Here is a 72,089-nt window from a genome sequence, read left to right as displayed (position 1 = left end):
CGGCGCTCGCTCGACTGAGAAGCCGTGGTCGCTGTAGTAATGTGCTCCGGGCGGGCTTGGGTGGGCATGTGGAGCGGTTGAAGCGGTTGGCGGTGCGACGGTGGTGGCCGCCTCCTGCTACATGCTTGCATGGTGGTGGCGGTAGGCGGACACATGGTGGCGGCGTATCTGACTCTAGATTCGTCCGATGGCGGGTTTGGGGGCGGTGTGACTACCATGGAAATTCCGGTCTTGGCAGATGATGGCGGCGCCCCTTTGGCATCGTCATTGCAGAATATGGGTTGGCAACGGCCCTGGAGCGTGTGCGTGCGGTGCATGCTGCATGTCTGCTGGACCGGTTGTGACTCTCGGCTCGTTGTTAAGCAACTTGGAGAGGCTTCTGGATTTAGATGATTTACTTAGATATATGAGGTCAGGGCACACGGCCCAATCATGGCCACCCTCTTTATCAAACTTGTAGGTGTAGGGACAACTATCGTCGGGAAGGTTTCTTCGGGTTGACCGATGTATTATTTTTTCTCGAAAAGGAGGATTATCCTCGGCCTCTGCATTAATTGTTAAATAAAAAGAATAAATGTTGTGTACATCATTTTGATAAAAAGCAATAAACTGATTTTTCTAAAAAGAAAATCCGCTCGGTTATCTACGTAAGGCCAACTCCACCGCGCGACTCCAAACGGACGTCCGTTTTGTCCGAATTTTGTCCGTTTGGGTAGGGATTTGAGGTCGTGTCCTGGGATGCGGTGGCCGTGCGCCTAGCGCGCGGCCGCATCCATTTGCCCCATCTTGTCTGCGTGTACTTAAAAAACTAAAAGCAACATTTCAAATGCCAAGCCCTAGTTCAGGCCAGCGGCCCCGGTTCATCACGCCGGCAACAGAGCCAGCGGCCTACATGTCCATCACCGGCATCAGCCAACAGCCGGCAACACAGCCAGCCTCCAAAATGAATAGTTCTCCTCGCCGGCAACACATGCCAGCGGCCGGCAACACTGCCGGCCTCCAAAAAGAATGTTTTCTCGCCGGCACACCGGCAGCGGCCCTGACGGGCGGGCGGCACCCTTGCCAGCCTAAAAAAGAACGGCCACGCCGATCGGACGACCTAGTTCAGGCCTTCGGCGTCGAGCATATCCTTCTGCCTGGCCTCGAACCAGGCCCTCGTCTTGTCGCTCATCTTCGACAAGTCCACGCTCATGATCGCAAGGGCCACCTCCTTCGCTTTGGTGGCGGCATTGGTGGCCTCGATGTCGAGTTGCCCCTGCCTGGCCTTGACGTTGTCAGCCTTGATGTCGAGCTGCCTTTGTCGGGCCGCCTCCTCCATGTCGAGCTGCCTTTGCCGGGCCGCCTCCTCCATGTCGATCTTCCTCCTCTTGGCCGCCTCCTGTTGGGGAACGTTGCACGTTGCAGAAAACAAAAATTTTCCTACTCGTTTCACCAAGATCATCTAGGAGTTCGTCTAGCAACGAGTGATTAGATGCATCTACATACCTTTGTAGATCGTGCACGGAAGCGTTCAAAAGAACGGTGATGATGTAGTCGTACTCGACGTGATCCAAATCACCGATGACCAGCGCCGAACGGACGGCACCTCCGCGTTCAACACACGTACGGAACAGCCACGTCTCCTCTTCTTGATCCAGCAAGGAAGGGAGGAGAGGTTGAGGGAGATGGCACCAGCAGCAGCACGACGGCGTGGTGTTGATGGAGCTGCAGTACTCCGGCAGAGCTTCGCTAAGCACTATGGAGGTGGAGGAGGTGTTGGGGAGGGAGAAGGAGGCAACCAAAGGCCAAGATGTTCAGGTATGAAGTCCCTCCTCTCCCCCACTATATATAGGGGTGCCAAGGGGGGGTGGCCGGCCCTAGGAGATCCAATCTCCTAGGGGGTGCGGCGGCCAAGGGGGGTTTCCCTCCCCCCCAAGGCACCTAGGAGGTGCCTTACCCTCCTAGGACTCTTGCCCCCTTAAACCCTAGGCGCATGGGCCTATGTGGGGCTGGTGCCCTTGGCCCATTAGGCCAAGGCGCACCCCCTTACAGCCCATGTGGCCCCCCGGGACAGGTGGACCCACCCGGTGGACCCCCGGGACCCTTCCGGTGGTCCCGGTACAATACCGATAACCCCGAAACTTGTCCCGATGCCCGAAACAGGACTTCCCATATATAAATCTTTACCTCCGGACCATTCCGGAACTCCTCGTGACGTCCGGGATCTCATCCGGGACTCCGAACAACATTCGGGTTACTGCATATACATATCCCTACAACCCTAGCGTAACCGAACCTTAAGTGTGTAGACCCTACGGGTTCGGGAGACAAGCAGACATGACCGAGACGACTCTCCGGTCAATAACCAACAGCGGGATCTGGATACCCATGTTGGCTCCCACATGCTCCACGATGATCTCATCGGATGAACCACGATGTCGAGGATTCTATCAACCCCGTACGCTATTCCCTTTGTCTATCGATATGTTACTTGCCCGAGATTCGATCGTCGGTATCCCAATACCTCGTTCAATCTCGTTACCGGCAAGTCACTTTACTCGTACCGTAATGCATGATCCCGTGACCAGACACTTGGTCACTCTGAGCTCATTATGATGATGCATTACCGAGTGGGCCCAGTGATACCTCTCCGTCATACGGAGTGACAAATCCCAGTCTTGATCCATGTCACCCAACAGACACTTTCGGAGATACCCGTAGTCTACCTTTATAGTCACCCAGTTACGTTGTGACGTTTGGCATACCCAAAGCACTCCTACGGTATCCGGGAGTTACACGATCTCATGGTCTAAGGAAAAGATACTTGACATTGGAAAACTCTAGCAAACGAACTATACGATCTTGTGCTATGTTTAGGATTGGGTCTTGTCCATCACATCATTCTCCTAATGATGTGATCTCGTTATCAATGACATCCAGTGTCCATAGTCAGGAAACCATGACTATCTGTTGATCAACGAGCTAGTCAACTAGAGGCTCACTAGGGACACGTTGGTGTCTGTTATTCACACATGTATTACGATTTCCGGATAACACAATTATAGCATGAATAAAGACAATTATCATGAACAAGGAAATATAATAATAATGCTTTTATTATTGCCTCTAGGGCATATTTCCAACAGTCTCCCACTTGCACTAGAGTCAATAATCTAGTTACATTGTGATGAATCGAACACCCATGGAATTCTGGTGTTGATCATGTTTTGCTCTAGGGAGAGGTTTAGTCAACGGATCTGCTACATTCAGGTCCGTATGTACTTTACAAATCTCTATGTCTCCATCTTGAACATTTTCACGAATGGAGTTGAAGCGACGCTTGATGTGCCTTGTCTTCTTGTGAAACCTGGGCTCCTTGGCAAGTGCAATAGCTCCAGTGTTGTCACAGAAGAGCTTGATCGGCCCCGACGCATTGGGTATGACTCCTAGGTCGGTGATGAACTCCTTCACCCATATTGCTTCATGTGCTGCCTCCGAGGCTGCCATGTACTCCGCTTCACATGTAGATCCCGCCACGACGCTTTGCTTGCAACTGCACCAGCTTACTGCCCCACCATTCAAAATATACACGTATCCGGTTTGTGACTTAGAGTCATCCAGATCTGTGTCGAAGCTAGCGTCGACGTAACCCTTTACGACGAGCTCTTCGTCACCTCCATAAACGAGAAACATTTCCTTAGTCCTTTTCAGGTACTTCAGGATATTCTTGACCGCTGTCCAGTGTTCCTTGCCGGGATTACTTTGGTACCTTCCTACCAAACTGACGGCAAGGTTTACATCAGGTCTGGTACACAGCATGGCATACATAATAGAACCTATGGCTGAGGCATAGGGGATGACGCTCATCTCTTCTATATCTTCTGCCGTGGTCGGACATTGAGCTGAGCTCAATTTCACACCTTGTAACACAGGCAAGAACCCTTTCTTGGATTGATCCATATTGAACTTCTTCAATATCTTATCAAGGTATGTGCTTTGTGAAAGACCTATGAGGCGTCTCGATCTATCTCTATAGATTTTGATGCCTAATATATAAGCAGCTTCTCCAAGGTCCTTCATTGAAAAACTTTTATTCAAGTAGGCCTTGATGCTGTCCAAGAGTTCTATATCATTTCCCATCAAAAGTATGTCATCTACATATAATATGAGAAATGCTACAGAGCTCCCACTCACTTTCTTGTAAACGCAGGCTTCTCCATAAGTCTGTGTAAACCCAAACGCTTTGATCATCTCATCAAAGCGAATGTTCCAACTCCGAGATGCTTGCACCAGCCCATAAATCGAGCGTTGGAGCTTGCACACTTTGTCAGCATTCTTAGGATCGACAAAACCTTCCGGCTGCATCATATACAATTCTTCCTTAAGGAAACCATTAAGGAATGCCGTTTTGACGTCCATTTGCCATATTTCGTAATCATAGAATGCGGCAATTGCTAACATGATTCGGACGGACTTCAGCTTCGCTACCGGTGAGAAAGTCTCATCGTAGTCAACCCCTTGAACTTGTCGATAACCCTTAGCGACAAGCCGAGCTTTATAGATGGTCACATTACCATCCGCGTCTGTCTTCTTCTTAAAGATCCATTTATTTTCTATGGCTCGCCGCTCAACGGGCAAGTCAGTCAAAGTCCATACTTTGTTTTCATACATGGATCCTATCTCGGATTTCATGGCTTCTAGCCATTTGTCGGAATCCGGGCCCGCCATCGCTTCTTCATAGTTCGAAGGTTCACCGTTGTCTAACAACATGATTTCCAAGACAGGGTTGCCGTACCACTCTGGTGCGGAACGTGTCCTTGTGGACCTTCGAATTTCAGTAGGAGCTTGATCAGAAGTATCTTGATCATTATCATTAACTTCCTCTCTAGTCGGTGCTGGCACCTCAGGAACATTTTCTTGAGTTGCGCCATTTTCCGGTTCAAGAGGCAATACTTCATCAAGCTCTACTTTCCTCCCACTTACTTCTTTCGAGAGAAACTCTTTCTCCAGAAAGGACCCATTCTTGGCAACAAAGATCTTGCCTTCGGATCTGAGGTAGAAGGTGTACCCAATAGTTTCTTTTGGGTATCCTATGAAGACGCATTTTTCCGATTTGGGTTCGAGCTTTTCAGGTTGAAGTTTCTTGACATAAGCATCGCATCCCCAAACTTTTAGAAACGACAGCTTAGGTTTCTTCCCAAACCACAATTCATACGGTGTCGTCTCAACGGATTTCGACGGAGCCCTATTTAAAGTGAATGCGGCAGTCTCTAAAGCATAGCCCCAAAAAGAAAGCGGTAAATCGGTAAGAGACATCATAGATCGCACCATATCTAACAGAGTGCGATTACGACGTTCGGACACACCATTACGCTGAGGTGTTCCAGGCGGCGTGAGTTGTGAAACTATTCCACATTTTCTTAAGTGTGCCCCAAACTCGTGACTCAAGTATTCTCCTCCACGATCTGATCGTAGAAACTTGATTTTCCTGTCACGTTGATTTTCAACCTCACTCTGAAATTCCTTGAACTTTTCAAAGGTTTCAGACTTGTGTTTCATTAAGTAGATATACCCATACCTACTTAAATCATCAGTGAGGGTGAGAACATAACGATAGCCACCGCGAGCCTCAACACTCATTGGACCGCACACATCGGTATGTATGATTTCCAATAAGTCGGTTGCTCGCTCCATTGTTCCTGAGAACGGAGTCTTGGTCATTTTACCCATAAGGCATGGTTCGCACGTGTCAAATGATTCATAATCAAGAGACTCTAAAAGTCCATCAGCATGGAGCTTCTTCATGCGTTTGACACCTATGTGACCAAGGCGGCAGTGCCACAAGTATGTGGGACTATCATTATCAACCTTACTTCTTTTGGTACTCACATTATGAACATGTGTAGCATCACGTTCGAGATTCATAAAGAATAAACCATTCACCATAGGAGCATGACCATAAAACATATCTCTCATAAAAATGGAACAACCATTATTCTCAGATTTAAAAGAGTAGCCATCTCGAATTAAACGAGATCCCGATACAATGTTCATGCTCAAAGCTGGCACTAAATAACAATTATTAAGGTTTAAAACTAATCCCGAAGGGAGATGCAGAGGTAGCGTGCCGACGGCGATCACATTGACCTTGGAACCATTCCCGACGCGCATCGTCACCTCGTCCTTTGCCAGTTTCCGCTTATTCTGCAGCCCCTGCTTTGAGTTACAAATGTGAGCAACTGCACCGGTATCAAATACCCAGGAGCCACTACGGGCACTAGTAAGGTACACATCAATTACATGTATATCACATATACCTTTTGTTTTGCCGGCCTTCTTATCCGCTAAGTACTTAGGGCAGTTCCGCTTCCAGTGACCGCTTCCCTTGCAATAAAAGCACTCAGTCTCGGGCTTGGGTCCATTCTTTGGCTTCTTCCCGGCAGCTTGCTTGCCGGGCGCGGCAACCTCCTTGCCGTCCTTCTTGAAGCTCTTTTTACCCTTGCCTTTCTTGAACTTAGTGGTTTTATTGATCATCAACACTTGATGTTCCTTCCTGACTTCTACCTCCGCTGATTTCAGCATAGCAAATACTTCAGGAATGGTCTTTTCCATCCCCTGCATATTGAAGTTCATCACAAAGCTCTTGTAGCTTGGTGGAAGCGACTGGAGGATTCTGTCAATGACCGCATCATCCGGGAGATTAACTCCCAGCTGAGTCAAGCGGTTATGCAACCCAGACATAGTGAGTATGTGCTCACTGACAGAACTGTTTTCCTCCATCTTACAGCTGAAGAATTTGTCGGAGACTTCATATCTCTCGACCCGGGCATGAGCTTGGAAAACCATTTTCAGCTCTTCGAACATCTCATATGCTCCATGTCTCTCAAAACGCTTTTGGAGCCCCGGCTCTAGGCTGTAAAGCATGCCGCACTGAACGAGGGAGTAGTCATCGAAACGTGCCTGCCAAGCGTTCATAACGTCTTGTTCCGCAGGGAGAACGGGTGCGTCACCAAGCGGTGCTTGTAGGACATAATCTTTCTTGGCAGCTATGAGGATGATCCTCAGGTTCCGGACCCAGTCCGTATAGTTGCTGCCATCGTCTTTCAGCTTAGTTTTCTCTAGGAACGCGTTGAAGTTGAGGACTACGTTGGCCATTTGATCTACAAGACATATTGCAAAGATTTTAGACTAAGTTCATGATAATTAAGTTCAACTAATCAAATTATTAGTGAACTCCCACTTAGATTAGACATCCCTCTAGTCATCTAAGTATTACATGATCCGAGTTAAACTAGACCGTGTCCGATCATCACGTGAGACGGACTAGTCAACATCGGTGAACATCTTCATGTTGATCGTATCTTCTATACGACTCATGCTCGACCTTTCGGTCTTCTGTGTTCCGAGGCCATGTCTGTACATGCTAGGCTCGTCAAGTCAACCTAAGTGTTTGCATGTGTAAATCTGTCTTACACCCGTTGTATGTGAACGTCTGAATAAAACACCCGATCATCACGTGGTGTTTTGAAACAGCGAACTGTCGCAACGGTGCACAGTTAGGGGGAACACTTCTTGAATTTATTGTGAGGGATCATCTTATTTACTACCGTCGTTCTAAGTAAACAAGATGCAAAACATGATAAACATCACATGCAATCAAATAATAAACGTGACATGATATGGCCAATATCACACAGCTCCTTTGATCTCCATCTTGGGGCTCCATGATCATCTTGTCACCGGCTTGACACCATGATCTCCATCATCATGATCTCCATCATCGTGTCTCCATGAAGTTGCTCGCCAACTATTACTTCTACTACTATGGCTAACGCGTTTAGCAATAAAGTAAAGTAATTACATGGCGTTTCTTGATGACACGCAGGTCATATAAAAGAATAAAGACAACTCCTATGGCTCCTGCCGGTTGTCATACTCATCGACATGCAAGTCGTGATTCCTATTACAATAGCATGAACATCTCATACATCACATATAGATCATTCATCATTCATCACAACTTTGGCCATATCATATCACAAACCACTTGCTGCAAAAACAAGTTAGACGTCCTCTAATTGTTGTTGCAAGTTTTACGTGGCTGAATTAGGGTTCTAGCAAGAACGTTTTCTTACCTACGTTAAAGCCACAACGTGATTTGTCAACTTCTATTTACCCTTCATAAGGACCCTGTTCATCGATTCCGCTCCAACTAAAGTAGGAGAGACAGACACCCGCCAGCCACCTTATGCAACTAGTGCATGTTAGTCGGTGGAACCGGTCTCACGTAAGCGTACGTGTAAGGTTGGTCCGGGCCGCTTCATCCCACAATACCGCTGAAGCAAGAAAGGACTAGTAACGGCAAGAAAGTTGACAAATCTACGCCCACAACAAATTGTGTTCTACTCGCGCAAGAAGAACTACGCATAGACCTAGCTCATGATGCCACTGTTGGGGAACGTTGCAGAAAACAAAAAATTTCCTACTCGTTTCACCAAGATCATCTAGGAGTTCATCTAGCAACGAGTGATTAGATGCATCTACATACCTTTGTAGATCGCGCACGGAAGCGTTCAAAAGAACGGTGATGATGTAGTCGTACTCGACGTGATCCAAATCACCGATGACCAGCGCCGAACGGACGGCACCTCCGCGTTCAACACACGTACGGAACAGCCACGTCTCCTCCTTCTTGATCCAGCAAGGGAGGGAGGAGAGGTTGAGGGAGATGGCACCAGCAGCAGCACGACGGCGTGGTGTTGATGGAGCTGCAGTACTCCGGCAGAGCTTCGCTAAGCACTATGGAGGTGGAGGAGGTGTTGGGGAGGGAGAAGGAGGCAACCAAAGGCCAAGGCGTTCAGGTATGAAGTCCCTCCTCTCCCCCACTATATATAGGGGTGCCAAGGGGGGGGTGGCCGGCCCTAGGAGATCCAATCTCCTAGGGGGTGCGGCGGCCAAGGGGGGGTTTCCCTCCCCCCCAAGGCACCTAGGAGGTGCCTTACCCTCCTAGGACTCTTGCCCCCTTAAACCCTAGGCGCATGGGCCTATGTGGGGCTGGTGCCCTTGGCCCATTAGGCCAAGGCGCACCCCCTTACAGCCCATGTGGCCCCCCGGGACAGGTGGACCCACCCGGTGGACCCCCGGGACCCTTCCGGTGGTCCCGGTACAATACCGATAACCCCGAAACTTGTCCCGATGCCCGAAACAGGACTTCCCATATATAAATCTTTACCTCCGGACCATTCCGGAACTCCTCGTGACGTCCGGGATCTCATCCGGGACTCCGAACAACATTCGGGTTACTGCATATACATATCCCTACAACCCTAGCGTAACCGAACCTTAAGTGTGTAGACCCTACGGGTTCGGGAGACAAGCAGACATGACCGAGACGACTCTCCGGTCAATAACCAACAGCGGGATCTGGATACCCATGTTGGCTCCCACATGCTCCACGATGATCTCATCGGATGAACCACGATGTCGAGGATTCTATCAACCCCGTACGCTATTCCCTTTGTCTATCGATATGTTACTTGCCCGAGATTCGATCGTCGGTATCCCAATACCTCGTTCAATCTCGTTACCGGCAAGTCACTTTACTCGTACCGTAATGCATGATCCCGTGACCAGACACTTGGTCACTCTGAGCTCATTATGATGATGCATTACCGAGTGGGCCCAGTGATACCTCTCCGTCATACGGAGTGACAAATCCCAGTCTTGATCCATGTCACCCAACAGACACTTTCGGAGATACCCGTAGTCTACCTTTATAGTCACCCAGTTACGTTGTGACGTTTGGCATACCCAAAGCACTCCTACGGTATCCGGGAGTTACACGATCTCATGGTCTAAGGAAAAGATACTTGACATTAGAAAACTATAGCAAACGAACTATACGATCTTGTGCTATGTTTAGGATTGGGTCTTGTCCATCACATCATTCTCCTAATGATGTGATCTCGTTATCAATGACATCCAGTGTCCATAGTCAGGAAACCATGACTATCTGTTGATCAACGAGCTAGTCAACTAGAGGCTCACTAGGGACACGTTGGTGTCTGTTATTCACACATGTATTACGATTTCCGGATAACACAATTATAGCATGAATAAAGACAACTATCATGAACAAGGAAATATAATAATAATGCTTTTATTATTGCCTCTAGGGCATATTTCCAACACCTCCTCCATCTCAAGCTTCTGCCTTTGAAGGTCTAGGTATTGCTTCATTTGCTCGTCCTTGCTTTGCCGCTTCTTCTCGTCCCTCACATCCTTTTTGGGACATCATGCCATGCAAAGTCTCATGCAAGGCCATGGATGAGGCGTCACGTATGTCGTCCACCTTGGAGTTGGTCTTGCCCCTCGGCCTCTTCAACGCCTTGCCATCCCCACCTCCGGCGAACTTGGCCGTCTTCTTGCCTCTCTTTCTTTGAAGTTCACGGTATTGATCCTTGAACTTAGGGCAATTGTTGATGATCGCCCAACAATGTGTAAGAGTGAATGGCTTGTCATTGTGCCGGGCCTTGAATGCCTCCAAAGATTGAAATGCCTACACCACATGATCAACAACAAGTGAACATGCAAACATATACACGGTCGAAGTCTCATGGCCGTAGCAAAGGAAAGGGCTAGAAAGAGGAGAGCATAACATGTCCCCAACACCGAGACCACTCACGGGCCGTGCTTCAATGCTCTCAAATGCGGCGCAATACTTGTTGCACTCTTGTTGGATGAACAACCATCTTTTTTGAATCGAGCCGATGCCACGGTTGCTTGTAATTTGGTAGGGCTCAAACATCTTCCTTTCATGGAATGTTTTGTGGACTCTCGTCCAAAAAACAATGCCCTTTTGTTGCGCGCCGGTCCTCGGATCTTGGCTAATCTCCATCCAAGCTTGGCAAATCAACTTGTCCACATCTTGTGTATATGAACCCGTGCGAATGCTCTTCCTCTTCTTTTGTGCCTCCGCTCTTTGAGTGAGCTCGTCGATGAACAATGGCGCACCATTAATATCAACGTCATTGCCTTCTTCTTCTTCTTCTTCATCACCATCGACATAGATGTCATCGTCTTCATGCCATGAGTCACCATGGTCGTAGTCAGCACGGTCGTCGGCCTCTTCATCGGGGACGTACTCGGCGCGGCCATCCTAACTTTGGGTCTCATCGGGGTCGTAGGTACGGCCATGCCCACCCTCGAAGATCATGCCCTCCATGTAGCGGTTGTAGAAGGGGTCGTCAACCTCTGGCATCGGGGTTGGCATTCCCTCAAACAAGACGCGGGGGCCCGGCATGGTGCCCGTGAACGGTGCCCGTGCCTGCTTTCTCATCTCGACGGACGGCCGCCCGCCGCTGCTGGACCCAGGCGTGACGTTGAGGTCGACGACGGCAACAGGGTGTGGTGTGGGCGGCGCGAACATGCCCACGTCCGGACCCCGAGAAACGGGTGTCGGTGTCAAAACCGGCGGATCTCGGGTAGGGGGTCCTGAACTGTGCGTCTAGGCGGATGGTAACAGGAGACAAGGGACACGATGTTTTTACCCAGGTTCGGGCCCTCTCGATGGAGGTAAAACCCTACTCCTGCTTGATTAATATTGATGATATGGGTAGTACAAGAGTTGATCTACCACGAGATCAGAGAGGCTAAACCCTAAAAGCTAGCCTATGGTATGATTGTTGTTCGTCCTACGGACTAAAACTCTCCGGTTTATATAGACACCGGAGAGGGCTAGGGTTACACAGAGTCGGTTACAATGGGAGGAGATCTTCATATCGTATCGCCAAGCTTGCCTTCCACGCCAAGGAAAGTCCCATCCGGACACGGGACAAAGTCTTCAATCTTGTATCTTCATAGTCCGGGAGTCCGGCCAAAGGTCATAGTCCGGCCATCCGGACACCCCCTAATCCAGGACTCCCTCGGTAGCCCCTGAACCTGGCTTCAATGACGACGAGTCCGGCATGCAAATTGTCTTCGGCATTGCAAGTCGGGTTCCTCCTCTGAATACTTCATAGAAGATGTTTGAACACAAGGATAGTGTCCGGCTCTGCAAAATAAGTTCCACATACCACCGTAGAGAGAATAATTTCCGCACAAATCTAATCTGCTGACGTATTCCGCGACGTGACATCACACCGCGGCCAAGCCTTTATTCGAATCATCTTACTGTTCCACCTCAGCATGTTTAGCGAGGCGGTTTCCTTGGCACGTCTTGTCAAAGCAGATATCGTGTCCCCTTATTCCGGGATTCTCATCAATACGGGCGTGGGTAACCCAACCGCGCCATTAACCACGGCGCTTGGGAGATAAGCGAGTTTTATTAGGCCGGTGGGGGCTCGTAGTTTCGGCTGCCCATATAAGGGGATAAGGTTCTACCCTTTCCATTTACGCCTTCTTCCTCCTTTGCCTATCCGTTGCTGCGCACTCAAGCTCCAACGCCCAAGCCCGCACTTCCCACCTCAACCTTCTCCAATCATGTCCGGAGCGGGAGGTAGATGGATGGCCTCCTCCGTCACGGAGGGGCAAATCAAAAAGCTGAGGAAGGCCGGATACTTGTCTGACGACATCGCACACCGGCTTCTAGATGTGGGGCAAGTCATCCCCACCCCCAGGCCCCATGAGAGGGTTGTTTTTCTTCCCCATTTCCTCCATGGACTGGGTTTTCCTCTTCACCCGTTCGTCCGGGGGCTCATGTTCTACTATGGCCTGGACTTCCACGATCTGGCCCCGAACTTCGTCCTCAACATCTCTGCGTTTATCGTCGTGTGCGAGGCCTTCCTCTGCATCCAGCCCCACTTCGGCTTATGGCTGAAGACTTTTAGTGTCAAGCCGAAAGTAGTGGGCGGCCGCCAAGCGAAGTGCGGAGGTGCCATGGTGGGCCGGATGGCCAATGTCCTATGGCTCGAGGGCTCCTTTGTGGAGACAATAAAAGGGTGGCAATCGGGGTGGTTCTACATCACCGAGCTGCGTGACCCTAAATGGGCGGCGGCCCCCGAATTCCGATCTGGCTTTCCCACACGACTCACCTCCTGGAAAGAGACGGGCCTAACATGGGGAGATTCGGAAGAGCTGACCGGACTCCAAACCTGCGTCCAAAAGCTGGTGAACAAGAATCTCAAGCTCGTCAACGTAGTCCAGGTCATGCTTATCCGCCCAATCCTCCCATGCCAACAACGGACTTTCAAATTGTGGGAGTTTGATCCCGCACAACACCAAACCTTGAGCGGGCTCTTCGACACCACGTACGAAGATGCCTGGAAGGTGCTGTTTAAGGGCGCCGAGGCCCCCGCATCCGCTACCGAAGATCGCGGATTCAGCTCGCGGCGTCGGGCCAACGAGGTAAGCTATTCTACCCTTTACGGGACTCTTGTCTTTCATAGTCTGACTCTATGCGGGATCTAAACTCCCTTACCTTTGACAGGACTGGCTGAAGAAGTCCGGGCAGGTTATCTTTCAGGCTCCCTTACCAGAAGACCCAGCGGACACCTGATTGATAGGGCTGCTGGTTCGGGCACCTCACGTGGTGCCGGAGAAGAAGGCCAAGAAGAAGGCCACGGGGACTCGAAAGAGTTCCCGGCGCCTGGTGGTGTCGGATTCATCACCCGACAACCCCGAAGCAACCTCCGCCTCTGAAGACGAGCAGGAGGAAGAAGAGGAAGCCTCTCCCCCTCCAACGGGGGGAGGAAAGAAAAGGAAGGCCGCCCCAACTGGGGAGGCCGGAGGGTCCAAGAAGGGGAAGACCCTTCTGCCGGACTACGCCTCCGATGCTGAAGACGACGGGGAGGAATGGCCATCCAGGGTCAAGCCCCTGGCAAAATCGTAAGTGTCTGGATACCCGAATGACTTATGGCGCTCCTCTATTATTCGGTAGCTTCTGACGCCGAATTTAATTATGCAGTCCGCCCAAAGCTCAACTCGGCGATTCGTCGAGCGGCTCCCTGAATTCGTCGGATGTGAACAGCGCTTCACTTCCGACGGCCTCCTCCCCTCTCCCTGCGGATGACACCGAGGTGGAGTCCCAAAAGGGACCGAACCAGGAGGAGGTGGTCCTGGAGGCGCCTCAAGGCAACCTCCCGGACTCCAGGCCCAAAGGGGGTAAAGCCCCAGAGGGATCTAAGTCCGGCCCTGGGCCGGACACTGCTCCGGAACCATCAACGGTTCCCGAGACCGGTAGGCAGTGCCTTCACAAGAAGGGCACGCCTACTACGCCGGCGGCCTCCGTCCAACCGGAGGTGCCGGACGATTTGCTGGAGGCGCTTAACGGCGCCTCCATCGACAAGGAGCACCGCACTGTTATGAGTGCGGTGATTCAAAAGGTTCAGTCCGCCAAGAGCGGGCTGACAGAAGCCTGTACAAGTTTGTTAACAGGCTTTGAGGTATGTGTTCAAAACATATGAAAATGTTACCGCATAGACACTAGCCCCTGATGCTCAGTTCGGCATTCAGAAAGAACAGCCGAGCCGAGGATCTAAAAAGATATACGCAGGAGTCTAACAAAAATATGTCAATATGGGAATGTAGGCTGCGCTGCTGACCTCTGCCGCACTGACTGCGGAGGTCAATGCATTGAAGGAGAGCCTCGAGCGGTCCGAGAACGAGCTCGGCCGTGCCAAGAAGCAGCTCGAGGACAAGGAGGGTATGTCAGACCGCATGTAAATGTATATAGAAATACTTGGTTGCAAATAATGACAGGACCAACGTAAATGTTGCAGGGGCCACGGCCGAGGTGGCGACCCTGAAGGAAGCGGTGTCCAAGGCCGAAAACAGTGCGGCCTTTGAGCGCACCGAGCGAGAGAACCAGGAGGCGCGGGTGGCGGAGGTGCGGCAAGAGCTCCAGGCTCTCGTGGAAAAAGACGAGAGTTTGGAGCGTGACTCGAAGACTCGAGAGTCCAAGCTCGCGTTGGCTCTTGAGAGTGCCAAGACCGCTAAGGCCGAAGCCCAGAAGGCCCTCCAGGAGATCGAGGCGATGAAGAAGATAGCGGCGGGTAAGGCATTCTTTATGCAAAGCAAGAATATAAAATTAAATTATCTGTTACTTACCTGAATCCGGAGCTCTCCAGGAGCATTCGCTGATCTGCCCCGTAGTGTGTCTGATGCTGCCGCGTTCTACCGAGCCGAGGAGGGGAGCTCAACAGAAAAGGTGTTATGGTCTCAGTATGCTGAGGCCGAACATCTGGTGCCCCTGAGCGACCAGCTGAAGCAGATGGTCGAGCTCCACAAGATGGCCGAACAGGCCATGAAGGGCCTCATAGTTCGGCTGTGTCCTAGAGAAGCCATGCCTGGGAGCTACTTCGGTCTAGTGCGGCGGCTGGTGGACGCGTGTCCGTGGATTGAGGTCATCAAGCGCTCCGTCTGTATTGAAGGTGCCCGTCGGGCCCTTGCCCGTGCTAAAGTGCACTGGGGCAAGCTAGACGCGGAGAAGCTTTTGATGGACGCGCCACCGCCGGGCAAGGAGTATCGCACACCCGAAATGTATTATAAGGGCGTTCTGAAGGGTGCCCGCCTTATAGCGGGTGAATGCTCCAAAGATGTAATTTTTGAGTAGACTCGCATTTGTTATCCTGTACGCTGAAAACTTTGTTCATGTGTGTTAAGCAACACTTGTTAATTTAAAATATTACCTTCTGTGCGGCCGTATCAAATCTGAGAGATGCAAGTCGTCGGCTTCTACCCCCATGCCACGAGTGATGGGGTGTTCGGGATAAACCTGAGCGCTCTTGTTCCCATTCTTGGGTCCATCTAGGGAGGCGCTCAGCACAACGAACCAGGCCATCACACTTATAATGCTTTATCACTCTCACTTAGCCATAAAATTCTATAATTTTAAATTTCAGCGAAGCCCCTAGTATTCGGAAGACCGAGTTTGGGGCGCTATCCAGGCCTAGGCCAGATAAATCCGGCTCCTCGCTCTAAGCGGCATAAGTCTTTAAGGACTCGAAAAACCTCGCGAACAGCGACCGGTCTCTCGCACTATCATGACGGTCAGTTTTAGCTTTCTCTACTGAGGTGTTAACCCAGCTCAACTGGGGCACAATCGCAGTAGTTCTCCCAGCGCTACCTTAGCCAACATTGCGGAACGTAAGGTACCAAAACATGGGAGCCAGGCAAACCCAACTATTGACCCAAGACATGATTCGGAGCCGATGCATATAGTGCTATAAGTTCGGGGTGCCGCACTCAGGAGAGTGTTCGGTCTTCTCACACCATGTTATGGGGTGCTTAAGCCCCTGGTGTATTGGCCGTACCAAAGTATACGGTTGTGTAATGTCATGACTGAACATATGTGTATAAAAATAGATGAATACAATAAAAGATAAGAGCTATGTCTTGTTTTATTAAAAAGGGCTGCTATGGAAGCAGAACGATACAAATAGTGCGATAAGCAAGAGATGGAATTATTTGACATGTCCCCCTCCAGGGGCAAGCTGCGAGACTTTAAGTAAAAACAGGTATTTAACTCATTATAGAGGCCACCTGGACATTCGACGCGGCTTGTTCTCGCCCTGGCTGTTGCATCGTGTGTTCGGCGGGTGTATTGCCAGACAGGCCTTCCGAATAGTTGGGTCCTGAAAGTATAAAAAAGAAACGGCAGAATAGGGAGCCCCTAAGTGCGTTTGAGCCGCATTCTGGGCGTGCCGTAGTTGTGCTCTTCCCCTTATGTCCATGGTATTTTCAAAGCGTAATTATGTACGCGTGGTACCGATATCACTATCTGGCGAGGGCTGGGGTTGGGGCCGCACTGCTATGCTCGCTCGGAATGTGCCAGCCGGCTTTGTTGTAGATTGCTTCGGGCGCGCTTGACGTTGTCCGGACGCTTAACACCCGGATTGGAGAGTTGCCTTGAGAGGCTGCTCTGTACTTCCGTCGCCAGGGCCGCCGTGTGCTCCTCCGTTCGGATAGAGCGTTCGGTGTTTCCACTTACCGTGATTACTTCGCGAGGGCCTGGCATCTTGAGCTTGAGATATGCATAGTGCGGCACCGCATTGAATTTTGCAAATGCGGTTCGTCCAAGCAGGGCGTGATAGCCACTGTGGAATGGGACTATGTCGAAGATTAACTCTTCGGTTCGGAAATTATCCGGGGATCCGAAGACCACTTCGAGTCTAACCGAGCCTGTACAACTGGCTTCTACACCTGGTATGACGCCTTTAAAGGTTGTCTTTGTGGGTTTAATCCTTGAGGGATCTATACCCATTTTTCGCACTGTATCCTGATAAAGCAGGTTCAGGCTGCTACCGCCGTCCATGAGGACTCTAGTGAGGTGAAATCCATCAATGATTGGGTCTAGGACCAATGCGGCAAATCCGCCGTGACGGATGCTAGTGGGGTGGTCCCTTCGATCAAAAGTGATCGGGCAGGAGGACCATGGGTTGAACTTTGGGGCGACAGGCTCCAACGCGTAGACGTCCTTGAGAGCAGGCTTCCGCTCCCTTTTGGGGATGTGGGTTGCGTTATCATGTTCACCGTCCGCACTTGCAAGGGGAATCCCATCTGTCCTCTGTTGTTCGGTGGTCGCGGATCCTCCTCGTCATTGCTACGCAGCCCCTTGTCTCTGGTTTCGGCACTTAACTTGCCTGCCTGCTTGAACACCCAACAATCCCTGTTGGTGTGGTTGGCTGGTTGTTCGGGGGTGCCGTGTATCTGGCATGAGCGATCGAGTATCTAGTCTAAGCTGGATGGGCCCAGAGGGTTTCTTTTGAATGGCTTCTTCCGCTGACCGGGTTTAGAGCCTCTGAATCCGGCATTGACTGCCGTATGCTCAGTATTGCCGCCGTTAATGCGGCGCTTGTGCTTGTTGTGACGTGACCTGCCATTGTTGTCCTTGGTATCCGTATTGCCAGGGCTCTTGGTTATGTTATTGCTATGAGCTAGCCAGCTGTCTTCGCCCGCGCAAAAGCGGGTCATGAGTGTCGTGAGGGCTGCCATAGATTTCGGCTTTTCCTGTCCTAGGTGCCGGGCAAGCCATTCATCTCGGATGTTGTGCCTAAAGGCTGCAAGGGCCTCGGCGTCCGGACAGTCGACTATTTGATTTTTCTTGGTTAGGAACCGTGTCCAAAATTGTCTGGCCGATTCCTCTGGTTGCTGGATTATGTGGCTTAGGTCATCGGCGTCTGGTGGTCGCACATAAGTGCCCTGGAAGTTGTCAAGGAATGCGGATTCCAGGTCCTCCCAGCAACTAATTGACTCTGCTAGCATGCTGTTAAGCCAATGTCGAGCTGGTCCTTTAAGCTTGGGAGGGAGGTATTTGATGGCGTGTAGATCATCACCACGGGCCATGTGGATATGAAGGAGATAATCCTCGATCCATACCGCGGGATCAGTTGTGCCATCGTATGATTCGATGTTTATGGGTTTAAAACCCTCGGGGATTTGATGATCCATTACTTCGTCTGTGAAGCATAGTGGGTGTGCGGCGCCCCTGTACTGGGCTATATCGCGACGTAGCTCGGATGAGCTTTGTCTGTTGTATTCGGCCTGGCCGTATTTATCATATCCGGCGTGACGGTTATCGTCACGTGATGTGGGGCGCCCACGCGATCCGTAGATCGATCTTGTTTGCCTTGCCTTATCCTCCAATATGTCTCATAGGTCTATTGCGTTTCCCCGTGCTCTGGTATTCTTAGAGCGGCGCCGGGGTGCGGCTTGGATTGAGGGCCGAAGGGCCTCTCTGTCGCGGCCACGGGGTGGCCGATCGGGCGCATCGTACACTGGTGATGTAGGTTTAGTTGCTTCCTCCTCTAGTTGGGGTAGCAGCCTGTGTTGGGGAACATAGTAATTTCAAAAAAATTCCTACGTACACGCAAGATCATGGTGATGACATAGCAACGAGAGGGGAGACTGTTGTCCATGTACCCTCGTAGACCATAAGTGGAAGCGTTATGACAACGCGGTTGATGTACTCGTACGTCTTTACGATCCGACCGATCCAAGCACCGAACGTACGGCACCTCCGAGTTCAGCACACGTTCAGCTCGATGACGATCCTCGGGCTCCGATCCAGTAAAGCTTCAGGGATGAGTTCCGTCAGCACGACGGCATGGTGACGATGATGATGTTCTACCGGCGCAGGGCTTCGCCTAAACTCCGCGACGATATGACCGAGGTGGAATATGGTGGAGGGGGGCACCGCACACGGCTAAGGAACGATCCGTAGATCAACTTGTGTGTTCTGGGGTGCCCCCCTGCCCCCGTATATAAAGGAGCAAGGGGGGAGGCCGGCCGGCCCTTGTGGGCGCGCCAAGGAGGAGGAGTCCTCCTCCTAGTAGGAGTAGTACTCCCCCTTTCCTACTCCTACTAGGAGGGGAAAGGAAGGGGGAGAGGGGGAAGGAAAGAGGGGGGGCGCCGCCCCCCCTCCTAGTCCAATTCGGACCAGAGGGAGAGGGGGCACGCGTCCCACCCTGGCCGCCCCTCTCTCTTTCCACCAAGGCCCATGTGGCCCATTATCTCTCCCCGGGGGGTTCCGGTAACCCTCCGGCACTCCGGTTTTTTCCAAAAACATCCGGAACACTTCCGGTGTCCGAATATAGTCATCCAATATATCAATCTTTATGTTTCGACTATTTCGAGACTCCTCGTCATGTCCGTGATCACATCCGGGACTCCGAACAAACTTCGGTACATCAGAACTTATACACTCATAATAAAACTGTCATCGTAACGTTAAGCGTGCGGACCCTACGGGTTCGAGAACTATGTAGACATGACCTAGAACTATTCTCGGTCAATAACCAATAGCGGAACCTGGATGCCCATATTGGTTCCTACATATTCACGAAGATCTTTATCGGTCAAATCACATAACAACATACGTTGTTCCCTTTGTCATCGGTATGTTACTTGCCTGAGATTCGATCGTCGGTATCTAATACCTAGTTCAATCTCGTTACCAGCAAGTCTCTTTACTCGTTACGTAATGCATCATTCCGTAACTAACTCATTTAGCTACATTGCTTGCAAGGCTTATAGTGATGTGCATTACCGAGAGGGCCCAGAGATACCTCTCCGACAATCGGAGTGACAAAACCTAATCTCGAAATACGCCAACCCAACATGTACCTTCGGAGACACCTGTAGTACTCCTTTATAATCACCCAGTTACGTTGTGACGTTTGGTAGTACCCAAAGTGTTCCTCCGGTAAACGGGAGTTGCATAATCTCATAGTTACAGGAACATGTATATGTCATGAAGAAAGCAATAACAATATACTAAATGATCAAGTGCTAGGCTAACGGAATGGGTCATGTCAATCACATCATTCTCCTAATGATGTGATCTCGTTAATCAAATGACAACACATGTCTATGGTTAGGAAACATAACCATCTTTGATTAATGAGCTAGTCAAGTAGAGGCATACTAGTGACTATATGTTTGTCTATGTATTCACACATGTATCATGTTTCCGGTTAATACAATTCTAGCACGAATAATAAACATTTATCATGGTATGAGGAAATAAATAATAACTTTATTATTGCCTCTAGGGCATATTTCCTTCAGTCTCCCACTTGCACTAGAGTCAATAATCTAGATTACATAGTAATGATTCTAACACCCATGGAGTCTTGGTGCTGATCATGTTTTGCTCGTGAGAGAGGCTTAGTCAACGGGTCTGCAAAATTCAGATCCGTATGTATCTTGCAAATCTCTATGTCTCCCACTTGGACTTGGTCCCGGATGGAATTGAAGCGTCTCTTGATGTGCTTGGTCCTCTTGTGAAATCTGGATTCCTTTGCCAAGGCAATTGCACTAGTATTGTCACAGAAGATCTTCATTGGTCCCGATGCACTAGGTATGACACCTAGATCGGTAATGAACTCCTTCATCCAGACTCCTTCATTTACTGCTTCTGAAGCAGCTATGTACTCCGCTTCACATGTAGATCCCGCCACGACGCTTTGTTTAGAACTGCACCAACTTACAGCTCCACCATTTAATAAAAATACGTATCCGGTTTGCTATTTAGAATCGTCCAAATCAGTGTCAAAGCTTGCATCGACGTAACCATTTACGACTAGCTCTTTGTCACCTCCATATACGAGAAACATATCCTTAGTCCTTTTCAGGTATTTCAGGATGTTCTTGACCGCTGTCCAGTGATCCACTCCTGGATTACTTTGGTACCTTCCTGCCAAGCTTATTGCTAAGCATACATCAGGTCTGGTACACAGCATTGCATACATGATAGAGCCTATGGCTGAAGCATAGGGAACATCTTTCATTTTTTCTCTATCTTCTGCAGTGGTTGGGCATTGAGTCTGACTCAACTTCATTCCTTGTAACACGGGCAAGAACCCTTTCTTTGCCTGATCCATTTTGAACTTTTTCAAAATTTTATCAAGGTATGTGCTTTGTGAAAGTCCTATTAAGCGTCTTGATCTATCTCTATAAATCTTGATACCCAATATGTAAGCAGCTTCACCGAGGTCTTTCATTGAAAAACTTTTATTCAAGTATCCTTTTATGCTATCCAGAAATTCTATATCATTTCCAATTAATAATATGTCATCTACATATAATATTAGAAATGCTACAGAGCTCCCACTCACTTTCTTGTAAATACAGGCTTCTCCAAAAGTCTGTATAAAACCATATGCTTTGATCACACTATAAAAGCGTTTATTCCAACTCCGAGATGCTTGCACCAGTCCATAAATGGATCGCTGGAGTTTGCATACTTTGTTAGCACCTTTTGGATCAACAAAACCTTCTGGCTGCATCATATACAACTCTTCTTCCAGAAATCCATTCAAGAATGCAAATTTGACATCCATTTGCCAAATTTCATAATCATGAAATGCAGCAATAGCTAACATGATCCGGACAGACTTAAGCATCGCTTCAGGTGAGAAAGTCTCATCGTAGTCAACCCCTTGAACTTGTCGAAAACCTTTCGCAACAAGTCGAGCTTTATAGACAGTTATATTACCATCAGCGTCAGTCTTCTTCTTAAAGATCCATTTATTCTCAATGGCTTGCCGATCATCGGGCAAGTCAACCAAAGTCCATACTTTGTTTTCATACATGGATCCCATCTCAGATTTCATGGCTTCTAGCCATTTTGCGGAATCTGGGCTCATCATCGCTTCCTCATAGTTCGTAGGTTCGTCATGGTCAAGTAACATGACTTCTAGAATAGGATCACCGTACCACTTTGGTGTGGATATTACTCTGGTAGACCTTCGAAGTTCAGTAGAAACTTGATCTGAAGTTTCATGATCAATATCATTAGCTTCCTCACTAATTGGTGTAGGTGTCACAGAAACCAGTTTCTGTGATGAACTACTTTCCAATAAGGGAGCAGGTATAGTTACATCATCAAGTTCTACTTTCCTCCCACTCACTTCTTTCGAGAGAAAATTCTTCTCTAGAAATGATCCATTCTTAGCAACGAATGTCTTGACTTCGGATCTGTGATAGAAGGTATATTGTCGGTGTCAAAACCGGTGGATCTCGGGTAGGGGGTCCTGAACTGTGTGTCTAGGCGGATGGTAACAGGAGACAAGGGACACGATGTTTTACCCAGGTTCGGGCCCTCTTGATGGAGGTAAAACCCTACGTCCTGCTTGATTAATATTGATGATGTGTGTTACAAGAGTGGATCTACCACGAGATCAAGGAGGCTAAACCCTAGAAGCTAGCCTATGGTATGATTGTTGTTCGTCCTATGGACTACAGCCATCCGGTTTATATAGACACCGGAGAGGGCTAGGGTTACACAAAGTCGGTTACAAAGGTAGGAGATCTACATATCCGTATCGCCAAGCTTGCCTTCCACGCCAAGGAAAATCCCATCCGGACACGGGATGAAGTCTTCAATCTTGTATCTTCATAGTCTTGGAGTCCGGCCGATGATGATAGTTCGGCTATCCGGACACCCGCTAGTCCGGAACTCCCTCAGTAGCCCCTGAACCAGGCTTCAATGACGACGAGTCTGGCGCGCATATTGTCTTCGGCATTGCAAGGCGGGTTCTTCCTCCGAATAATTTATAGAAGATTGTGAACACCAGGATAGTGTCCGGCTCTGCAAAAATAAATTCCACATACCACCGTAGAGAGAATAATATTACACAAGATCAATCTGCTGAAGTATTCTGTGGCGTGACGTCATACCACTTCCAAGCCTTTACTCGAATTGTTTTTATTGTTCCACCTCAGCGCGTTTAGCGAGGCGGTTTCCTTGGCACGTCTTGTCGAAGCAGAGATCGTGTTCCCCTTATTCCGGGATTCCCATCAATATGGACGTGGGTAACCCAACCGCGCCATTGATTGTGATGCTTGGGAGATAAGCGAGTTTTACCGGCCGGTGGGGACGCGTGTTTCTATCCGCCCATATAAGGGGATAAAGATCCAACCCTTTTACCTGCGCCTTCTTCCTCCTTGGCTTATCCATCTCTGCAAACTCGAGCTCCAGTGCCCAAGTCCGCACTTCTCACCTCAACCTTCTCCAACTATGTCTGGAGCAGGAGGCAAGTGGATGGCCTCCTCCGTCACGGAGGGGCAGATCCAGAAGCTGCGCGACGCCGGATACTTGTCCAGCGACATCGCGCACCGGCTGCCCGACGAGGGAGAGCTCAACCCCACCCCCAGGCCCCATGAGAGGGTAGTGTTTCTTCCCCATTTCCTCCGCGGACTGGGGTTCCCACTTCATCCCTTCGTCCGGGGGCTCATGTTCTACTACGTCCTGGATTTCCATGATCTGGCCCCGAATTTCGTTCTCAACATCTCGGCGTTTATCGTCGTGTGCGAGGCCTTCCTCTGCATCCATCCCCACTTCGGCTTGTGGCTCAAGACCTTCAGTGTCAAGCCAAAGGTTGTGAAGGGTAGCCAAGCGGAGTGCGGAGGCGCCATGGTGGGCAGAATGTCCCACGTTACGTGGCTGGAAGGCACTTTCGTGGAAACCATCAAGGGGTGGCAATCGGGGTGGTTCTACATCACCGAGCCGCGTGACGCCGATTGGGCAGCGGCCCCCAAATTTAGATCCGGCATCCCTACACGGCTCACCTCCTGGAAAGAGAGTGGTCTGATCTGGGGGAATTCGGAGGAGCTGATCGGACTCCAAGCCTGTATCCAGAAGCTGGTGGACAAGAAGCTCAAACTTGTCAACGTAGTCCAGGTCATGCTCATCCGCTGGATTCTCCCGTGCCAACGACGGGGTTTCAACATGTGGGAGTTCGATCCGGCGCAGCACCAGACCCTGAGCGGGCTCTTCGACACTACGTACGAAGATGTCTGGAAGGTGCTGTTCAAGGGCGCCGAAGCTCCCGCATCCGCTACCGAAGATCGCGGATTCCGCTCGCAGCGTCCGGCTGATGAGGTAAGTGATTTTGCCACTTGTTTTCCATAGTTTCACTCTATGCGGGATCTAAAACTCCCTTTACCTTTGACAGGACTAGCTAGCGAAGGCCGAATGGACTATCTGTCCGGCCCCATTGCTAGAGGACCCAGCGAACGCCCGCCTAACGGGGCTGCTGGCTCCGGCACCTCACGTGGTGCCGGAGAAGAAGGCCAAGAAGAAGGCCACGGGGACTTGGAAGAGTTCCCGTTTTCAGGTGCTATCGGATGATGAATCCGAGGCCGACTCCTCCCACCAAGGCGAGGAGGAGAAGAAAGCCTCTCCCCCAGCGGGGGGAGGGAAGAAAAGGAAGGCCTCCCCAACAAGGGAGGCCGAAGGGTCCAAGAAGGGAAAAACTCTTCCCCCGGACCGCTCCGCCAACGCCAGTGACGACGACGAGGACTGGCCTCCAAGGGCCAAGCCCCTGGCGAGATCGTAAGTATCTGGACTCCCGAATAACTTCAAGGTTTTTTCTTTTTGCCACATAATGTCTTTCTAATGCCACATACAACCCTGCAGTCCGCCCAAGGATGATCTTCCCGTTTCGTCGAGCGGGTCCTTGGGTGCGTCGGATATGGATTCCCTTCCGACTGCCTCCACCCCCCGTGCCGCGGATGACGCCGAGGTGGGGTCCCAGGAAGGGACCTACCAGGAGGAGGAGGCCCCGGAGGTGTCACAGGACAACCTCCCGGACTTTGCACCAGACTCAGCCCCGGAGGCCACAGTGGCTCCGGAGTCCGGCGGGCGACCCCTTCGTAAGAAGGGCAAGACCGCGATGCCGGCTGCCTCCGTCCAACCGGAGGTGCCGGATAATTTGCTGGAGGCACTCAACGGCGCCTCCATCGAAGAGGAACACCACACTGTTATGAGTGCGGTGATTCAGAAGGTTCAGCTTGCCAAGAGCGGGCTGACCGAAGCCTGCAACAGCCTTCTAACAGGCTTTGAGGTAAGAATTTCAACATATGTAAAATGGTACCGCATAGACAGTAGCCCCTGATGCTCGGTTCGGTGTTCGGAAAGAAAAGCCGGACTGAGGATCTTTAGAAAGATAAACGCAGGAGTCATGAAAATATGTCAATATGGGATTGCAGGCTGTGCTGCTGACCTCCGCCACAATGACTGCGGAGGTCAATACTTTGAAGGAAAACCTCGAGCAGTCCGAGAACGAGCTCGGCCATGCCAAGAAGCAGCTCGAGGAAAAAGAAGGTGAGTAATACCTTATGAAAATTGTACCTTATATAAAAGGATTTGGTTGCAAGAAAAATGACAAGGATAACTTGGGTATTGCAGGGGCCACTAACGAGGTGGCGACCCTGAAGGAGGCGGTGGCCGTGGCCGAACGCAATGCGGCCGCGGAGCGCACCGAGCGAGAGAGGCAGGAGGCGTGGGTGGCGGAGGTACATCAAGAGCTCCAGGATCTCATGAAAAAACATGAGAGCTTGGAGCGTGACTCAAAGACTCGAGAGTCTGAGCTTGCAACGGCTCTTGAGAGTGCCAAAGCCGCTAAGGCCGAAGCCTACAAGGCCCTCCAGGAGATTGAGGCGGTGAAGAAAATAGCAGCGGGTAAGGCATTTTTCATGCAAAGTAAGCATGTGAGTGTTAATTACCTGTTGCTTACCCGAATTCGGAGCTCTCCAGGAGCGTTCGCAGATCTTCCTCGCAGCGTGTCCGATGCTGCCGCATTTTACCGGGCCGAGGAGGGGAGCTCGACGGAGAAGGTCTTCTGGTCTCAGTATGATGAGGCCGGACATTCGGTGCCCCTTAGCGACTAGCTGAAGCAGCTGGTCAAGCTCCAGAAGGCGGCCGAACAGGCCATGAAGGGCCTCATAGTTCGACTGTTGCCTAAGGAGGCCATGCCTGGGAGCTACTTCGGCCTAGTGCGGCGGCTGGTGGATGCGTGCCCGTGGGTTGAAGTCATCAAGCATTCCGCTTGTATTGAAGGTGCCCGCCGGGCCCTTGCCCGCGCAAAGGTGCACTGGGGCAAGATGGATGCCCAGAAGCTCGTGACGGACCCGCCACCAGAGGGCAAGGAGCATCGCACGCCCGAGATGTATTATAAGAGTGTGCTGAAGGGCGCCCGCACTATTATGGGTGAGTGCTCCAAAGACGTAATATTTGAGTACACTCGCAGTTTGTTATCATGTGCGCTGAAAACTTGGTTCATATGCGCTAAGCAATGCTTGTTAATTTAAAATATTACCTTCTGTGCGGCTGTTTATCAAATCTGAGAGATGGCAAGTCGTCAGCTTCAGCCCCCATGCAACGAGTGCTGGGGTGTTCGGGATAAACTCGAGCGCTCTTGTTCCCATTTTTGGGTCCATCTAGGGAGGCGCTCGACATAGCGAACAAGGCAACCGGACTTATAATGCTTGAACACTCTCACTTAGCCATAGAATTCTATAATGTTAAATTTCCGCGAAGCCCCTAGTCTTCGGAAGGCCGAATTTGGGGCGCTATCCACGCCTTGGCCGGACAGTATCCGGCTCCTCGTTCTAAGCGGCATAAGTCTTTAAGGACTCGCAAAAAACCTCTCGAACAGCGACCGGCTCTCGCCTCATCATAACGGTCAGTTTTAGCTTTCTCCACTGAGGCGTTAACCCAGCTCAACTGGGGCGCAATCGCAGTGGTTCTCCCAGTGCTACCTTAGCCGATATAACGGAACATAAGGTACCAAAACATGGGAGCCGGGAAAACCCAACTATTGACCCAAGACATGATTCGGAGCCGATGCATATAGTGCTATAACTTCGAGGTGCCGCACTTGTGAAAGTGTTCGGACTCATCACACCATGATGCGGGGAACATAAGCCCCTGGTGTGTATTAGCCGTACCAAAGTGTACGGATGCAATATGCCGTGAATGAACATATGTATGAAAAGGAAATGCAATTATAAGAAAAATGTAAGTTGGGAAAGAACGGGCTGCTGATTGCATGCCTCGTCCACCTCATATTCACGTATATATAGTGTACAGGATTACAATCAGGTTACAATAAACAGTTTCCATGTACAGTAGATACCATGCCATCTATATGAGGCTTGGCGTGAAAGCCAAGATGAGCAGCACCGGATGTGCCTGATGCGGAAGAATCTGAACGGCCAGATACGGCCATCCGGTCATGCTCTAACACGCCCCCGCAGTCTGAACCCGGGAGAGCAGCGACGTGAAGACTGGTCCGGAAGTCATGAAATAATGCCGTCGGTAGTCCTTTGGTGAAGATGTCCGCAAATTGAGAGGACGAGGGGACATGAAGAACACGGACGGCACTCAGAGCAACCTTCTCGCGAACAAAGTGAATGTCCAGCTCGATATGCTTCGTGCGACGATGTTGAACCGGGTTGGCAGAAAGATAAACTGCACTGACGTTATCGCAATAGACAATGGTAGCACTATTAATAGGTCAATGAAGTTCATGGAGTAATTGGCGGACCCAACAAGATTCAGCCACTGCCGTTGCAACAGCTCTATACTCTGCCTCGGCGCTGGAGCGTGACACCGTTGTTTGCCGTCGCGAGGACCAAGAGATAAGGTTATCACCGAGGAACATGCAAAAACCCGACGTTGAACGTCTGGTGTCCGGGCATCCGGCCCAATCGGCATCAGAGTAGGCAGTGAGAGAATGGGAGGAAGAAGAGTGTAGGAGAATACCATGATGGAGAGTACCTTTGAGGTACCGAAGTATACGTTTAATTAGATGGAAGTGAGGCTCTTTAGGATCATGCATATGAAGGCAAACTTGTTGAACAGCATAGGCTATTTCGGGACGAGTGAGAGTGGCGTACTGAAGAGCTCCGGCGAGACTCCGGTAGAGAGAGGGATCGGTGACAGGAGTGCCAACCGAACCGGATAATTTGGCCTTGGTATCGATAGGAGTTTGGACAGGATGACAGTCGCGCATACCTGCACGAGAGAGAATGTCGAGAATATATTGGCGTTGAGATAGGTGAAGACCAGAGGTAGTGCGAGTTACAGAAATACCGAGGAAGTGGTGAAGGGTGCCGAGATCCTTCATGGCAAATTCGGTGCTAAGGGACAAGATGATAGACCGTAGAAGTGTGTGAGTAGAAGTGGTGAGAATGATGTCGTTGACATAAAGAAGAAGATAGGCTAAGTTATTGTTACGATTAAGGATAAATAGAGAGGCATCAGACTTGGACTCGATAAATCCTATTGTGCGAGCAAAGGTTGCGAAACACTGAAACCATGCACGGGGTGCCTGTTTAAGGCCATAGAGGGATTTGAGAAGACGACATACATGAGTGGGATGTTGAGGATCCATGAAACCGGATGGTTGTTGGCTATAGACTACTTCATCAAGATGACCATGAAGGAAGGCGTTTTTAACGTCTAGTTGATGGATCGGCCAGGAGTGGGATGTAGCTAAAGAAAGAACAATACGAATGGTCACAGGTTTGACGACAGGGCTAAAAGTCTCGTCAAAATCGACACCATGTTGCTGAGAGAACCCTCGAACAACCCACCGAGCTTTATGGTGAGAGAGAGAACCATCGGGATTGTGTTTGTGACGGAATACCCATTTTCCGCTAACGATATTAGCACCTAAAGGGGGAGGAACTAATTGCCAAGTTTGATTGAGTGTGAGAGCATCAAATTCTTCCTGCATGGCGTGTCGCCAAGAGGGATCACGTAGGGCAGTGAGATAATTGTATGGGATGGGAGAGGCTGTGATGGCTGATAAATTAAGGCGATCAATGGGTGGTGGAAGTCGGCCTGTGACTGAGCGTGTACGATGAAGTGGTGGCGTTGGGTGTGTAGCTGACTCAGGCGGAAGGGTCGCAGAATGCGTTTGAGATAGAGAACTTAGAGAAGGTGGTTCGGCTGGATATGGAGGTGGGCCTGGAGATGTTGGACCGTCTGGTGGTGGATAGGCGGAAGGAGTTGAGCTAGGTGTGGCTGGTTGGATGCTCTGGGAAGTGTGGCCGGGAAAACCATGCATAACGGGTGCATGCATAGTGGGTTTGGGATTTGGTACATGTAGAGATGAATTGAGTGTAGTGGTTGGCATTGTAGCATGAGCTGCTGGGTGATGCATGTATTGAGGAGTTGGTGGTGGATCGAATAGGACAGGGGGTGGTGGTGGCGTGGAAGATGATTCAGGTGCATACAGAAATGTAGTCTCGTCAAAGATAACGTGACGCGAGATAATGATGCGCCGGGTTGTGAGATCAAGACAGCGGTACCCATGATGACGTGTAGGATAACCAAGAAAAACACATTTAGTTGAGCGGGCGCTGAGCTTATTAGGGGAAGTGGAGGATGTGTTAGGGTAACAAAGGCAACCAAATACTCGAAGGTCATTGTAAGACGGAGAGAGGCCTAACAACAGGGTTTATGGTGTTGAAAATTTCCGTGCGGCTGTAGGGCGAATGTTTATGAGGTAGGTGGCAGTATGGAGGGCTTCGGCCCAAAGAGATGGTGGCATGGAGGCTTGGAAAAGAAGGGTGCGAATGACGTTATTAGTCGTATGGATTGCTCGCTCGGCAGTACCATTTTGCTGGGAGGTGTAAGGACAAGATAGGCGAAAAAGAATGCCATGGGTGGTGCAGAAAGTATTTAGTTTAGTGTTTTCAAATTCTCGGCCATTGTCACATTGGAGTGCGGAAATAGACAAATTAAATTGGATACGAGTGTAGGCGTGAAAAGCAGTGAAGGTGGTGTAAACATCAGATTTTTTGCGTAAGGGAAAGCTCCAAAAATAATGTGTATAGTCGTCAACGATGATAAGATAATAACAAAAACCAGAAGTGCTAGGAACTGGGGACGTCCATAAATCACAATGAATTATTTCAAACGGGCGAGTAGTAGAAGTTTGAGAAGCATAACATGTTTGCCTAACTAACACGCATGACAGAGGGGAGGCCCTCCTTTATTGAAAGAAATATGCTTGGAGCTATTTAGACGTGACATGGTGTGGTTGCCGGGGTGTCCAAGTCGACGATGCCAAAGCGAGGTAGAGGCGATGACGGCGTGAGCTTCGGCAAGTGCTGGTGGGTGGAGAGGGTAGAGTGGTCCAGAGCTATTGCATCGAAGAATCACGGTCTTGGATGGAAGGGCCTTCACAGAAAAACCGAAGGGATCAAATTCAATAGAACAATAATTATCAATGGTAAATTGACGAACAGATACAAGATTTTTGATAATGTTGGGAACTACAAGAATATTGCGAAGATAGAGAGGTTTAGAGAGAGATGCAAGTGTTTGGGAGCCAATATGAGTGATGGGAAGAGACGCGCCATTGCCAACGGTTACTGTGTGAGCGGAGGATGGTGTGAGAGATTGAAGTTTACCCGGATCGGATGCCATATGGGAGGAAGCGCCGGAATCCATGTACCATTCATTGTTGGGGAAGTGCATGTTGTTCAGGGCGGTGACAAGCGCGGGGTCGAGCTGTTGCTGCTGCTGCTGCAAGGTGGGAGGAGGTGGCGCCTAGTGGAGATGCATGTTGGTGTAGCCAGTTGCTGGAGCATATGCTGCATATGCTTGAGAAGTGCTTGTAGGACGAGGACCAAGAAGGCCTAGATCTGGAGCACGCCATGCACGTGTTTGTTGCCATGGTTGAGGCTGGGATGGCGCCGGGTGTTGTACGTGGCCTGCACGAGTTGGCAGCCCTGTCCACGGATTGAACATCCATGGTTCACTGCGTCCACGGCCACGTCCGCCATGGCCACATCCACGGCCGCCGCCGCCACGGTAGCCTTGGCCGTTGCTGTTGTAGGAGACTGAGCTGCCTCGTCCTGCGTCCGCCTTCTTCTGTGCCTCCTCAAGAATTAGTGCTGATCTGGTCTGCAAGAAGGATGGGAACGACGACTGGAATGGAAGAAAAGTGCGCAAGTGTGCATACTGTTCGCTGAGGCCGCACAACAGGGTGAGGACGAGGGTCTCGTCGGTGATGGTCTGCCCGACATCGGCAAGGGCATCAGAAAGATTCTTCAGCTTGGCGCAATACTCAGAGATCGTCATGTCGCCTTGGGGAGTGTTGCGGAATTCAGCATCGAGAGCAAGGGCACGACTCTTCTTGTTGTCGTGGAACATATTGGCGATGGTGTCCCATATCTGTCGAGCGGAGGATCCTGGAGCCATGATGATGCCGAACAGCTCGAGAGAGATCGAGCCGTAGATCCAGGAGAGCACGGTGTAGTCATCGCACCCCCCAATCGGAGGCGGGCGAAGTGTCGGAGGGGGTGGCGGCAGCGTCGCCGACGACGTGGTTGGAGAGGCCATAGCGACCGAGGGCGACGAGAAACAGCTCACGCCACTTGACGTAGTTGGAGTCTTGAAGATCGAGAGTGATGGGGACATAGGTCTTGATGGAGGCGGCGTAGGAGGAGGGTGCAGGAGAGGGGATGAGGACAGTTTTGCCCTTCTTCGCATCAAGGCGCTTGAGTTCTTCCTCGCGAGTCTGCAGGATGGACTCGCGGTTCTTGAGCTCCTCTTCGAGCTTTTTCAGATCATCGGCGTTCATGGTGATTGGGAGGGTTAGGGCTGAGGGAAGCTGTGGAGGTGAGGAGGATTAGGTGTTGGGATCGAGTTCTTGGCAGGAAAGGACCGATCGGCCTGATACCATGTAAGTTGGGAAAGAACGGGCTGCTGATTGCATGCCTCGTCCACCTCATATTCACGTATATATAGAGTACAGGATTACAATCAGGTTACAATAAACAGTTTCCATGTACAGTAAATACCATGCCATCTATATGAGGCTTGGCATGAACGCCAAGATGAGCAGCACCGGATGTGCCTGATGCGGAAGAATCTGAACGGCCAGATACGGCCATCCGGTCATGCTCTAACACAAAAAGGTGCTGCATTGTTTTATTCAATAAGTGCTGCTATGAATGCAGAATGATACAAATAGTACGATAAGCAAGGTATGGGACTGTTAAACATGTCCCCCTCCAGGGGTAGGCTGCAGATTGGTGTATAAAAATGCTCGTAACGGAGACCACCTGTATATTCGTTGTAGCCTTTATCCTTCCCTGGCTGCTGCATCGTGAGTTCGGCAGATCTGCTGCCGGACAGGGCCTCTGACAAACGGAGTCCTGTGGGTAAAAAATAAAAGGTAAAAAGAAAAGAAAAAAGAACGACACACTTGAGAGCCCCTGGTGTGGTTGAGCCGCAGTCTGGGTTTATCGTGGTCGTGCCCCTCTCCCCATGCCCATGGTATCTTCAGAGCGTAATGGTGTACGCGAAGGACCTGCTTTAATGTTTCGCAGGAGCTGGGGTTGGGGCCGCACTGCTACGCGTGCTTGGAACGTGCCAGGTGGTCTTGTTGTAAGTTACTCCGGGCGCGCTTAGCTGTGTCCGGCCGCTTAAAGGCCGGACTCGAGAATTGCCTTAAGAAGCTGCATTGCACTTCTGCCGCGAGAGCCACTGTATGTTCCTCCGTGCGGAGAGAACGTTTAGTGTTTCCGTTGACCGTGATGACTCCTCGAGGGCCTGGCATCTTGAGCTTGAGGTATGCGTAGTGCGGCACCGCGTTGAACTTTGCAAACGCGGTGCGTCCGAGCAAGGCATGATAGCCGCTGCGGAACGGGACTATGTCGAAGATTAACTCCTCGCTTCGGAAGTTATCCGGGGATCCGAAGACCACTTCCAGTGTAATTGAGCCTGTACAATTGGCTTCTACACCTGGTATGACGCCTTTAAAGGTCGTTTTGGTAGGTTTAATCCTTGAGGGGTCTATGCCCATTTTGCGCACTGTATCCTGGTAAAGCAGGTTCAGGCTGCTGCCGCCGTCCATCAGGACTCTGGTTAGGTGAAATCCATCGACGATTGGGTCTAAGACCAGTGCGGCGAATCCGCCGTGGCGGATGCTGGTGGGGTGGTCCCTTCGGTCAAAAGTGATCGGGCAGGAGGACCATGGATTGAACTTCGGGGCAACTGGCTCCATCGCGTAGACATCCCTGAGTGCCCGCTTCCGCTCCCTTTTGGGTATGTGCGTTGCGTATATCATGTTCACCGTCCGCACCTGTGTGGGGAAACCCTTCTGTCCTCTATCGGCGGTTGGATCTCGTCCTCGTCATCGCTATGCAGCCCCTTGTCATTGTTTTCGTCAATTAACTTGCCTGCCTACTTGAATACCCAACAGTCCCTGTTGGTGTGGTTAGCTGGCTTTTCGGGGGTGCCGTGTATCTGGCACAAGCGGTCGAGTATTCGGTCCAAATTGGACGGACCCGGAGTAGTTCTTTTGAATGGATTTTTCCGCTGACCGGGTTTAGAGCCTCTGAATCCGGCATTGACTGTCGTATCCTCAATATGTTCGCCGTTAATGCGGCGTTTGTTTTTGTTGCGACGCGGCCTGCCATTTCGGTCCTTGAAGTCTGGACTGCCAGAATTTTTGCTGAGGTTGTTGCTGCGTGCTAGCCAGCTGTCCTCACCCGCGCAGAAGCGGGTCATGAGTGATGTGAGGGTTGCCATGGATTTCGGCTTTTCCTGTCCCAGGTGCCGGGCAAGCCACTCGTCGCGGATGTTATACTTGAAGGCCGCGAGGGCCTCCGCATCCGGACAGTCGATGATTTGGTTTTTCTTGGTTAAGAACCGTGTCCAGAATTGCCTGGCCGATTCGTTTGGCTGTTGAATTATGTGGCTTAGGTCATCAGCGTCTGGTGGTCGCACATAAGTGCCCTGGAAGTTATCGAGGAATGCGGCTTCCAGGTCCTCCCAACTCCCAATTGACTCTGCTGGCAAGCTGTTGAGCCAATGCCGGGCTGGTCCTTTAAGCTTGAGGGGGAGGTATTTGATGGCGTGAAGATCATCACCGCGGGCCATGTGGATGTGAAGGAGATAGTCTTTGATCCAAACCGCGGGGTCTGTTGTGCCATCGTAGGATTCAATATTGACGGGTTTAAACCCTTCGGGGATTTGATGATCCATTACTTCATCTGTGAAGCATAGTGGGTGTGCGGCGCCTCTGTACTGGGCGATATCACGACGGAGCTCAAGGGAGCTTGGTCTATTTTGTTCGGCCCGGCCGGACTTACTGTGTCCGGCGCGACGATTGTCGTCACGTATCGTGGGATGCCCACGCGGTCCATAGACCGATCTTGATTGTCTTGCCTTATCCTCCAATATATCTCGCAAGTCCGGAGTGTTCCCCTGTGGCCGTGTGCTTTTCGAGCGATGCCGGGGTACGGGTCTAGTGAAGGGCCTAGAGGCCTCTCTGTCGCGACCACGGGGTGGTCGGTCAGCCGTATTGTCTCCTGGTGATGCGGGTTCGTAAGCCTCCTCCTCTAATTGGGGGAGCAACTTGAGTTTAGGGTAGCTTTTGGAGGGGCGTTCGAGCTCATGCTCTTCGGCCGCGAGGACTTCAGTCCATCTGTCGGCTAGCAGATCCTGATCAGCTCTAAGCTGTTGCTGCTTTTTCTTGAGGCTGTTCGCCGTGGCCATAAGCTTGCGTTTAAAACGCTCTTGTTCGACGGGATCCTCAGGAACGACGAATTCGTCATCGTCGAGGCTCGCTTCATCTCCGGAGGGAGGCGTATAATCCTCTGCCTCTTCTCCTGCTGCTCCTTCATAAGGGCTGGCGTCTCCATCCTCTTGCGCTGCATCTTGCTGGAGCGGGTTGTCTTCGGCACTGTCCGGTGTATTATGGTCTCCGGTGCCGGAGTCTTCATTCTTGCTATGGCGAGATTTAGAGCGGCGCCGCTGACGCCGGCGCTTGGGCTGCTTTTTGGAGGGGTCATCCTCCTCTGTTCCTTCGCCATTCCCATCTTTTGGGATATCCACCATGTATATGTCATATGATGAGGTGGCTGTCCAGTGCCCAATAGGCGCTGGTTCTTGGTCGTCTCCGGCATCGTCGTCCATACCGTCGATGTCCTCGGAGTCGTAGTCTAGCATGTCGGTTAAATCGTCGACAGCGGCTACCAAGTGGGTGGTGGGTGGGCTTTGAATTTCTTCGTCGTCCGCATCCCAACCGTCCTGACCGCAGTCCGGCCAGGGCTCTCCTGATAACGAGAGATATTTTAGCGAACTCAAGATGTCGCCGAAAGGTGAGTGTTGAAAGACGTCCGCTGCGGTGAACTCCATGATCGGCGCCCAATCGGATTCGATCGGGGCAGGCGCGGGAGGTTTGGAGTCCGGCGAGGAGTCCGGCACCTCGGAGTCACGAGCTTTATGAGGGACAAAGTCAGTGTTCGTCTCTATCGCCGTAGAGGTTGCAGCCCCCGAGGCGGTGTCTAGGCATCCATCCTCGATCTGCGGAGCTGGCTCCGAATTGAAGATCAGAGCAGTTTCGAGTGCGGCCTCGAAGGTACTGTCCGGCTGCAGAGCTAAATCATGCTCACCGCGACAGTGCGGCACGCTTGGCTGTGGCTCGAACCTATCGAGGATCAAGTCCCCGCGGATGTCAGCCGTGAAGTTCAAACTTCCAAACCTGACCTGACGGCCAGGGGCGTAGCTTTCGATCTGCTCCAGTTGGCCAAGCGAATTGGCCCGCAGTGCAAAGCCGCCGAATACAAAGATTTGTCTGGGGAGGAAGGTCTCACCCTGGACTATGTCGTTGATGATGATTGAAGAAGCCATCGAGCCTATCGGTGACGACACAGAGGAACTCTCAATGAAAGCACCAATGTCGGTGTCAAAACTGGCGGATCTCGGGTAGGGGGTCCCGAACTGTGCATCTAGGCGGATGGTAACAGGAGACGAGGGACACGATGTTTTACCCAGGTTCAGGCCCTCTTGATGGAGGTAAAACCCTACGTCCTGCTTGATTAGTATTGATGATGTGTGTTACAAGAGTGGATCTACCACGAGATCAAGGAGGCTAAACCCTAGAAGCTAGCCTATGGTATGATTGTTGTTCGTCCTATGGACTACAGCCATCCGGTTTATATAGACACCGGAGAGGGCTAGGGTTACACAAAGTCGGTTACAAAGGTAGGAGATCTACATATCCGTATCGCCAAGCTTGCCTTCCACGCCAAGGAAAGTCCCATCCAGACATGGACGAAGTCTTCAATCTTCTATCTTCATAGTCTTGGAGTCCGGCCGATGATGATAGTTCGGCTATCCGGACACCCCCTAGTCCAGAACTCCCTCATATACCCAACTGTTTCTTTTGGGTATCCTATGAAGACACATTTCTCCGATTTAGGTTCGAGCTTATCTGGTTGAAGTTTCTTCACATAAGCATCGCAGCCCCAAACTTTAAGAAACAACAACTTCGGTTTCTTTCCAAACCATAGTTCATAAGGCGTCGTCTCAACGGATTTTGATGGTGCCCTATTTAACGTGAATGCGGCCGTCTCTAAAGCATAACCCCAGAACGATAGAGGTAAATCAGTAAGAGACATCATAGATCGCACCATATCTAGTAAAGTACGATTACGATGTTCGGACACACCATTTCGTTGTGGTGTTCCGGGTGGCGTGAGTTGCGAAACTATTCCGCATTGTTTCAAATGTAAACCAAACTCGTAACTCAAATATTCTCCTCCACGATCAGATCATAGGAATTTTATGTTCTTGTTACGATGATTTTCCACTTCACTCTGAAATTCTTTGAACTTTTCAAATGTTCCAGACTTGTGTTTCATTAAGTAGATATACCCATATCTGCTTAAATCATCTGTGAAGGTGAGAAAATAACGATATCCGCCATGAGCTTCAACATTCATCGGACCACATACATCTGTATGTATGATTTCCAACAAATCTGTTGCTCTCTCCATAGTACCGGAGAACGGTGTTTTAGTCATCTTGCCCACGAGGCACGGTTCGCAAGTACCAACTGATTCATAATCAAGTGATTCCAAAAGTCCATCAGTATGGAGTTTCTTCATGCGCTTTACACCGATATGACCTAAACGGCAGTGCCACAAATAAGTTGCACTATCATTATTAACTCTGCATCTTTTGGCTTCGACATTATGAATATGTGTATCACTACTATCGAGATTCAACAAAAATAGACCACTCTTCAAGGGTGCATGACCATAAAAGATATTACTCATATAAATAGAACAACCATTATTCTCTGATTTAAATGAATAACCATCTCGCATCAAACAAGATCCAGATATAATGTTCATGCTCAACGCTGGCACCAAATAACAATTATTCAGGTCTAAAACTAATCCCGAAGGTAGATGTAGAGGTAGCGTGCCGACCGCGATCACATCGACTTTGGAACCGTTTCCCATGCGCATCGTCACCTAATCCTTGGCCAGTGCTCACTTATTCCGTAGTCCCTGTTTCGAGTTGCAAATGTTAGCAACAGAACCAGTATCAAATACCCAGGTGCTACTGCGAGCTCTAGTAAGGTACACATCAATAACATGTATATCACATATACCTTTGTTCACCTTGCCATCCTTCTTATCCGCCAAATACTTGGGGCAGTTCCGCTTCCAGTGTCCAATCTGCTTGCAGTAGAAGCACTCAGTTTCAGGCTTAGGTCCAGACTTGGGTTTCTTCTCTTGAGCAGCAACTTGCTTGCTGTTCTTCTTGAAGTTCCCCTTCTTCTTCGCTTTGCCCTTTTTCTTGAAACTAGTGGTCTTATTAACCATCAACACTTGATGCTCCTTCTTGATTTCTACTTCCGCAGCTTTTAGCATTGCGAAGAGCTCGAGAATTGTCTTGTTCATCCCTTGCATATTATAGTTCATCACGAAGCTCTTGTAGCTTGGTGGCAGTGATTGGAGAATTCTGTCAATGACACTATCATCAGGAAGATTAACTCCCAGTTGAATCAAGTGATTATTATACCCAGACATTTTGAGTATGTGTTCACTGACAGAACTATTCTCCTCCATCTTGCAGCTATAGAACTTATTGGAGACTTCATATCTCTCAATCCGGGCATTTGCTTGAAATATTAACTTCAACTCCTGGAACATCTCATATGCTCCATGACGTTCAAAACGTCGTTGAAGACCCGGTTCTAAGCCGTAAAGCATGGCACACTGAACTATCGAGTAGTCATCAGCTTTGCTCTGCCAGACGTTCTTAACGTCGTCAGTTGCATCAGCAGCAGGCCTGGCACCCAGCGGTGCTTCCAGGACGTAATTCTTCTGTGCAGCAATGAGGATAATCCTCAAGTTACGGACCCAGTCCATGTAATTGCTACCATCATCTTTCAACTTTGCTTTCTCAAGGAACGCATTAAAATTCAACGGAACAACAACACGAGCCATCTATCTACAACAAACATAGATAAGCAAAATACTATCAGGTACTAAGTTCATGATAAATTTAAGTTCAATTAATCATATTACTTAAGAACTCCCACTTAGATAGACATCTCTCTAGTCATCTAAGTGATCACGTGATCCAAATCAACTAAACCATAACCGATCATCACGTGAGATGGAGTAGTTTTCAATGGTGAACATCACTATGTTGATCATATCTACTATATGATTCACGCTCGACCTTTCGGTCTCCGTGTTTCAAGGCCATATCTGCATATGCTAGGCTCGTCAAGTTTAACCTAAGTATTCTGCGTGTGCAAAACTGGCTTGCACCCGTTGTAGATGGACGTAGAGCTTATCACACCCGATCATCACGTGGTGTCTGGGCACGACGAACTTTGGCAACGGTGCATACTCAGAGAGAACACTTCTTGATAATTTTAGTGAGAGATCATCTTAAAATGCTACCGTCAATCAAAGCAAGATAAGATGCATAAAGGATTAACATCACATGCAATTAATATAAGTGATATGATATGGCGATCATCATCTTGTGCTTGTGATCTCCATCTCCGAAGCACCGTCGTGATCACCATCGTCACCGGCGCGACACCTTGATCTTCATCGTAGCATCGTTGTCGTTTACGCCATCTATTGCTTCTACGACTATCGCTACCGCTTAGTGATAAAGTAAAGCAATTACAGGGTGTTTGCATTTCATACAATAAAGCGACAACCATATGGCTCCTGCCAGTTGCCGATAACTTCGGTTACAAAACATGATCATCTCATACAATAAAATATAGCATCACGTCTTGACCATATCACATCACAACATGCCCTGCAACAACAAGTTAGACGTCATCTACTTTGTTGTTGCAAGTTTTACGTGGCTGCTACGGGCTTAGCAAGAACCGTTCTTACCTACGCATCAAAACCACAACGATAGTTCGTCAAGTTAGTGCTGTTTTAACCTTCGCAAGGACCGGGCGTAGCCACACTTGATTCAGCTAAAGTGAGAGAGACAGACACCCGCCAGCCACATTTAAGCATGAGTGCTCGTAACGGTGAAACCAGTCTCGCGTAAGCGTACGCGTAATGTCGGTCCGGGCCGCTTCATCTCACAATACCGCCGAACCAAAGTATGACATGCTGGTAAGCAGTATGACTTGTATCGCCCACAACTCACTTGTGTTCTACTCGTGCATATGACATCTACGCATAAAACTAGGCTCGGATGCCATTGTTGGGGAACGTAGTAATTTCAAAAAAATTCCTACGTACACGCAAGATCATGGTGATGACATAGCAACGAGAGGGGAGAGTGTTGTCCACGTACCCTCGTAGACCGTAAGCGGAAGCGTTATGACAACGCGGTTGATGTAGTCGTACGTCTTTACGATCCGACCGATCCAAGCACCGAACGTACGGCACCTCCGAGTACAGCACACGTTCAGCTCGATGACGATCCCCGGGCTCCGATCCAGCAAAGCTTCGGGGATGAGTTCCGTCAACACGACGGCGTGGTGACGATGATGATGTTCTACCGGCGCAGGGCTTCGCCTAAACTCCGCGACGATATGGCCGAGGTGGAATATGGTGGAGGGGGGGCACCGCACACGGCTAAGGAACGATCCGTAGATCAACTTGTGTGTTCTGGGGTGCCCCCTGCCCCCGTATATAAAGGAGCAAGGGAGGCCGGCCGGCCCTTGTGGGCGCGCCAAGAAGGAGGAGTCCTCCTCCTAGTAGGAGTAGGACTCCCCCTTTCCTACTCCTACTAGGAGGGGAAAGGAAGGGGGAGAGGGGGAAGGAAAGAGGGGGGGCGCTGCCCCCCTCCTCCTAGTCCAATTCGGACCAGAGGGAGAGGGGGCGCGCGGCCCACCCTGGCCGCCCCTCTCTCTTTCCACCAAGGCCCATGTGGCCCATTATCTCTCCCCGGGGGGGGGGGGGTTCCAGTAACCCTCCGGCACTCCGCTTTTCTCCAAAAACGTCCGGACACTTCCGGTGTCCGAATATAGTCGTCCAATATATCAATCTTTATGTCTCAACCATTTCGAGACTCCTCGTCATGTCCGTGATCATATCCGGGACTCCGAACAAACTTCGATACATCAAAACTTATAAACTCATAATAAAACTGTCATCGTAACGTTAAGCGTGCGGACCCTACGGGTTCGAGAACTATGTAGACATGACCTAGAACTATTCTCGATCAATAACCAATAGCGGAACCTGGATGCCCATATTGGTTCCTACATATTCTACAAAGATCTTTATCAGTCAAACCGCATAACAACATACGTTGTTCCCTTTGTCATCGGTATGTTACTTGCCTGAGATTCGATCGTCGGTATCTAATACCTAGTTCAATCTCGTTACCAGCAAGTCTCTTTACTCGTTACGTAATGCATCATTCCGTAACTAACTCATTTAGCTACATTGCTTGCAAGGCTTATAGTGATGTGCATTACCGAGAGGGCCCAGAGATACCTCTCCGACAATCGGAGTGACAAAACCTAATCTCGAAATACGCCAACCCAACATGTATCTTCGGAGACACCTGTAGTACTCCTTTATAATCACCCAGTTATGTTGTGACGTTTGGTAGTACCCAAAGTGTTCCTCCGGTAAACGGGAGTTGCATAATCTCATAGTTACAGGAACATGTATAAGTCATGAAGAAAGCAATAGCAATATACTAAACGATCAAGTGCTAGGCTAACAGAATGGGTCATGTCAATCACATCATTCTCCTAATGATGTGATCTCGTTAATCAAATGACAACACATGTCTATGGTTAGGAAACATAACCATCTTTGATTAATGAGCTAGTCAAGTAGAGGCATACTAGTGACTATATGTTTGTCTATGTATTCACACATGTATCATGTTTCCGGTTAATACAATTCTAGCATGAATAATAAACATTTATCATGATATGAGGAAATAAATAATAACTTTATTATTGCCTCTAGGGCATATTTCCTTCAGCCTGCGCTTTGGGTAACTCTTGGAGGGGCGTTTGAGTTTATACTCTTCGGCCGCCAGGACTTCAGTCCATCTGTCGGCTAGCAGGTCTTGGTCAGCTCTAAGCTGCTGCTGTTTTTTCTTGAGGCTGCTCGCCGTGGCCATAAGCCCGTGTTTGAAATGCTCTTGTTCGACGGGATCCTCTGGCACGACGAATTCGTCGTCGTTGAGGCTTGCCTCATCTTCGGAGGGAGGCATATAGTTGTCGTCCTCGACCTCTCTGTCTGCCGCTCTCTCATGAGGGCTGGCTCCTTCATCCTCCTGCGCTGAATCCTGCTGGAGGGGGTGTCCACCATGTATATGTCATATGACGAGGTGGCCTTCCAGTGCCCTATAGGTGCTGGTTCTTGGTCGTCTCCTCCATCGGCGTCCATACCATCGATGTCTTTGGAGTCGGAGTCCGAAACGGGGTCCGGCACCTTGAAGTCACGGGCCTTGCAAAGGACTAGGCTGGTATTCGGCTCTATCGTCGTAGAGATTGCGGAGCCTGGGACGGCGTCCAACCGTCCGTCCCCGACTAGCGCAGTCGGCTCCGAGCTAATGGTCGGAGCGGACACCTGAGCGGCACTCTGGGCGCTGTCCGACGGCAGAGCTAGATCATGCCCATCGAGACAGTGCGGCGCACTCGGCCGTGGCTCGAATCCGTCGAAGATCAAGTCCCCGCGGATGTCGGCCGTGTAGTTTAAGCTTCCAAATCTAACCTGATGGCCAGGGGCGTAGCTTTCGATCTGCTCCAGATGGCCAAGCGAGTTGGCCCGCAGTGCGAAGCCGCCGAATACGAAGATCTGTCCGGGGAGAAAAGTCTCACCCTGGACCGCGTCGCGGTTGACGATCGAAGAAGCCATCGGGCCTAAAGGTGACGACACAGAGGAACTCTCAATGAAAGCACCAATGTCGGTGTCAAAACCGGCGGATCTCGGGTAGGGGGTCCCGAACTGTGCGTCTAGGCGGATGATAACAGGAGACAAGGGACACGATGTTTTTACCCAGGTTCGGGCCCTCTCGGTGGAGGTAAAACCCTACTCATACTTGATTAATATTGATGATATGGGTAGTACAAGAGTTGATCTACCACGAGATCAGAGAGGCTAAACCCTAAAAGCTAGCCTATGGTATGATTGTTGTTCGTCCTACAGACTAAAACTCTCCGGTTTATATAGACACCGGAGAGGGTTAGGGTTACACAGAGTCGGTTACAATGGGAGGAGATCTTCATATCGTATCGCCAAGCTTGCCTTCCACGCCAAGGAAAGTCCCATCTGGACACGGGACGAAGTCTTCAATCTTGTATCTTCATAGTCCGGGAGTCCGGCCATCCGGACACCCCCTAATCCAGGACTCCGTCAACGGGTCTGGCCGTCGTGCCTTCGCGGAGGAAAGCCCGACGACATGGGCGCGGTGCGCGGCGTCGGCGACTAGCAGTGCGTAGGCCGGGCGACCGACGAGTCTGTGCTCGCCGGGCCGACGGCCGCTGCAGGGAACCCGGCAACACGCCCCATGCCAAGCATTAGGATGGCGTGTGCTTTGTTGACGAGGTCCTCCTTCTCGTCGGCAGCGGCCTTGCGCCGCGCGGCATCCAGCTCCTCGCGCTGGGCGGCGAACTTGGCCGCGGCGGCATTGAGCTTGACGACCGCTCTCCGTTTCCTCCTCTTCGCCGATTCTGTGTCCAACTTGGCGATCTCCTCCGGCGTGCACTCCGACCGCGGCTTCCTTGACGCCTTCTTCTTCACCTTTGCAGGCAGGTCGACGACCAGGCCGCCGGAACTCGGCGGGGCGTCGGCCATGGACGGGGGAGAGAGGGGGCGGCGGGAGGGACGTGGGAGGGTTTGGGGCAAATGGCGCCAAATGGGCGTGGGGGCGGGGGGTTGATTTCTCCCACCGACAGGCGGGCCAGGAGAGGACAAGCGCGCGCGTCTCGCCCGTTCGCGCGCTGTCTGATTCACCCCAAAACCGGCGCAAATTTGGGCCGGGAATGGGTCGAAAGCGGACACAAAGCGGACAAAAGTCCGTTTGCGCCCCCGCGCTGGGCCGTCTCTTTTGTCCCTTTTACCCCAAACGGACGGGGGCGGACAGGATAGGGTCGCGCGGTGGAGTTGGCCTAAGGTCCAACGTCCTTCCGTTGGACCAAAAAGTCAAAACAATTTTTTTAAAACTTAAGTCGAAACAATATTAGCACATGCTGAGAGAAATAAACCGAGCCCATTCTCCGTGACTAGCCCAACCGATCCAAGAACCAACGGTGCCCATCTCAGCATCTAAACCAGAGAGGAAAACCCCCTCAAAAAAACAGAGAGGAAAAAAGGAGTAAAGCAAGAGAGAGAAAACGCGAGCGCGAGGCGGGCGTAAAACGCCGCGCGAGAGTGGGCCCTATGTATCCCGCCGCTCTCGATATAAGATGCGTGCTCTTTCTGCGTGTTCAATCCGCGCGCACTCCATACCCATCCCAATCACCAGTGATGGATGCCTCCGTCGTATTCTCCGGCGAGACCGCCGAGAAGCGCTCCGGCCCGGCGGATCACATGAGCGTCTCCGTCGGCGAGGCCGCCCACACGCTTTCTGGCAAGAAGCGCTCCCGCCCGGCGGATGACTCCGTCGGCGAGGCCGAGAAGCGCTCCGGCCCCGCGGACGACTCCGTCGGCGAGGCCGCCCACACGCTTTCTGGCAAGAAGCGCTCCCGCCTGGCGGACGACTCCGTCGGCGAGGCCGACCGCATGCTTTCCAGCCCGCCGGAGCATCCGCGCGTGACGCGGCTTCGTCACCGGCGCCTCATCGCGTTCCTCTGGGACCAAGGCTTCCGCGACTCCTACAACGAGTACGCACGCTTCTGTTCAAACTTGAAAATTCCTTCCTTCTAAGCGCAATGAAAAGCAGAGATCCGGCCTTTTCGTCAAAAAAAAAGGAGTTCAAAATTCAAATCAAGAACTAATGCTAGCGCGGCTCCATCCAATTCAGGTTGACGAACAAGACGCGCGCGCACATGAGCTTGTGGCACCTGGGCGGCCTCGTCCAGCGGGGCCAGTGGTTGGATGCCGTGGAATACCTAGACAGGTACCTGCCGCCGCCCACCAGTCCCATGAGCTTCCGCGCCCAGGTCCTCCGTCAATTCCTCCTGATGCACTACCGCTTCGCCAACGCCGTCGACGGCATCGTCGATAAGTCCGTGCCCAGGAACTACCTCCAACTTGACAACGGCAGAGACATCAGCCACGCCGATCTGAGGCTCCGCTCCATCTCCTTGTCCATAATACTCGCCGTCGACGAAGTCAGGTACGTACCATGTAATTTCTGTATCCGCGCGCGGCCAAGATAGATTAGATTAATTCCTCTGCCTTGCCATTTCCATTACAAAAGAAGATAGATTAATTCGTGCGGACTCATAAATTTAAGTACGAACCGAACGCAGGGCCAACATGGACTGGGAGACAGTGCGGCGCAAGGCATCGCTCGCTGTCTCCAGGTTGGCTGGTTCTACTCCAGAGCTGCGAGGCTGCATCGCGCTGCCGGCCACCAGCAACAAGCTGCACCATGTACTCCCAATTGCTTCCGGGTACGTAATCCAAACTCGATCCTACTCGGGCAGGCCCCATGTCCATGATCTACCTCTTTCGTACTACACATCTTTAAGTGGCTATGAGATCCATTTATTCTGTGCACTTTGCTGAGCATTTCAAATCGCTCCCCATTTATTCTGTGCACTTAATTTGCCTTTCTAGATCTGAATGAATTCGTGTCTTCTTCATTTCCTTGTGGCCAGATATGCCCCCTTTGTCTTGATCCATTTTCTTGATTTTGACTCTGGGTAATGTAGATTTCCTCAGATCCAGATTCTCTAGATCAGATTTGGTGCTGTAAAATTTTTGAGTAGACAAAAGAATGGTTGCAGTTTTGTTTACCATTGGATTGGGTTTCCCAGAGTTGGCATGAAAAACAAACTATGTTAGCAAAGAGAATATTTGGACATCACCAAAATATGATATGATGGAAGATTGATCCATTCATGGAACTAGACAAATAATCTTGGTCATTTATATTTATCTTTTCCCTCAGAAGAAATCAATCAATGGTTATGCAGTGGATGATTTTCCCCCTGCTCCTAAGTTTTTTCCTTTTAAAAAGAAAAAAATAACGAGTCACACACTAAGCATAGAAATTATATTAAATGATTTTATCAGTTTTCATTAAATCTTATAGAAATAGGTAGAATGTCTGTTTGCTAGAAAATATTCTTCCTTCTAGCTGTGCTGTGCATCGATCTAAAGGCAGAAAGGCATACAATAACCAGTACAGTGATTCCCCTGTTAATTTCAGTAGAAGTGATTCCCTGTTAATTTCAGTAGTAGTACTTCTCAGTTTAATTTTTCCGTCCTGTATTTGATCTCCCCTAGTTTATGGAGCCGGAGGCGCTACGTGAAGAAGAAACAAAAAGGACGACCAGAAGCTATCGCCAGGGCCTTGAAGAGGTAACTGTACATCTTCACTACTAGCCCTCTCCTCAATTCGCTCTTTACTTGTTTTTGCTGACATTTGAACATATGCAGATTCCTTGCTTTTTGCAGCCAGCAACTTATGGTTCCAAGCATTGGTACTTACAAAAATCTTATATATGATTAAGCAGCATAGGTCTTAAATTTCTACACATCTGCAACAGTTATTAACCATGTGCTCCAATAATGGGCAGGGTCGCTTGAGGAAGCAAAGGAATTGCTGGCGGATCTCCTTGGTGAGAACTAGTGTCTCTTCATCTTCTTCTATTCATTAGGACCTGGTAGCTCAAAAGCACATCCAGAATAGAATACATCTGGTCTATTTATATTGTTCTACTGTCTCAAGACACCAGCTACGAATTTTTGTATCTATGGGAACTGATGAATTTGTGTGACCTTCAGATGAAACTGTAAGACCTGGCGTACAATTGAACACCTATGGTTTCAGCTGTTCACTTAAGCTGGGTAGGAATGAAGGTAAAACCTCACATGTTCGGTTCACCCATTCAATAGCTTAGTCATTTTGCCACTGTCTTAACTTACTATTCAGGGATTCCTTGGTAAAGTTTTGGTAATGAGTTCTTTACAGCCGTTAGGCTCTTTACTGGCTGCTTACTTATTGAGTCTTTTTGGGCCATATCCACACAATATTTTACTTTCTGACAACTTTTTTTGCGGAATACTTTCTGACAACTTACATAGCCAATGGATTAAGGTTAGCCACAAGACTAGGCAGGCGTGCTGTTGAATTTTCTTAGTGCCTACAAGATACATTTATAATTAGCTCGATTGAATTGCAAATACATTAATTTTTGAATTAGTTCAATTCTAAAAAATAATATTTCCTGGTAAATTTTGGTACTTAAGTCAAATTTAAGTTGAGTATAAAAACTTTACCCAAATTTAAACTGAGTACCAAAACTTTACCCAGGAATACTTCTCTCCAAGCAAGCCATTAGGCTCTTTACTGTCTGTGTAATATCTTAAAAAAAATTGGGCCACATCCGCACAATATTTTTTTCTTTTTTATAACTTGCATATAATTCATTCAGGTGTACTGTTGAATTTTCTTCTGACAAACAGTGCTGTTAAAATTTCATATTGCTAAATCTATGCTACAAATCATAGCAACAAAATTGAAGGTCAAAGTTGTAGTTTATATTTTATTTTTTAATAACATAACATTGAATAAGGTTAGCCATCAGACTATGTGGGTGTCCTGTTGAATTTTCGTCTGAAAAATAGTGCTGTTTAAATTTTATACATAATGCATGATCAAAGTCGTGATCCAACCTTAAGGCTCTTACTAGAAATATACCGGATGTATTTACATGCCACGGATGCCTTGTAGGCTATCTGCGGGTAATACATTTCTATGCTTTTGGTTCCTATGCACATTGGACTCCTTTTGTGCAAGTTGTCTTTAGAAGATCTATTGTGGAAATGTCCTGTTCTTATGCCCTTGGTCTGTTCTTGTTATTTGTTGGTTGCTTCACATCATGTGGCTTTATCTTTGCATGATAGCTTATAACTGTAACTGCCGTTTCTCGAACTGCCAAACTTGTCATGTTAGTTCATAACTGCAGCCGCTGTTTCTAACTGCCAAGCTTGTCGCAGGTGCTCAATTCGGCCAACCCATGTTTGGTACTTCCACAGAAGTTAAAACCTCCGGGACATTGGCAAATGCAGGTAAATTAGTCGAACCTCTGCTTGGTCGATCTCTGATATTGTTAGTTGACAGATGATCCCTGATATTATTACTTGTTAGAGAAGGATCAAATGTACTGTCGTTAGTTGTCCGTATGCATTACCTATCTGATAGTATTACGTATCTGCCAGCTTACAGTTTCCTTGATTCATTTATATAACTGACCATGTCCCTTTCTGCTGTCTTTTTGCCACTATGGAAATGCATCCTATAAATAATATGGTAGATATCCTTTTATGAATCTTGCATTTGTTAGCTCATTTCCTTGTTTTATGGCCTCCCGTAGTTCTTTTGTCCGATCGAGAAGTCTTGTGCATCCTCATATGTAGAGAACGGGTTGTGCAGCTGTATCTAGTTGATGGGACGATAAGATTAATAAATGCTTGCAAGTGTTGATTCTTACACTATATTGGTATTGAAAAAAAATTCATGGATCTTGTCAGGGCTGAAATATTGACTGTTATGACGCCATAATACTTGATTAATATCCATCCCCGCGCAGGCACAAATCAGCACGTGGTTGAAGAATGTTGGGATTTGGCTGGGAGAAGAAGGAATTCAAAGCGGGATCCGGCAGCTGTTGAGCAATTGCTGCATCAATTCAAACTGCACCAGTTAGCTGGGACATCTCTTGCAAGACCGGTAAGATAACACGGGTTTAGTACGTACTGGTGTCCTTGATGTGGTGTAGATCGAGTGGAATTGCCAGTGGTTTAATTTTATTTAATACTTTCTGCCTTAGTGTTTTTTTAATAAATAATAGCAATAATATGAGGGTATGTGGCTTAATTTCCTCTGGTGATAGTTATGCTGTTGTACCCTGAACTGAAGCATGAAAGGTACTGCCTGGGATGATGTTACTAATTAACATACTTGTGGTGGTGTAGGTTGTGTCGGGGCCTGGTGCTGTGGTGAACTTGGGCGCCAAGCCGAGTGGTGTGTCTTCAGGATGAAGAGATAGCCGGTCCGTCTGCTGTAGCGTTGGCTGTCTCCTTTCTGCTGCTGTTGATCTTGATCATGTTACCTGCTGCTGTTTGAGCTTGAGGCTTGCAAGTCTGCTGGAACTTATCATAATGTTTCTTTTATCATGCAACTCTGTTACCAAAGTACTCCCTACTACTAGTACCCTCTATGCCGGTCACTATAAATTGGTCATACTTATGCTATGTACTCGTGTTATTAAGTGAATGTGTTTGTTTGTTAGTATTTTGCTAGCTACAACGTCATTTCGTATGACAGAAGTCCTATTCCAACATACATTTTGTTCTTGAGCCTAGAAACGGTAAGCTCATCAGTGACCCACAAAAATCCTGCGGTTGTGTGGGTTTGCTTGCATGCAGTAAAGGAACTGGCATGCGTTGAATGAAGCTTAGTCGCCGCCTTGTAATGGAGCGGCTACCTGAGTGTTGAAGGCATTGCACATCCTGGCTCAAGAGACGCGGGTACTGCTGCTGCTGCTATTTATGTTGCCTGCATAACAAATACAAATAGGCTCTTGAGTCATTCAGGGGCACTCTGTTTCTTTAGCTTCATACCCAAAACCTAAAAGCTACTTGCAGATTAGAGTAAAAAGAAACTCATATCTTATTCTATTTATGTTGCCTGCTTAAGAAATACACCTTCTAGTGGACCAACTTTCATATCTTATTCTAAAAAAATACTCAATTTCCCCTGCATTTCTTTATACTTTGGTTGGTCACAAAAACTTTGAGAGGTGCTAGTACAGTGGTGTTTCGATGGAAGGCGTCGAGAGCAGTGGCGGAGCTTAGGGCCAACCTGAGCCATGCCACCCCCCCCCTGCCCCAGCTTGTGTAGTTTTGTTATATTATTTGCACATAATTAAACAGGAATAATGGTGTTTTGCGCAATCTTGGATTGAATGACCCCCTCCTACATGGGTTAGCCCCTCCTATAATTCTGATCAAGCTCCGCCACTGGTCGAGAGGAAGCTGAAATCCCTGAATCTCTCTGAAGAAGAGAAGAAAGGAATGCAAGCCAGCAAGGAAAGGAGCTGGGAAGATGTAGGCAGTGGGTTAGCTGTTGTCTCCCCTTAAACATTTTTTTAGTGAATAGGCTAATGCCCGGCCTTAAACATGAGGCCTTAAGAGGTTTTACAAAACAGCCAAGGTACGGAAGGTAAACATGTGAGAGTAGTAAGCACTTTAGGCACGATCTGGTGTCCATTCAAGGGGATGAGTGTAAGGATCTCATTCCGCGAGGAAGCACGGAAGAAGAAGGCACTAGACCATGGTCCGTGGATGTTAAACAAAAGTTTTTTTTAGACAATACAAGAGTTTGCTGGTGCTGGACAAGTTCAACCCTGCTAAGACCCTAGATGAATATGAATTCAAGAAGATGCAATCTATTGATGGGGTCAATGAACAAGGAATCAGGTGAAGAAATAGGGGAAAAAATATGAAATTGATGACTTCTTAGACGTGGATGTTGACGATTGTGGAATGGCCATGGGAGAATACATGAGGGTGAAGGTCAGATTGGACATCACGAAGCCACTTGTGAGGGGTATTCTGGTGTTCGTGGAGAAAGAGGAGGATGTGGATGAATATGCCATTATGGAGGATGAGGAGAAAGACAAGGATAATAAGGAGAGTCGACAAGTAGTTTTTCTTTACGGAACGTCTCCTCCTTTATTCACTTAGCAAAATAGTGGCATCGTTTACAAGTAATGGAAGCAGTACATCCGGTGCCGACTCCATCCAGATAGAAGGAGGAGAAAACTTAACTATCCTAGCGAGTTCATGAGCTACTTTATTACTCTCTCTATTACAATAATCATAAGTTACATGATTAAAATCTGACGACATGAAATAGCAATCATCAATAGTTACACTTGCCACCGAAAAGGAGTTGCCTGCTCTCAAAGCTTCCACAACCTCCATGCTATCCGAGTTGATCACGATCTTGCTGCATCCAATGGTTCTGGCTAGATTCAAGCCAAATCTCACCGCCAATGCCTCTGCAGTGAACAAATCATAGCATATGTCCACTCGTTCATTAGCTGCCACAATAAATTTTCCATTGTAATCTCGGATTACTGCCCCCACTGATCCTTCAAGAAGATCATGGTCAAAGCCAGCATCTACATTTAACTTCATATACCCCTGCATCGGCTTCTCCCATGAATCAACACGTAACTTTGCCTTAGTGGAACAAGGAATAGTAAAGTTAGTCGAGAGTCCTCGGATAGCGAGAGCAGTTTGTGAGGGTTTTTGGGTGTCCTCTTTATGGTAATTTTTAGGTGTTCAAACCATAGCTACCATGACGCAGTGGCCACAACCTCCTTCATTTTGGGAAGACCTAGGATGTGGACTTCAGTTTCCTCCATGCTTAATAGTTCATGCACCACTTCTTCACCTGATTTGAATTGTGTACATTTCCTCTTGACAACATCAATCAGCCCCAATTGTGGCCATACCTCTTTTGATCTTGGGCACTCAAAACGGAAGTGCTTGATGCTATCCGGTCCCATATTGTTGGGGAACGTAGTAATTCCAAAAAAAAGTTCCTACGCACATGCAAGATCATGGTGATGCATAGCAACGAGAGGGGAGAGTGTGTCCACGTACCCTCGTAGACCGAAAGCGGAAGCGTTAGCACAACGCGGTTGATGTAGTCGTACGTCTTCACGACCCGACCGATCCAAGTACCGAACGTACGACACCTCTGAGTTCAGCACACGTTCAGCTCGATGACGTCCCACGAACTCCGATCCAGCAGAGCTTTGCAGGAGAGTTCCGTCAGCACAACGGCGTGATGACGGTGTTGATGATGCTACCGACGCAGGGCTTCGCCTAAGCACCGCTACGATATTACCGAGGTGGAATATGGTGGAGAGGGGCACCGCACACGGCTAAGAGATCAATGATCAATTGTTGTGTCTAGAGGTGCCCCCCTGCCCCCGTATATAAAGGAGCAAGGGGCGAAGGCGGCCGGCCAAGAGGAGGGCGCGCCAAGGGGGGAGTCCTACTCCCACCGGGAGTAGGACTCCTCCTTTCCTTGTAGGAGTAGGAGAAGGGAAGGAAAAAGGAGAAGGAAGGAAGGGGGCGCCCCCCCCCCCTCCCTAGTCCATTTCGGACCAGTCCATGGGGAGGGGTGCGGCCACCCTTTGAGGCCTTTCTCTCCTTTCCCGTATGGCCCATTAAGGCCCAATACGAATTCCTGTAACTCTCCGGTACTCCGAAAAATACCCGAATCACTCGGAACCTTTCCGATGTTCAAATATAGTCGTCCAATATATCGATCTTTACGTCTCGACCATTTCGAGACTCCTCGTCATGTCCACGATCTCATCCGAGACTCCGAACTACCTTCAGTACATCAAAACACATAACTCATAATATAAATCGTCACCGAATGTTAAGCATGCGGACCCTACGGGTTCGAGAACTATGTAGACATGACGAGACACGTCTCCAGTCAATAACCAATAGCGGAACCTGGATGCTCATATTGGCTCCCACATATTCTACGAAGATCTTTATCGGTCAAACCGCATAACAACATACGTTGTTCCCTTTGTCATCGGTATGTTACTTGCCCGAGATTCGATCGTTGGTATCTCAATACCTAGTTCAATCTTATTACCGGCAAGTCTCTTTACTCGTTCCGTAATGCATCATCTCGCAACTAACTCATTAGTCACATTGCTTGCAAGGCTTATAGTGATGTGCATTACCGAGAGGGCCCAGGGATACCTCTCCAACAGTCGGAGTGACAAATCCTAATCTCGAAATATGCCAACTCAACAAGTACCTTCGGAAACACCTGTAGAGCACCTTTATAATTACCCAGTTACGTTGTGACGTTTGGTGGCACACAAAGTGTTCCTCCGGTAAACGGGAGTTGCATAATATCATAGTCATAGGAACATGTATAAGTCATGAAGAAAGCAATAGCAACATACTAAATGATCAAGTGCTAAGCTAACGGAATGGGTCTAAGTCAATCACATCATTCTCTAATGATGTGATCCCGTTAATCAAATGACAACTCATGTATATGGCTAGGAAACTTAACCATCTTTGATTCAACGAGCTAGTCAAGTAGAGGCATACTAGTGACATTATGTTTGTCTATGTATTCACACATGTACTAAGTTTCCGGTTAATACAATTCTAGCATGAATAATAAACATTTATCATGAAATAAGAAAATAAATAATAATTTTATTATTGCTTCTAGGGCATATTTCCTTCACATATTGCATTCCGGACAATGTGTTTTCACTTTCATGTGCTTCGAGGCCAGAACCGCCTTACACGGAATAGCACTACGGAGAACTCTTCAAATAAAAATCCGGATCTTTGCGGGGCATTGTAAGCTCCATATCAAGTTCCACTTCTCGTCAGGGTATGATGATTCGGCTCTAGTTTGCAGCAAGTGACCAAATTGATGAAGAAAATATGCCCTAGAGGCAATAATAAAGTTATTATTTATTTCCTTAATTCATGATAAATGTTTATTATTCATGCTAGAATTGTATTAATTGGAAACTTATTACATGTGTGAATACATAGACTAAACAAAGTGTCCCTAGTATGCCTCTACTTGACTAGCTCGTTAATCAAAGATGGTTAAGTTTCTTAACCATAGACATGTGTTGTCATTTGATGATCGGGGTCACATCATTAGAAGAATGATGTGATGGACATGACCCATCCCTTAGCTTAGAATTATGATCGTTACAGTTTCATTGTTACTGTTTTCTTCATGACTTATACACGTTCCTCAGACTATGAGATTATGCAACTCCCGAATACCGGAGGAACACCTTGTGTGCTATCAGACGTCACAACGTAAATGGGTGATTATAAAGATACTCTACAGGTGTCTCCGAAGGTGTTTGTTGGGTTGACATAGATTGAGATTAGGATTTGTCACTCCGTGTTTCGGAGAGGTATCTCTGGGCCCTCACGGTAATGCTCATCACTATAAGCCTTGCAAGCAATGTAACTAATGAGTTAATTGCAGGATGAAGTGTTATGGAACGAGTAAAGAGACTTGCCGGTAACTAGATTGAACTAGGTATAGTGATACCGACGATCAAATCTCGGGCAAGTAACATACCGATGACAAAGGGAACAACATATGTTGTTATGCGGTTTGACCGATAAAGATCTTCGTAAAATATATAGGAGCCAATATGAGCATCCAGGTTCCTCTATTGGTTATTGACAAGAGATGTGTCTCGGTCATGTCTACATAGTTCTCGAACCCGTAAGGTCCGCACGCTTAATGTTCGATGACGATATGTATTATGAGGTATGTGTTTTTGATGACCGAAGTTTGTTCGGAGTCCCGGATGAGATCACGGACGTGACGAGGAGTCTCGAAATGGTCAAGACATAGAGATTCATATATTGGACCATGTTATTCAGACACTGCAAGTGTTCCGGGAAGTTTCGGGTAAAACTGGAGTGCCGGAAAGGTTACCGGAACCCCCCGGGGGAACTAATGGGCCACCATGGGCCTTACTAGAGAGAGAGGAGGGCCGCAGGAGGGCTGGCCACGCCCCCCCTTGAGTCCGAATTGGACAAGGGAAGGGGGGCGGCGCCCCCCCTTTCCTACTCCCTCTCCCTCTCCTTTCCTTCCCCCTCTCTTCCTTGGAGGGGAATCCTACTAGGGCTAGGAAGTCCTAGTAGGACTCCTCCTCTTGGGGCGTGCCATAGGTCCGGCCGGCCTCCCCCTCCCTCCTTTATATATGGGGGCAGGGGGCACCCTAGAAAACACAAGTTTCTCTTAACCGTGTGCGGTGCCGCCTCCACAGTTACACACCTCGATCATACCATCATAGTCCTTAGGCGAAGCCCTACGCCGGTAACATCATCATCACCGTCGCCACACCGTCGTGCTGACGGAACTCACCCTCGTCCTCAACTGGATCAAGAGTACGAGGGACGTCATCGAGCTGAACGTGTGCTGAACGCGGAGGTGTCGTATGTTCGGTACTTAGATCGGTTGGATCGCGAAGAAGTTTGACTACATCAACCACGTTATTGAAACGCTTCCGCTTTCGATCTACGAGGGTACGTGGACACACTCTTCCCTCTTGTTGCTATGCATCTCCTAGATAGATCTTGCGTGATCGTAGGAATTTTTTTGAAATTACCACGTTCCCCAACAATTGAGCATTCCATTCCACTTGGTAAGCAGATCGTACCAAAAAGATTCCATTCTTGGTGGGATCCGAGGCAATGAAATCTGACATTTCAAGTACAAGCAAGGGTATAGCAAGTATTCTCTGGACATACACTTCCTAGAACGTTTGATTAACCAATTGTGAGTCCCAGTTTCCAGTTGTTGGGTCGACAAGTAGAGTTAAAATACCAACACATTCCCAATTTTTGTTATTTATCTATACTACCGTTGACCGTGGCCCTACTTTCTTTTTGTCACAGTTGCAAGTCCATTCTCAACTCGCAACTAGGGCAGGGTCGTTTTTTGTCCTGGTTGCAAGTCTACCATCGACTCACAACTAGGGTCCGACCTTTTTTTGTCCTAGTTGCAATCCCATCCTTGACTCGTAACTGTAGCCTGATCTTTTTTTTGTTCCAGTTGTAAGTCTGTCCCCAACTCGCAACCGGGGACTGGTCTTTTTTGTCCCAGTTGCAATCCCATCCTCGACTCGCAACTGTGGCACAACATTTTTTTTGTCCTAGTTGCAAATCCATCCTCAACTCGCAACCGAGAGCCGACCTTTTTTTGTCCCTGTTGCAAGTCCATCCTTGACTCGTAACAGGGGGAGCGACCTTTTTTGTCCTAGTTGTAACTTTACCCTAGACATGCAATTAGGGGGCACCTTTTTCCTATCCCAGTCGCAAGTCCACATTTGACATGCAACTGGAGACCAAGCCATTTTTGTCTTACTTGCAAGTCCAACGACACCCCTGACATGCAATTGGGGGTCCTACTTTTTTTGTCCCAGTTGCAAGTCCCCCCCCCCTCAATATGCAACCAAGAGATCGAGCATTTTTTGTCCCAGTTACAAGTCCACTCTTGATACTCAACCGGGGGAGGAGAGCGGCCCGCTTTTGCCCCAGCTACAACTCCACCCTCGATACGCAACTGGGGGCCCCACTCATTATAGTCCATGTTGCAAGTCCACCATCGACGAGCAACTGGGCTCGACCCCTTTTTATCCTAGTTACAAGTCCACCTCCAACAAGCAATTAGGCTGACCCCTTTTTGGCTCAGTTGCAAGTTCACCTTCGACACGCAACTGCATCGCTTCAACGAGACTGCAATTAGGGGTAGGAGAAGAGTTGTCAGCCAGTTGTATGTCCACATTTGAAAAATATTTTTTTTAAAAATCATGAACATTTTCTTAAAATTAATAGTTGTCTTACAAATCATGAACTTTTCCAAATTCATGTTTTATTGTTTTAAAAAACCAATGAACTTTTTCCAAATTTTTCGACATTTTTTCACGAACATATTTTTGTATTCGATGACTTATCTAATTCATGGAATTTTTCAAATTTCCTATTCTTTTCTAATTCATGGACTTTTAAAATTTGCAAATAATTTTTTATTTCACCAAATAGTTTATAGAAGAAACAGGAAAAGATCACAACATTTCTCGCGAGCTCTACATCAAGGTGCCTCATACTTTCGCCAAGGAGATCCACTGTTTTACCAAATTATTCATGCGTTCATTCATCAAGCCACATGCAATGGTTCAAACACGTCAAACTCTAATGTAGCCTAGTCATGGCATGGGACAAGCTGTAGCCAGAAGCAGAGAACCACCAATGTTTTTATGTTCATCTTTTTTTTCTGTTTAGTGCAACAACACCTAAGCCCAACCAATAACAAAAAAAACAACCAAACTAAAAAACCCAAAACCCATATGGCACTTAGCCAGTAGCAGAAGCAGCCGTCTACGGGTATTCAAGTGGCTCATGTCGCCCCACCCCGCGGGCGACCCAGGCGAAACCCTAGCTGCCGCACCAGCCTCCCCCAGATTCACCCCCCTCCCCTTGCCGCCGCCGACAAGTGCAGCCGGGCAAAGCCCGCGTGGCGTCGGCGACGGCAGGGCCTTCCTCTTCTTCCCTCTTGCGAGGACATGGCGGTGCGGGGCCGCTCGGCCAAGGAGAGGCGCAGGGGCGTTGCATGAGCGACGAGCAGGCGTGGTGGGCGCGGCGCGCGCGGCGAGCGGGCGTCGGGGCGCTAGGCAGGTGCGGCGAGCTGGCGTTGGCAGGTACGGTGCGCTCGGCGAGCAGGCAGCGGCGCGTGCCGGGGCGCCAGACAGGTGCGGTGGGCGCAGCATGCCAGTGCGAGCGTCAGGGGCGGTGCAGGCTTGCGTGCGAGGTGCGGACCTTGCCCTGGCTGTGCTCGATCTGATGTGTCCGTCAATGGATCTCGTTGCCCGAGGTCGCGCTGGTGGTGGTTCACTAGTGCAGAACCGGCCTTTAGTGCCGGTTCGTGACGGCCTTTAGTGCCGGTTCGCCAACCGGCACTAAAGAGTGGGGACTAAAGGTCCCACTCCTTTAGTACCGGTTCAACATGAACCGGCGCTAAAGAGCCACCACGTGGCACGAGCCAGGCCTGAGTGCGTGTAGGACATTAGTACCGGTTGGTAACACCAACCGGTACTAAATGTTTGGGTGTTTTTTAAAAAAAATTGCTTTAATTTGTGTTTTCAATTTGGCTTTATTTTCCATTTAATTCTTTTTTGTTTGCTGGTATTTCACGATACTACAAATTGTACACGTTATGCTTATATATAAATAGATTTTCTCGTCAGTAGAACTGCATATATATATATATATATATATATATATAATATCATCGAATGTCTCACAGCCAACACAATTAACTATTCGCACATACACATGTATATACATATACAATTTCTCCTACATGTTGCCTTGGTGCCTTCGGAGCACGATGACAAGTGGTTCATGGGGGCAGTAGCGGGTAATAGTATTCTTCTTTGGGGTCTATGACCTGGTCGAGCAAAAATCCGGCTATTTCCTTTTGAAGTGCTAGTATGCCGTCCGTTGGTAGGAGCTTATCCCGCACCTCTCTTAACTATTAAGAAGGAGATCAATATGCATGTGTATTAGTTGTGTTACAAGATATCGATAATGGTGTGAATAGAGTTCTGACAACGTACCCAGTCCTATCTTTGAGATCTGCTCCTTTTGGACGACATCATGCGAATGTTCTCGCAAACGTAGAATGCACACAGATCATTCCCCGACGCCTGTTTCAGGGCCTTTACGATAATGGAATTGAATCAGATAATGATTAATCAAGCATGATAATTAATTAATGGTATTGAAACAAGAATTAAAGAGATGGCTAGCTAGCTAGTACTACTTAATTACTTACCCTTGGTCGATGCCAAAACAACTTTTTTGGCCATTTGCCTAGATTCACCTTGATGAACTTTGCCCAAGCCCTGCCCGCTGGCAAAGAAAATCAATAAAGGGGTTATTAAATAGTTCATATGAGGAAATGATGAACTAATAATAGGCCGATATATAGTTAATAATGATTGAAATTACCTGTTGACTATCCCATTCATGATGGTGTAGTCTTTATCTTCTTTAAGTAGCGAGTCAAGTACTTCAACTATTGCTTTGTCAACTTTAATGACTAACAAGATCCAGTGAAAACTGCATGCGCACAGGTTTGCATGTCTTAATTAAGCGGGCATGTGCATAAAATTAGTCAACTATCATAAATCGTATACACTTAATTATTAACATCTAGCTAGCTAGTAAGCAAAAATAGAATTTGTATTAACTCACAGGAAGTTGTAAGGAAGTAGTATATCTTTATTGGTATTAAGGCGCTTCAAGAACTCTAGCATGCTTTCCTCTACACTTGCTTTAGAAGTTGCAAGATTCCATGTGTACTCATTAATGGTATTTTGGTCAATGAATCCAATGCCATAGCGTCCAGATTTTTTCATTTCATACATCTTCATCCTGCATATAATGTTGGAAATATGCCCTAGAGGCAATAATAAAAGGATTATTATTATATTTCTTTGTTCATGATAGTTGTCTTTTATTGATGCTATAATTGTATTATCCGGAAATCGTAATACATGTGTGAATACTTAGACCAGAATATGTCCCTAGTGAGCCTCTAGTTGACTAGCTCGTTGATCAACAGATAGTCATGGTTTCCTGACTATGGACATTGGATGTTGTTGATAACGGGATCACATCATTAGGAGAATGATGTGATGGACAAGACCCAATCCTAAGCATAGCACAAAGATCGTGTAGTTCGTTTGCTAGAGCTTTTCCAATGTCAACTATCTTTTCCTTGGACCATGAGATCGTGTAACTCCCGGATACTGTAGGAGTGCTTTGGGTGTACCAAACGTCGAAACGTAACTGGGTGACTATAAAGGTGCACTACAGGTATCTCCGAAAGTGTTTGTTGGGTTGACACGGATCGAGACTGGGATTTGTCACTCCGTATAACGGAGAGGTATCACTGGGCCCACTCGGTAGTGCATCATCATAATGAGCTCAAAGTGACCAAGTCTCTGGTCACGGGATCATGCATTACGGTACGAGTAAAGTGACTTGCCGGTAACGAAATTGAATGAGGTATTGGGATACCGACGATCGAATCTCGGGCAAGTAACATACCGTTTGACAAAGGGAATAGTATACGGGGTTGCTTGGATCCTCTACATCATGGTTCATCTGATGAGATCATCGAGGAGTATGTGGGAGCCAACATGGGTATCCAGATCCCGCTGTTGGTTATTGACCGGAGAGCCGTCTCGGTCATGTCTGCATGTCTCCCGAACCTGTAGGGTCTACACACTTAAGGTTCGGTGACGCTAGGGTTGTATGAATATGAGTATGCAGCAAACCGAATGTTGCTCAGAGTCCCGGATGAGATCCCGGATGTCACGAGGAGTTCCGGAATGGTCCGGAGGTAAAGAATTATATATATGAAGTGCTGTTTCGGCCATCGGGAAAGTTTCAGGGTCACTCGATATTGTACCGGGACCACCGGAAGGGTCCCGGGGGTCCATCGGGTGGGGCCACCTATCCCGGAGGGCCCCGTGGGCTGAGGTGGGAGGGGAACCAGCCCCTGGTGGGCTGGTGCGCCCCCCTTGGGCCCCCCTACGCCTAGGGTTGGAAACCCTAGGGTGGGGGGGGGGGGCACCACTTGCCTTGGGGGGCACTCCACCCGCTGGCGCCGCCCCCTTGGGAGATTCCTATCTGCAGGGCCGGGGCTCCCCCAGGGGGCCTATATAAAGGAGGGGGGAGGGAGGGCAGCCGTACCCTGAGTCTTGGCGCCTCCCTCCCCCTGCTACACCTCTTCCTCCTACCACAGTTGCTTGGCGAAGCCCTGCCGGAGTCCTGCTGCATCCACCACCACGCTGTCGTGCTGCTGGATCTTCATCAACCTCTCCTTCCCCCTTGCTGGATCAAGACGGAGGAGATGTCACGCTGACCGTACGTGTGTTGAACGCGGAGGTGCCGTCCGTTCGACGCTAGGATCTCCGGTGATAGGATCACGACGAGAACGACTCCCTCAACTCCGTTCTCTTGAACGCTTCCGCACGCGATCTACAAGTGGTATGTAGATGCATCTCTCTCTCGTTGCTAGATGAACTCATAGATTGATCTTGGTTAACGTAGGAATTTTTTTATTTTATGCAACGTTCCCCAACAGTGGCATCATGAGCTAGGTCTATGCGTAGTTCTCTATTGCACGAGTAGAACACAAATCTGTTGTGGGCGTAGACCTTGTCAACTTGCTTGCCACTACTAGTCTTTTCTTGCTTCAGCGGTATTGTGGGATGAAGCGGACCGGACTGACCTTACACGTACGCTTACGTGAGACAGGTTCCACCGACTGACATGCACTAGTTGCATAAGGTGGCTAGCGGGTGTCTGTCTCTCCTACTTTAGTTGGAGCGGATTCGATGAAAAGGGTCCTTATGAAGGGTAAATAGAAGTTGACAAAATCACGTTGTGGTTATTCGTAGGTAAGAAAACGTTCTTGCTAGAACCCAATTGCAGCCACGTAAAAGATGCAACAACAATTAGAGGACGTCTAACTTGTTTTTGCAGCAATTGTCATGTGATGTGATATGGCCAGAAGTTGTGATGAATGATGAATGATATATTGTGATGTATGAGATCATATTCTTGTAATAGGAATCACGACTTGCATGTCGATGAGTATGACAACCGGCAGGAGCCATAGGAGTTGTCTTAATTATTGTATGACCTGTGTGTCAATGATTTAACACCATGTAATTACTTTACTTTATTGCTAAACCGTTAGCTATAGTAGTAGAAGTAATAGTTGGCGAGCAACTTCATGGAGGCACGATGATGGAGATCATGATGATGGAGATCATGGTGTCATGCCGGAGATGAAGATGATAATGGAGCCCCGAAGATGGAGATCGAAGGAGCTATATGATATTGGCCATATCATGTCACTACTTTATATAATTGCATGTGATGTTTATTATGTTTTATGCATCTTGTTTACTTAGAATGGCGGTAGTAAATAAGATGATCCCTTATAATAATTTCAAGAAAGTGTTCCCCCTAACTGTGCGCCGTTGCTAAAGTTCGTCGTTTCGAAGCACCACGTGATGACCGGGTGTGATAGATCCTTATGTTCACATACAATGGGTGTAAGACAGTTTTACACATGCAAAAACACTTAGGGTTAACTTGACGAGCCTAGCATGTACAGACATGGCCTCGGAACACAAGAGACCGAGAGGTCGAACATGAGTCGTATGGAAGATACGATCAACATGGAGATGTTCACCGATGATGACTAGTCCGTCTCACGTGATGATCGGACACAACATAGTCAACTCGGATCGTGTAACACTTAGATGACTAGAGGGATGTGAATCTGAGTGGGAGTTCATTAAATAATTTGATTAGATGAACTTAATTATCATGAACTTAGTCTAAAATCTTTGCAAAATATGTCTTGTAGATCAAATGGCCAACGCTCATGTCAACATGAACTTCAACGCGTTCCTAGAGAAAACCAAGCTGAAAGATGATGGCAGCAACTATTCGGACTGGGTCCGGAACCTGAGGATCATCCTCATAGCAGCCAAGAGAGCATATGTCCTAGAAGGACCGCTAGGTGAAGCACCCATCCCAGAGAACCAAGACGTTATGAACGCTTGGCAGTCACGTGATGATGATTACTCCCTCGTTCAGTGCGGCATACTTTACAGCTTAGAACCGGGGCTCCAACAGCGTTTTGAGCAACACAGAGCATATGAGATGTTCGAGGAGCTGAAAATGGTTTTTCAAGCTCATGCCCGGGTCGAGAGATATGAAGTCTCCGACAAGTTCTATAGTTGTAAGATGGAGGAAAACAGTTCTGTCAGTGAGCACATACTCAAAATGTCTGGGTTGCACAACTGCCTGTCCTAGCTGGAGATCAACCTCCCGGACGAGGTGGTCATTGACAGAATACTTCAGTCGCTCCCACCGAGCTACAAGAGCTTTCTGATGAACTACAATATGCAGGGTATTGTGAAGACCATTCCTGAAGTATTTTCAATGCTGAAGTCAGCAGAGGTTGAAATCAAGAAAGAACATCAAGTGTTGATGGTCAATGAGACCACTAAGTTCAAGAAGGGCAAGGGTAAGAAGAACTTCAAGAAGGACGGCAAGGATGTTGCCGCGCCCAGTAAGCCAGTTGCCGGGAAGAAGTCAAAGAATGGACCCAAGCCTGAGACTGAGTGCTTTTATTGCAAAGGGAAGGGTCACTGGAAGTGGAACTGCCCCAAATACTTAGCGGACAAGAAGGCCGGTAACACTAAAGGTATATGCGATATACATGTAATTGATGTGTACCTTACCAGTACTCATAGTAACTCCTGGGTATTTGATACCGGTGCCGTTGCTCATATTTGTAACTCACAACAGGAGCTTCGTAATAAGCGGAGACTGGCGAAGGACGAGGTGACGATGCGTGTCGGGAATGGTTCCAAGGTCGATGTGATCGCCGTTGGCACGCTACCTCTACATTTACCTACGGGATTAGTTTTAAACCTCAATAATTGTTATTTAGTGCCAAGTTTGAGCATGAACATTGTATCTGGATCTCGTTTAATACGAGATGGCTACTCATTTAAATCCGAGAATAATGGTTGTTCTATTTATATGAGAGATATGTTTTATGGTCATGCCCCGATGGTCAATAGTTTATTCTTAATGAATCTCGAACGTAATGTTACACATATTCATAGTGTGAATACCAAGATATGTAAAGTTGATAACGATAGTCCCACATACTTGTGGCACTGCCGCCTTGGTCACATTGGTGTCAAGCGCATGAACAAGCTCCATGCTGATGGACTTTTAGAGTCTCTCGATTATGAATCATTTGACACATGCGAACCATGCCTTATGGGCAAAATGACCAAGACTCCATTATCCGGAACTATGGAGCGAGCAACCAACTTATTGGAAATCATACATACTGATGTGTGTGGTCCAATGAGTGTTGAGGCTCGCGGAGGATATCGTTATGTTCTCACTCTCACTGATGACTTAAGTAGATATGGGTATGTCTACTTGATGAAACACAAGTCTGAGACCTTTGAAAAGTTCAAGGAATTTCAGAATGAAGTAGAGAATCAACGTGACCAAAAGATAAAATTCTTACGATCAGATCGTGGAGGAGAATATTTAAGTCACGAATTTGGTACACACTTAAGGAAATGTGGAATCGTTTCACAACTCACGCCGCCTGGAACACCTCAGCGTAACGGTGTGTCCGAACGTCGTAATCGCACTCTATTGGATATGGTGCGATCTATGATGTCTCTTACCAATTTACCGCTATCATTTTGGGGTTACGCTCTAGAGACAGCTACATTCACTTTAAATAGGGCACCGTCTAAATCCGTTGAGACGACACCGTAGGAATTATGGTTTGGGAAGAAACCTAAGCTGTCATTTCTAAAAGTTTGGGGATGCGATGCTTATGTCAAGAAACTTCAACCTGAAAAGCTCGAACCCAAGTCGGAAAAATGCGTCTTCATAGGATACCCTAAGGAAACCATTGGGTATACCTTCTACCTTAGATCTGAAGGCAAGATCTTTGTTGCCAAGAACGGATCCTTTCTGGAAAAAGAGTTTCTCTCGAAAGGAGTAAGTGGGAGGAAAGTAGAACTCGATGAAGTACCACCTCTTGAACCGGAAAGTAGTGCAGCTCAGGAAAATGTTCTTGTGGTACCTACACCGACTGGAGAGGAAATTAATGATGATGATCAAGGTACTTCAGATCAAGTTGCTACTGAACTTCGTAGGTCCACGAGGACACGTTCCACACCAGAGTGGTATGGCAACCCTGTCTTGGAAATCATGTTGTTAGACAACGGTGAACCTTCAAACTATGAAGAAGCGATGGCGGGCCCAGATTCCAACAAATGGCTAGAAGCCATTTAGTCCGAGATAGAATCCATGTATGAAAATAAAGTATGGACTTTGACTGACTTGCCCGATGATCGGCGAGCGATAGAAAACAAATGGATCTTTAAGAAAAAGACGGATGCGGATGGTAATGTCACCATCTATAAAGCTCGACTTGTTGCTAAGGGTTATCGACAAGTTCAAGGGGTTGACTACGATGAGACTTTCTCTCCCGTAGTGAAGCTTAAGTCCGTCCGAATCATGTTAGCAATTGCCGCATACTATGATTATGAGATATGGCAGATGGACGTCAAAACGGCATTCCTTAACGGTTATCTTAAGGAAGAGTTGTATATGATGCAGCCGGAAGGTTTTGTCAATCCTAAGAATGCTAACAAAGTATGCAAGCTCCAGTGATCCATTTATGGGCTGGTGCAAGCATCTCGGAGTTGGAACATTCGCTTTGATGAGATGATCAAAGCGTTTGGATTTATGCAGACTTATGGAGAAGCCTGCGTTTACAAGAAAGTGAGTGGGAGCTCTGTAGCATTTCTCATATTATATGTAGATGACATACTTTTGATGGGAAATGATATAGAATTCTTGGACATCATTAAGGCCTACTTGAATAAGTGTTTTTCAATGAAGGGACCTTGGAGAAGCTGCTTACATATTAGGCATCAAGATCTATAGGGATAGATCGAGACGCCTCATAGGTCTTTCACAAAGCACATACCTTGATAAGATTTTGAAGAAGTTCAAAATGGATCAGTCCAAGAAAGGGTTCTTGCCTGTATTGCAAGGTGTGAGATTGAGCTCGGCTCAATGCCCGACCATGGCAAAAGATAAAGAAGAGATGAGTGTCATCCCCTATGCCTCAGCCATAGGATCTATTATGTATGCCATGCTGTGTACCAGACCAGATGTAAACCTTGCCGTAAGTTTGGTAGGTAGGTACCAAAGTAATCCCGGCAAGGAACACTGGACAGCGGTCAAGAATATCCTAAAGTACCTGAAAAGGACAAAGGACATGTTTCTCGTTTATGGAGGTGACAAAGAGCTCGTCGTAAAGGGTTACGTCGACGCTAGCTTCGACACAGATCTGGATGACTCTAAGTCACAAACCGGATACGTGTATATGTTGAATCGTGGAGCAGTAAGCTGGTGCAGTTGCAAGCAGAGCGTCGTGGCGGGATCTACATGTGAAGCGGAGTACATGGCAGCCTCGGAGGCAGCGCATGAAGCAATATGGATGAAGGAGTTCACCACCGATCTAGGAGTCATACCCAATGCATCGGGGCCAATCACACTCTTCTATGACAACACTTGAGCTATTACCCTTGCCAAGGAGCCCAGGTTTCACAAGAAGACCAGGCACATCAAGCGTCATTTAAACTCCATCCGTGAAAATGTTCAAGATGGAGACCTAGATATTTGCAAAGTACATACGGATCTGAATGTCGCAGATTCGTTGACTAAACCTCTTCCGCGAGCAAAACATGATCAACACCAGAACTGTATGGGTGTTCGATTCATCACAATGTAACTAGATTATTGGCTCTAGTGCAAGTGGGAGACTGTTGGAAATATGCCCTAGAGGCAATAATAAAAGGATTATTATTATATTTCTTTGTTCATGATAGTTGTCTTTTATTCATGCTATAATTGTATTATCCGGAAATCGTAATACACGTGTGAATACTTAGACCACAACATGTCCCTAGTGAGCCTCTAGTTGACTAGCTCGTTGATCAACAGATAGTCATGGTTTCCTGACTATGGACATTGGATGTTGCTCATAATGGGATCACATCATTAGGAGAATGATGTGATGGACAAGACCCAATCCTAAGCATAGCACAAAGATCGTGTAGTTCGTTTGCTAGAGCTTTTCCAATGTCAAGTATCTTTTACTTAGACCATGAGATCGTGTAACTCTTGGATACTGTAGGAGTGCTTTGGGTGTACCAAACGTCACAACGTAACTGGGTGACTATAAAGGTGCACTACAGGTATCTCTGAAAGTGTCTGTTGGGTTGACACGGATCGAGACTGGGATTTGTCACTCCGTATAACGGAGAGGTATCACTAGGCCCACTCGGTAGTGCATCATCATAATGAGCTCAAAGTGACCAAGTGTCTGGTCACAGGATCATGCATTACGGTACGAGTAACGTGACTTGCCGGTAACGAAATTGAACGAGGTATTGGGATACCGACGATCGAATCTCGGGCAAGTAACATACCGTTTGACAAAGGGAATAGTATACGGGGTTGCTTGAATCCTCGACATCGTGGTTCATCCGATGAGATCATCGAGGAGTATGTGGGAGCCAACATGGGTATCTAGATCCCGCTGTTAGTTATTGACCGGAGAGCCGTCTCGGTCATGTCTGCATGTCTCCCGAACCCGTAGGGTCTACACACTTAAGGTTCGGTGACGCTAGGGTTGTATGAATATGAGTATGCAGCAAACTGAATGTTGTTCAGAGTCTCGGATGAGATCCCGGGCGTCACGAGGAGTTCCGGAATGGTCCAGAGGTAAAGAATTATATATAGGAAGTGCTGTTTCGGCCATCGAGAAAGTTTCGGGGTCACCCGGTATTGTACCAGGACCACCGGAAGGGTCTTGGGGGTCCATCGGGTGGGGCCACCTATCTCGGAGGGCCCCGTGGGCTAAGGTGGGAGGGGAACCAGCCCCTAGTGGGCTGGTGCGCCCCCCTTGGCCCCCCCTGCGCCTAGGGTTGGAAACCGTAGGGTGGGGGGCGCACCACTTGCCTTGGGGGGCACTCCACCCCCTGGCCACCGCCCCCTTGGGAGATTCCCATCTCCAAGGCCGGCGCCCCCCCAGGGGGCCTATATAAAGGAGGGGGGGAGGGAGGGCAGCCGTACCCTGAGTCTTGGCGCCTCCCTCCCCCTGCTACACCTCTTCCTCCTCCCGTAGTTGCTTGGCGAAGCCCTGCCGGACTCCTGCTGCATCCAACATCACGCCGTCGTGCTGCTGGATCTTCATCAACCTCTCCTTCCCCCTTGCTGGATCAAGACGGAGGAGACGTCACGCTGACCGTACGTGTGTTGAACGCGAAGGTGCCGTCCGTTCGGCGCTAGGATCTCCGGTGATAGGATCACGACGATAACGACTCCCTCAACCCCGTTCTATTGAACGCTTCCGCACGCGATCTACAAGTGGTATGTAGATGCATATCTCTCTCTCGTTGCTAGATGAACTCATAGATTGATCTTGGTGAACGTAGGAATTTTTTTATTTTATGCAACGTTCCCCAACATATAATACCACAAAAAAGAATATATAGTGAGGATAATTACATGTAATGATTGATCAAATATTACAGAAAGAAATCACTTACAGACAATAGCAACTGACGAGATATTTGTCGAGTGCGTCTTGATTGTATAACTGAAATAGTTCTGAATACTCAACGCACAGAGCTTTCTCATGGTAGTAATGCTCCTTCTTGACATTCACCATGAGGGACTCTCGATTGGAAATCTTGGTAATGTTCATGTACCATTGATGCAATTCATACATTCTCATTGGGAGGTTCTTGACCTTGTCTGGCTTGACCAAAGGTTGGCCCCGGACATATTTCCATTTTATTTCCTCCTCTCTAAGCGGAGACATGGGCTCAATTTTGAGGAGTTGTCCAACAGAGATCTTGAGCATTTCAGCCTGCATTATATGCTCCTCCGTTATTACCACATCGCCTAGCTGGGGAACTTTAACGGTTTGCCCACAATAATATTGGGCGCATGGCCTCCTCTCATGTGTTGTTGGCACAACAAGCGGGGGGATCGATTGCGCCGCCTGTTCTCCCAGCTGGGGAACGGGTTTCCCGCATTTTTGGCCCGCTGCTTGTTGGCTCGAGCTCGATCTTGCTTCCTTCTTTAGCCATTCTTGATGTAGTTTCCTGATTTGGCGCTCATAGTCCGAGTCAACAGGCTTGGGAGCTGGTTCTCTAGCCATACGAATGAAGTGGTCAATTGTTTTCTCAGACACTTTCTCCTTTGGCGGTGGTGCCGGTTTCGGTGCAAAATGGGCGTCCACTTGGGCATGCACTATGGCTGCGTTTTGCTCCTTAGTCATGTCGTAAGGCCTCTGAGGAAGAGGAGCGAGGCTTGGATCATATTTATATCGCTTGTCTCCACCTGTACTTCCTGAACTACCTCGACTCGTACCGCTACGCACCATAGCTGCGGCTTGTCTTTTTTGCGATTGCTGAGACGACGGAGATGGCTGACGTGGCTGAGTTGGACCAGGAGAAGTGGCTTGACGATGTGCCGGACTTGAAGCAGGAGGTGTGGCCTGACACGGTGCCAGACTTGAAACCGGAGAAGTGGCATGACGATGTGCCGGACTTGAAACAAGAGGAGTCAGCTCACGTGTTCGGGGACTTGGAGGAGGTGGCGGACTTCGAGGAGGAGTCAGCTCACGCGTTCGTGGACTTGGAGGAGCGGGAGTCTGCTGACTCGGTGGCGGACTTCGAGGAGGAGTCGGCAGACGACACGGTGTCGGTGGACTTCGAAAGATGATGCAATCCTTTCTCCATAGGATGATACGATGTATGGCCTCTCCCAGTGTGCGCTCGTCTTCACCTCCAAGAATGTCAAGCTGTAGCCCTGAATATGGGTCCACCACTTCATCAACCAAGACACGAGCATAGCCCTCTGGAATCGGGATGCAATGGAAGGTTGCTTCGGGGGTAATTGTAAAAGAAACGCCATCCGCCACCTTCATGGATATGTTCTTTATTTTGGAGTGTAGCTCACAGTTAGTGTTCTCTATGATGTCATCCATAGGGTATGTATCCAACAGTGTGTCGCCCGGGGCAGAACCAACGCTGCTTCTCGGCATGGATGGAACGGTGCTATCCAATGCTAGACGATCATCCGCTTGCTATTGCCGCTGCTGAGACTCCCTTTCCTGGCTAAGTGAGTCCATCTGCTGCTGCTGGAATTTGAGTGCCAGGTCCGCGTGCCTTGCTTCTAGGCCTTGAAGGCGTTCTGCGTCCTGCTTCCTCTGCTCCTCCTCCAGCTTCCTTTTTCTTCTCCTCCTCCATATTCCTTCTTGCACGGGTCCTGTAGTCCTCGTTTCATTCTGAAAAGCCCTCATACCAGGGAATAACGCCCTTGCCTCATGTTTTTCCCGGGTGTTCAGGATTTCCCAGGGCGCGTGTAAGCTCGTCGTTCTCTCTGTTGGGCGTGAACACCCCCCTTCGAGCTTCTTCTATTGCGTCAAGTATCTTTTGTTCGGCTCCTTTTAGATTTGCCTTCCGTGAAACTTCGCCTGTCTTCTGGTCCAACGCCCCCCCATGTGCGTAGAACCAAGTTCTGCACCTTGGGGGCCAGTTCCTAGTAACCGGAGTGACCCCTGCATCCTCCATGTCTTGCTCATACTTATCCCACTTAGGCAATCCCACCACGTAGCCACCTGGACCCAGCCTATGGAACTGTGTCTTTTTTGCGGCATTTGCCTTGTTTTCATCGACCGTTCCTTAGAGAATTCTGAATCCTTGAAGGTCACAAAATCGTCCCAGTGTTCTCTTTGCTTCTCCAGTGTTCCCGTGAATTCTGGAGTCTTCCTTTCTGCAGCGAGGTAGTTGGCCCATACAGTTTTCTTGTGGGTGTTGAATGCAATTACCATCTTCTTAAGAGCAGCGCTCTTGACTTTCTCCACATCTGCTTCAGTGAATTGATCTGGTAGGGTGAAATGTTCCATCAGAGATTTCCAAAGGTCTTTTTTGGCTTTGTCGTTGACCCAAGTAACACCTGGACATTTAGTCTTTGGCTCTTTCCATTCTTGAATGGAGATCGGGAGTTTGTGCTTCACAAGAACTCCGCACTGATGAGTCCACTTGTCTGCAACGTTCTTAGGCGCGAGGGGTTCGCCACTAGGTTTGGTGGATTCGATGTTGTACTTTACACCATCCTTCAACAATCTGCCCGGGCCTCGCTTTGTCCTGCTGTCTGTAGAAGGAGATTTGCTCGATCCGGAGGGCTGAAAGAAGAAAGATCAATTCATTAATATATCTTCAATAAAAAAACATGTGATGATCACCATGATGCATGCTTATATAAATATACCTCGCCGGTAGTCTTTGTTATTTGAAGATCAGCATTGTCGGTGTCATCACAAACATTGTCTGTGTCATCGTAATCATAATCATAGTTCATGACTTCATCATCTCGGTCGTCGAGATCGAATATATTTTCATCACCCTCTCCGGTATTGTTTAGATATTGGGAGCCGTCATCTGCTTCATTCAGATCATCTAGCCTGTGAGGGCTGCGTATGATGTCGAACAATTCCTCTTCTCTCTATTTGCCGGTATTGTCCGCCATAGCTTTTACTTAACTAATACAGAAGAAATATAAAACAATTTAATTAGTATTCAAATTACAATGCATGGATGCAATCAATAAGGAAAAACTGAATCTCGAATACATCGTCTTGAATATATAATCTCGAACACATCATCGTCTTAATATATATAATCTCGAATACAACATCTCGAATATTACATATCGAATACATCATTGGCTAGGTACCTAATAAAGATCGAGTACTATAGAAGAATCTAGGCCACTCGCGGTCCCTGGGGCACGGGCAGTGGACACCCAAAGAGAAGGAACTGTCATAGGATCATATCTCCGGTCATCTGCCCAAAGAACCTGCCAAGTATTGGAGAACCTAATGTCCATAGCAGCCATGTAGCGATGGACGTGCTCGTCATCCTCCCTGACACGGCGACGCACCACCTCCGACGGTGCCGGCTCCCTCTGCACTGAATGTGGCCCACGCAAACGCCACCAAAGGACATCAGGGTCGACGACGGGACCCGAGGTCGAGTTCCTCACCAAGCGGCGCGCCCCTCCAGGTAGCACCTCCCAGTGCCAGCCCGGCGGAGCCCAGTCCCGGACATGGGTCCTCTGAAGCAGGATGTCGTCGCGAACGGGTCGACGGCGAGGATGCGGGCCGGGCATATCGTCGAGAACAAATACTATATGCCCGCAAAAAGTACCATTTTTTAAATGATTGGATTGTGATAACTAAAATTCAATATATATGCAAATTCTAACAATTTGACATTAATCTAATTCATCTAACTAAAACTAATTCTAAAATTTCCTGATTATATAACTAACATTTCTATAACAATTCTAATATTTATATAACTAAAAAACAGAAAAATTGCTAACATTTCTATAAATATTTCTATAACTAAAAAACAGAAATTTTTAATAACATTTATATATAACTAACATTTCTAATATTTATATAACTAAAAAACAAAATAATTTCTAACATTTCTATAACTGAAAAACAGAAAAATTTATAACAAACAAACTAATGTGTGTGTGTAGTGTGTGTGTGTGTGTGTGTGTGTGTGTGTGTGTGTGTGTGTGTAGTGTGTGTGTGTGGACATGCTGGCCGGGGCGAGCTCACCGACGAGGCGACGACGGGGCGGAGACGACGGGGCGGGGCGGCGACGATGGGGCGGGGCGCGGCGACAGGGCGGCCGGGGCGCGGCGACGGGGACGACCGGGACGACGGGGACGGGGACGGTCGGGGCGGCGACGAGGGGCGGGGACGGCCGGGGTCGGCGACGAGGGGCGGGGTCGGCGACGTCGACGGGGACGGCGTCGATCGGGGCAAGGCGGCGCGACAGAGGGAGGAAACAGAGGGAAGAAACAGAGAGGGAAAGTGAATTTTTTTCAACTATTGTATATATAGGATGGACCTTTAGTACCGGTTGGAGCCACCAACCGGTACTAAAGGTCTGTTTTGGCCAGGCCAAGCGGCGGGAAGCGCCCCCCCTTTAGTACCGGGTCGTGGCATCAACCGGTACTAGGGGGGGGTCTTTAGTACCGGTTGGTGCCACGACATGGTACTAAAGGGGGTGAGCTGGCGCAGTGCGGTGCGGCAAGTTTAGTCCCACCTCGCTAGTCGAGGGGCTACCGCA

General features: G+C 48.6%; 1 protein-coding gene across 1 annotated transcript; it reads left to right on the top strand.

Annotated features, from left to right (window-relative positions):
* The first annotated feature begins 43,938 nt into the window (after positions 1-43,938).
* LOC123134470 (uncharacterized) lies at positions 43,939-48,898 on the top strand. The gene is made up of 10 exons (XM_044553724.1): positions 43,939-44,312; positions 44,453-44,767; positions 44,904-45,047; positions 45,886-45,960; positions 46,039-46,082; positions 46,179-46,220; positions 46,387-46,461; positions 47,602-47,673; positions 48,195-48,334; positions 48,580-48,898. The coding sequence occupies exons 1-10, from the start codon at positions 43,957-43,959 to the stop codon at positions 48,643-48,645; spliced, it is 1,329 nt and encodes a 442-aa protein (XP_044409659.1). The 5' UTR covers positions 43,939-43,956; the 3' UTR covers positions 48,646-48,898.
* Positions 48,899-72,089: the final 23,191 nt, after the last annotated feature.

This window comes from Triticum aestivum, chromosome 6B, assembly GCF_018294505.1.
Source record: "Triticum aestivum cultivar Chinese Spring chromosome 6B, IWGSC CS RefSeq v2.1, whole genome shotgun sequence".
NCBI classification, from domain to species: Eukaryota; Viridiplantae; Streptophyta; class Magnoliopsida; order Poales; family Poaceae; genus Triticum; species Triticum aestivum.
This window is presented reverse-complemented; position numbering and strand designations above follow the sequence as displayed.

What these genes read in the sequence shown, in the direction of transcription:
- LOC123134470 (XM_044553724.1), top strand. Translation starts at nt 43,957, where the DNA reads ATGGATGCCTCCGTCGTATTCTCCGGCGAGACCGCCGAGAAGCGCTCC. An exon ending in TTCCGCGACTCCTACAACGA is followed by an intron (nt 44,313 to 44,452) that starts GTACGCACGCTT and finishes CATCCAATTCAG; the next exon opens with GTTGACGAACAAGACGCGCG. An exon ending in ACTTATGGTTCCAAGCATTG is followed by an intron (nt 46,083 to 46,178) that starts GTACTTACAAAA and finishes AATAATGGGCAG; the next exon opens with GGTCGCTTGAGGAAGCAAAG.